Source organism: Diceros bicornis, chromosome 36 (genome assembly GCF_020826845.1).
Source record: "Diceros bicornis minor isolate mBicDic1 chromosome 36, mDicBic1.mat.cur, whole genome shotgun sequence".
Lineage (NCBI taxonomy): Eukaryota > Metazoa > Chordata > Mammalia > Perissodactyla > Rhinocerotidae > Diceros > Diceros bicornis.
Genome location: NC_080775.1, coordinates 4,911,280 through 4,983,368, shown reverse-complemented (window position 1 = coordinate 4,983,368; position 72,089 = coordinate 4,911,280). Strand labels below are relative to the sequence as shown.

Below are 72,089 nucleotides of genomic sequence, written 5' to 3'. Positions count from 1 at the left end.
TTTTTTTGCTTTTGTGTGGAAGATCAGCCCTGAGCTAAAATCCAATGCCAATCCTCCTCTTTTATATATATATATATATATATATATATATATATATATATATATATAAAATATATATATAAAAAATATATATATATATAATTTTTTTTTTTTTTGCTGAGGAAGATTGGCACTGGTCTTACATCTGTGCCCATCTTCCTCTACTTTGTATTGGATGCCACCACAGCATGGCTTGACAAGCGGTGTGTTGGTATGCGCCCGTGATCCTAACCTGTGAATCCTGGGCCACTGATGCAGAGCACGCTCACTTAACCACTACACCACCGGGCTGGCCCCTAGACAATATATTCTTGATCCTGTTTTTTTTTTTTTTTTTTTCCCCAATGCATTCTGCCAATCTATACCTTTTTGTTAGTGGAGTTTATTTACATGTAAATTAATCGCTGATAGGGAAAGACTTACATTGTATTTTTTTTCTGTATGACTTAAGTCCCTTATTTTCTCCATTACTATCTTCCTTTGTGTTTAGACGGTTTTTGAGAGTAAAGTGTTTTGATTCCCTTCTCAATTTCAATTGTGTACATTCTATTGTTATTTTCTTTGTGGTTATCATGAAGATTACAGATAATATGGTAAATTTATAATGATCTATTTTGAATTGATACCAATTTAACTGCAATGTCGTGCAAAACTCTACTCCTATACAGTTCTGTTCCATTCTCCTAACTATGTTATTGATGACACAAATTTCATCTTTATACATTGTGTACATATTAGTGTAGATGCTTAACTATTTTTACGCATTCAATTTTTAAATCTTATAGAATGAAAAGGTAGAGTTAAAAACCAAAATTATGAAAGTACATGACTTTATATTTGACCATAGATTTATTTTTCCCATAGGTCTTTATTTCTTCATACCGCTTTGAGTTACCACTTAGTGTCCTTTAATTGAACCTGAATGACTTCCTTTTCATTTCTTGTAGCAAAGCTCTAATGAGAACACTCTCTTTCTGCTTTTGTTTATATGAGATTGTCTTAATTACTCCCTTATTTGTAAAGGACATTTTTGCCTGATATGGAATCTTGGTTGACATTTTTTTTTTTAGCACTTAAAATATATAATTCCAACATCTTGTGTCATCCAAGGTTTCAGATGAGAAATCTGTTTATTATCTTATCCAGGATCCCTTGTACCTGATGAGTCATGTTTCCTTTGCTGTCCAAGATAGTCTCTTGTCTTTGTTTTATAATAGTTTAAATATAATGTATGTTGGTGCGGATATCTTAGAGGTTATCCTACTGGTAATTCTTTGAATTTCTTGGATTTGTTTATTTTTCATGTCTTACATCCAGTTTGGAGAGTTTTTGTTCATTATTTCTTCAAATAATCTCTCTGTCGGATTCTGTCTCTTTTCTCCTTCTGGGACTCTGATAATGTGTATATAGTTCACAGGAAGGTGTCCTATAAGTTCTTTAGGGTCTGTTCACATTTCTTCATTTTTTTCTTTCTGTTCTTTAGGCTCCATAATTTATATCATTTTTGATCTTATCATTAATTCTTTTATGAACACCTGACTTGTTTAGTTCTTTCTCAAATTTTTGCTGTAGCAATTTCAAGGTATATAAGACAGTTGTTTTAATACTCTTTATCTACTAAGTCCAACGCCTCTGCTTGTTCAGGAATGGTTTCTGCCAATTTTCTTTTCATTTTAGTCAATAATGGTTTTGGGTTGTTTTGTGTGTTTCTGTGTGTGTTTAATTGGGCATCTCTCCTATTCTTCACAGATTTGCTCTGTTCACTGACAATCCTTCACTTGTTAGCTTGGCATGCTCCTTGTCTTGGGATCTTCCCAACATGAAAGCTGAAGGTCTATTCAGTTCTTTTCTGAGCATGTATCTTTCCTGTCCTGTGTGTGAATTTTTTAATTCTCCTGAATACTTGTCTGCTTTTGGAATATCTTCACATCCAAAAAATACACACCCTAGGTTCTCCTCAGAGCTTCCTGTGGTCTCTTCTATGTCTTCACTCTTAATCTCTTGACCCTGGCATCTGTGCATGTATAGTCCCTGTGTAGGAACAATGATACACTCAAGCTATTTTACAGTTAAAGCTTAGAGTGAAGCGAAACAGACAGCAGTCTTTCAGGCAGCTTCCAAGTATTTTAGAACATTAAAAATATTATCTTCTATGATCACTCTGGTTTGAGAGAGGTAAGTGGGAACTGGGCTGATGCCTCTTACAGACCAAGCCTGCACTGTGCCAGGCAAGGAGAGGGGCAAGTGTGTGTAAAACACGATGAGATTTCCTACCACTTAGAATCTGGCTTTTTCCTACCTGGGTGTTCAGTTTATTGCTGTAGATCTTTGTTTGAATGTTTTCCAGACCTCCTATAAGGTTTTTTCAGTATTATCTGCTTGTTTCCTTATGTTTACATGAGAGAACTCAGAGCTCCCTAGTCCACCATTTTGCTAACATCAATCTATATGTTCAATTTTAAATGCCTTCATAATATCCTATTGTATAAATGCATCATAATTTCCCTAACTCATCAGAATTTATTGTAATTTAAGTTATTTCCAGGTTTTTCTTTCATGAATACTGTTCAGCAAGATAATAAATTACATAAAATATTCATCAATTCTTTGAGTAGTTACATCATGATAGTCATCAAAAAGTTATAACTGGATGAAATTTATACACGCTCTAAAATTCTGGTTTCATACTGCAAAAGATATATAAAAACTGTTAATAATTAATACTCCAATAATCACCTTGCCAAAATGTCTTTTTTGAGCACCCATTTCAAGATTGCATGCTTGTCAGAATGGGATATTCTTTTTATAAAGCAAACTAAAAGAAGCAAAAATAATTTACTGATGAGAAAGGTATAAAGGCAAATTATCTTTCAATTTGAAGCTTAAATTCTTAATGGAGGGTCAAATTTTTGAAAAATGTTCATTAATAATTCTTCTAAATTGTGTGTGCATGTGTGTGGTATAAGATAATTAATTGTTTCAAATGATGTATGATCAAGAAAGCGCTTCCTCATGGCAAAAACAGAAAAAGAGATTGGAATCTGGAGGTTTCTAGTCTAACAGCTGGTCAATAATTGCTCAGGAAATCTCTTGTAATAATTTATTAATATGGGGATCCTCAATGAAAAATTTACTGTACAAGAAATTAATGATTTCTTTGTCATTATGTAATAGTTTATTAAGATTCTTCTTTGATAAAACAAAACCAACAAGTTATCTGGATCCCGTTCTCTTCTCACTCCATGGCTTTTGTTTAACCTTGCTCCTTCTACAGTACGTCTGCTAAAAGCTGGACTGTGGACTCGAATGTTACCCTCCTGTTATTCATATAACCTGTGAGGGCAGAAGAATAAAGCAGAGTCTACTTAGAGAGAGAATCAACAGACAATGGATCCCAAAGTTTGGAGTGTGGAACTAAATGATGGCCACTTCATCCCTGTACTGGGATTTGGGACCTATGCACCTGAAGAGGTAAGAATAGTGGTCTTGGGTTAGAGCATTCAAAAGAAAATACACCTAGCATGAGTGGAAGCAGACTTGGGTTGTCAAGTCATTAAGTCCCTATGGGACTCTGGGAGGCTCACTTGGTTCTTGTAATGAGGCTAGAACTGTTCCTTTTACAAAGAGACAAAGTAGTGATGTTCACTCTGCGTCAGAGTCTGACTGTGCGATCACCTACGGATGATTGTGGGTTTTCATCAAGTTTACATCTATTTCCTAGGTTGGTAAAAGAAATGAAACTCAGCAGTCAAGAACACTGACTATCAGCTGCCTTGCTTTGAGGGAGGGTACATGGGAGTCGTTTCTCTTTATATTCCTGTTATTTTTCTTTTTTGTGAGGAAGATTACTCCTGAGCTAACATCCAATGCCAATCCACCTCTTTTTTTGCTGAGGAGATTGGCCCTGGGCTAACATCCATGCCCATCTTCCTCTATTTTGTAGGGGACGCTGTAACAGCATGCCTCGACAAGCGGTGAGTTAGTGCGCACCCGGGATCTGAACCTGCGAATCCTGGGCCGCCACAGCAGAGCACACACACTTAATCACAATGCCACTGGGCCGGCTGCACTCTTTATAGTTCTTAAATTCAAAAATTCTTTCCTCTCACCAAGAAGACATGATCCAGAGAAATATTTGCGGTAAAAGGTGCTGTAGACGTGGTGAATGACAAAGAATGGGAGAGAGTTGCTGTTCTGTTGTGGGGTAGCCTGCTGAGTACCAGGCAATAAATACTCCAGCTGTAGTGTGCCTCCTATGTCTCCTACAGCTTGCAAATTTAATCCAAATGGGAAGTATAATATCATTTAAGGGAATAAGCTACAGTCTTCCAGGACAAGGTTTTAATTCCTCATCCTTTTTAATGTATTTTTGAATGAAGCAAATAGGTAGAGTTGGACTTTGGACATAAGAGGGAACAAAAAGGACAAGAAACTAGACCGGAAACCAGAAGTTAGCCTTCCAATTTTGTCTTTAGACTAGTTGTATGACAAGGGACTAGTACTTGAACATCGTCTCACTTTTTCACATATGAAACAAAACGAAAAATTCAGAGACATTTTGGAGACAGGTGACAGGACTTGTTTACTTAGTAGTGCAAAGTGGGCTGAAGGAGAGGAAAAGGTCAAGGATATCACTGAAAATTCAACTTCCATAAACTTCTGAATGCCCCTCCACCTAAGGAAAGAGCATGACCAGCAGAGGGCAGTTAGACCAAGTATCTAGTTCCTCGCAATATCATTGAATAAAGAAAAATTCTGAAATACTTAAAAAGAAATAAAATATTATTCAGCCCTAAAACAGAGAGTAATCCTGCCATGTGCAAGCACATAGATGAACCTGGAGGACATTAGGCTAAGTGAAATAACCCAGATACAGAAAGACAAATACTGCATGATCCCACTTATATATGGACTTTAAAAACTCAAACTCATAGAAGCAGAGAATAGAGGAATGGTGACCAGGGGCTGGGGAAGGGGCAGTAGGGAAAATGGGAGGATGTTGCTCAAAGGTACAAACTGTCAGTTATAAGATGAATAAGTTCTGGAGAACTAATGTACCACATGGTGACTATAGTTAATAATAATCTATTCTATTCTTGAGATTTGCTAAGGGAGGAGACCTCAAGTATTCTCACCAGACACACGAAGTTAACTATGTGAAGTGATATGTATTTTAATTAGCTTTATTGAGGTACTCATTTCACAATGTGTATGTATATGAAAACATCACTTTGTACAACTTAAATATATATGTTTTCAACTTATATACTATTTTTATTTTATATACTATTTTATATACTATTTTAGTTCTGTGTGACAGAACTCTTAGAAGTGATCACCTTGTTTCTTTAGACTTCCTTCCATGTACCTTTTCCCATTGTTAATTTTGCTTAGTAACCTCTCACAATATAAATCATATCCATGAGTATAACTATATGCTGAGTCCCATGGTTCTTTCAGCAAATCACTGAAACTGGGGATGGTCTAGGGACTTTCAATGGTAGTGATGAAACATTGATTGCTCAGGATTGAAGGGGTTTCTGAAATGCCCCACTTTTATTACTTACCAGGAGAGACCAAGGCAAACCGCCATAGGTTCAGCACCACACATGGAAAACTAACCTAAGACATGAGGAAAAGTTGCTTCTTGGGAAGGTAAAAGTTGTGCCTTAGCTCTGTCTCAATCAGTAGATATCCGACTACTACCTTTGGTTGCTCATCTAGGTGCCTAAGAGCCAAGCTGTGGAGGACACCAAATTAGGTATAGATGCTGGGTTCCGCCATATCGATTGTGCTCATGCATACGGTAATGAAAAGGAAATTGGACTGGCTATCCAAAGCAAAATTGAAGATGGCACTGTGAAGAGAGAAGACCTATTCTGCAATTCAAAGGTGCTGTGTATGTGATGTGTGTGCATGCACAAGGGTGAACGTGATAGTGTGGACATGACAATTACATGATAGGACCAGTAGTTGTTTGGTGAATTGTGCTTATTGGTACAAACTCTTCATACCTATTCATGTATTAAATCTGGTGTCAAAAAATGATGACGGCTTTCTCATTATTGCTTTGTTCCAATTTTATGATTTTAAGGTAAAGTCTATTTACTTTTCTGAGACTCATACCATATCAGTGTGACTTAGTATGGACTGCTGAATCAGACAGAACTGTGATCAGATTATAGCTTTCCTTATCATCTGGGCAATTTACTACAATTTCTTAACCTTCTACATCTTACTTCTCACCTCCGTCAATAAAAAGGAGTAACATAAGAGGGACTTTGTGTATTAAAGAACGTGTAGCGATAGTGTCTTGAATTATGTTCAGCACATACTAATATGTTTGAAGCACTTTTTGCCTAGAGTTTTATAAACTAAAGCGATATTACTTATTCCCCATAAGATGGAACTTTTGATAGAACTAGGTTATCTTTGCGAACTGCTTTGTAAACTCCTTCAAAGAGAATTCAGATAATGGGGGTGGCTATTTTTTGAAAACACATTTTATCTCTTAGATCATCTATTTCCGTTGTTAGCAGAGGCACTGATGAGATATCCAAAAAAATAGAAGAGAGTCTATGGGTAAGTCAGATCAAAAAGGAATGACAGGAGGAAAAAGTATTTTTCCTCTGTGGTCATCAGTTTCCAACAAGTAGAAAATGTCTAATTCTTAGGTGAAACAAGAAAAACAAAACTGACAAAAAGTTTTAATCCAACACAACTTGCATTCTTTAACCTCTGCAGCTTTGGCTCACTTTCCTTCGACCAGAGTTGGTTCGACCAGCCTTGGAAAAGTCTCTGAAGGAACTTCAACTGGACTATGTTGATCTCTACATTATTCATTACCCAATGGCTCTGAAGGTTGGCAATTTGCATGGTCACACCAATTTTGCTTCTTGTGTCAGAATGTCTATCAACTTGCATGGATGACTGAATTAAGATTTTCCTTAGAAGTATGTAGAGATTATTATGCTAGAAAAGTATACCCATAATAATATTTCCTGATTAGCTCTTTATACTTTTTTGAATCCTTAAATTCCTTTCCACTCCTCCAAGAGAAAATAGTTCAACAATCTCAAGTCCTCTGTCTCAAAATCTTGAGGAAATGAAAATAGGCATGTTCAACATGCAGTCCTGACTGTGATTCCTGAGTCTCTTGGGGATGCCACAAACACAGTTTCACACAGTTCTGATTAGCAATGAAACTGTCTTACACTTGGTGTAATGAGTTGATTTCCTCTCTCATCATTTCAATTTTTGTGTGTGTGTGAGGAAGATCAGCCCTGAGCTAATGTCTGTTGCCAATCCTCCTCTTTTTTGCCGAGGAAGATTGGCCCTGGGCTAACATCCGTGCTCATCTTCCTCTACTTTATGTGGGATGCCAACACAGCATGGCTTGACAAGCGGTGCATTGGTGCTCACCCAGGATCTGAATCTGCAGACCCCAGGCCGCCAGAGTAGAGCACGCGCACTTAACCGCTATGCCACTGGTCTGGCCCCTCTCTCACCATTTCAAGTTGAAAGCAGATATGATGATAGTCCCTCTGGGTGAGTCTAAAACTAGCAGCCTTCTTAGGGACTTGCAAGAACTTGCCTACAGTATTGCCTAGCTTCACAATGGAATTTTGTAGACTGCACTTAACCATTAATGATTGTGTTATGTAGAATTCTTGATTTTAAGTTATAGACAGCTACTCAAGCTATCCTATTCAAAAGAGTTTATTGGACTGCGTAAATGAGTAGTCCAAGCCATGGATAGATTTAAGGATTTGGAGTAGTCTTCAGAAATACACACTTTTCCCTATCCCTTAACATTGCATTACTCTTGGTTTACTTTATTTTTGTCACAATATTTTCTATTGGTGGCAAATATGGCCTTGGGACAGTAAAAGATCACGGTCATTAACACTTGAGAATGTCTCTGGATCTTCCAATATCTATACTAATTGTGAAGAGAAACTCAAATGACACTATGTGGTTCATGTGCCTGCCCTTGTACCATTGAATATTCAGAGGGATAAGGAATTGTGATTGTCTAGCCTGGGTCAAGATTGTCATAGTTATTCTGGAAATAAATCCATGTAACCTACTGTCATTGCCAGTGCGAGGGAGGCATTTTGCAAGTGGAAAATATAGGCGGTAGATAAGGATAATCTAAGTCACTATGAGCCCCTTTAAGACCTAGGAAAATAGTATTTATTAAAACATAAAATAAGTGTAAGAGATGAGAGGAAGCCTGTCTCCTAAAGACATTCCTTAGAACTCCATATGCAAATCACTTTACAAATATTAGTATCCAGAATGTTACACCACCTACCTCATGGAAGTTTTGTGTCTTGGCCCTAGATATCCCTGGCAGCCTGGCTAAGTATGGAGAAATTATTTTGTGACATCACTAAAATGGCTGCCTCTATTTCAGCCGGGGGAGGAACTTTATCCAAAAGATGAACATGGAAAAGCAATATTTGACACAGTGGATCTTTGTGGCACTTGGCAGGTGAGTGCTTGGAGTAGGGAGCACAGAGTGGATGCTGGGAGAAGGAGAATCTGGTTCATTTCTTTCACTTGTGAGAATAGGCTATGCACCTTCATAAACTTTAAAAGAACAAATATGCTGTATTGGTGTGGAGGAAATCATTAGTGAAATGTTTACAGAGATAAATGGAGCAGAAGAATTTGGGACAATGAGGATAGGCATCTGTTTCCTTCAATGTGTAATACTCTCTCACATTGTTCTAAGCCGAAGACAGTAATTCTTAATCTCACTGTCACTACCTTCTTCCCCTGTTTAACTTACTACTTTTTCTCTTCTTGATTATCATGTCAATTGGCTTCATTGTCATTTCTTGACAGTTGTTCCTTTAACAGATTTTTCTTGCACTTATACTTGATCTATAGCCAACTGCACAAATGATTCTTCACCACCCGTTCCTCCCCAGGCCATGGAGAAGTGTAAGGATGCAGGACTGACCAAGTCCATCGGGGTGTCCAACTTTAACCGCAGGCAGCTGGAGATGATCCTGAACAAGCCAGGGCTCAAGTACAAGCCCGTCTGCAACCAGGTGAGCCCCCTTGGCCTCCTCTCCTTTCTGTTCTTCATCTCCTTCTTGCACTACTGCCAGATGTCTATTTCACCTCCCCTCCTATTTATCTTACCTTTATGGAACAGAAGATTCTAGAGAGCAGAGACTCTGTCTACATGGGTGTGCATAGAACCCATAGTTGTATCTTTGTTTTGTAAAGTCTTAATGCAAAAAGTAGTGAGACCCCAATATTAAGTTGTGCATAAAAATTTAGGGAAAGTAAAGGAGGTGACAGAGGCTTGGAATTCTTACCAGACATTAGAGGAAAGGTGACATTTCCCTGAGCTGTGAAGGATGTCCAGAGATAGGCTAGGTGACAGTGATTTGGGGGGAACTGTGTACAGAAAGGAAGGTATTGAAAACATGGAATGCATAGTAAATAATGAAAGATTGAAAATAAGATCAGGTAGGTGTCAGTGGTTTTTGTGTGGTTTGGATGTCTGAATCCTTTGTCTCAGTATCTCTGCTTTCACCAATCTTTGAATAGGAAGCAACGATACAAGAAAAGTGAACTGGAGACTTTGAAAGTCATCCAGGCTAGAGGGATGTTTTATGTTGATACTAATGGTGGGAAAAATCAACACTCAGGAACATTTAGCAGAAACGTAATGCAGACGTTGTGATTTACTCAGTCTTAGTCTGATTCTTCTCAATTTTTACACTTATATTAACTCTTCAACACATTATTCTATGTCTGCTTCTGTGCTGTTACTTTTTTTGTTCTATTTTTATTTTATTATATTAAGAACACTTAACATGAGATCTACCCTCTTAACAAATTCTGAAGCGTGCAACACAATACAATACAATATATTTAACTATGCAGACAATGTTATACAGCAGATCTCTAGAACTAATTGATCTTACAGAATTGAGACTTCATGGCCACAATTAGCAACTTCTGATTTCTCCCTCCTCCCATCCCCTGGCGACCACCATTATTTTCTGTGATTCTATGAGTTTGACTATTTTAGATTCCTCATATAACAGGTATCATGTAGACTTGTCCTTCTGTGAATGTCTTATTTAATTTACAATAATGTCATCAAGGTATAACTTGGGGTCAAGGAGTAAGCGTCTTTGATTGGAAAGTGTGGCTTATAACATTGAAGAATTTGACTTACCGTGTTATAGCACTATTGATATCCAATGATAAATGTTAAAACATTGATGTGATTCTAGCATTAGTTTTACTATCAATTTTTATTATGAAAATTTTCATACATTCAGAAAAGTTAAAAGTATGCTAGAGAACGTCCATGTTTTCCCTCCTATATTCAAAATGTTTCCCATTTTGCCACATTTCCAAATATATGTGTATATATATATATGGCTCTATCTGAATGCCTATATCTAATATTTTGCTGACTCTCTTCAAAGTAAGCTCTAGATATGACAATTCACCCCTACAGACATCAGAAAGCTTATTGTCCACTATCCAGTCCAGACTCAATCCTCATACTGTTTTCCCAATGTTTTTTATAGATCTTCTTCCTTCTAATAAGGAGCCAATTGCAGTCCACATATTACTCTTGGTCATGATTCTTAAGCTCTCCTAACCTAGAATGGTCACTCAGCCCCTTTATTACCATGACATACAAACAGATTTTTGTTGAATATTCTGGATTTATCCAATTGTTATTGTGTGATGTTAATTAACTTGTTTCCCTATTTCCAGTTTCTGTAAATTAGAAGTTAGATCAGAATGCCTTATTACATCAAGGTTAAACATTTTTGGCAAGAAAATGTCCTCTGCATGCTGTTTCCCTCAAATGGAACTGTAGTAGGAAGCCTGTCATGACAAGTTGTCCCACTATGAGAGATGTTAGCTTTGTTCTCTTTGTTCAGCTAGTGGTAGCCAAGTCTTTTCTTTGTAAATGTGTCTTTTCCCCTTTGAAATTACCTAGCAATCTGCTGGATGATAATTGTCATCAGAGGAAGTCATATTGCCCCCAGGTTTTCACATAATGGTTGAGTATCCATCAATGATTTTACCCTGAATCTGCAATGTCATTGGTATTTGTTAACAATAATTTTCTATTTTAAACACTCTTTACAATTTTCTTACCTAAATGTTTTATTGTAAAAAGAACATTTCCTCATCAAGTCAGGATAAACTACAATTATTCTTATAAGGCAGGGTAGAAGCTTAATTTCTTCCCTTTAATTATCAGTGTTCTGAGAAAGCATTTACTGTAATAATCACCATCAGTGGGAACGATTATTTTTGTTCTCTCTCTATCTCTGTCTCTGTCTTTCTCTCTCATCACTATGGACTCATGGATTTTTATTTACTCTATGTGTAATAGTTGCTTTTAGTCATCATTCCCTTTGATGCTGAAATGCACCCAAATGTCAACAGTGGGATCCCATCACACTGGTTCTTTTGTCCTTTAGACATCCCTTCATGAATATTTGAGGAATCTCTTACTTTTTGGCACAATTTGACATCTGAAGCTCAAACAGTTCTCTTCCTGTCCCAGATGTGGAATTACTCATGTCTCCTTGTAGTGTACAATGTTGTTGTGTAACCAAGATCTGATCTGTAGAGTCACTTGTTCTCAGGGATGTAATTTTTTTCTTTTTTACCCTTTTAGAGAAAAGAGATATAATATTTATTTTTTTTAAAAAAATCATTACTTGGGGCCGGCCCAGTGGCATAATGGTTCAGTTCACACACTCTGCTTCAGTCACCTGGGATTCGCAGGTTCAGATCCCAGGGACGGACCTATGCACTGCGCATCAAGATGTGCTGTAGCAGGCATCCCACACACAAAGTAGAGGAAGATGGGCATGGATGTTAGCCCAGGGCTAATCTATGTCAGCAAAAAAAAAAAAAAACATTACTTGATTTTGCTATTTGCAGGTTTACTTTAATATTACACATTTTTTTATTCAGCTTTTCTTTCCTTTAACCTTTCTGTTCCATGTTCATCTTGCTGTTTCATATAATCTGACACTTTTTAATCTTGGCATTCTGCAGGTGGAATGTCATCCTTATCTCAACCAGAGCAAACTGCTGGATTTCTGCAAATCAAAAGATATTGTCCTAGTTGCCTATGGTGCTTTGGGAACCCAACGTCCGAAACAATGGTAATGAAGACAACAGGGAATTTAGCTAAAACACTATTTTTGATGAAATATTTGTAATAATACCATACTCAGTTTCCTTCAATTAACTCTCAACTGGTTTCAGGGAGAGAGGGGATGGATGGATGAAATCCTTCCCCTTTATCATTCCGTCACCCAGCCAATACTTTTACATTATATATGTCTGGCTTTAGAATAATCAATAACAAATCCCTGCATTAAAATACATGCAATCCAAAAATTTAGGCAAAAGATGTAAGCTTAAGTCATGATTTAAATATTTATTAACTAACATATTTCTACTAATAGATTCTCTAAGCCTCACTTACTTTATGTCTAAAATCAGGATAATATTATGTAATTCACAGGTTTATCATGATAGAAAAAATCACAACCTGAAACATTTTTGTAAACTTCTATAGAAATATTGTACACTGTAAGTAACGATAAAATGAATAGTTCTCATTTGGGGACTACTCAATAATTATCAATATCTTAGAAAAGTTAAAATAAAACTATCCCAGTTTTTTTCCTTTCTGTTTCTCCTCTCATACTCTGGTTCTTACTTTGAGGGCTATGATCAGAGAAGAAAAACAGCCACTGAGAAGTAAAAGAGAAAAAAATCCATGATTTGGAAGCATAGGGCTGAACTCAAGCATGCATCAAAATGACTGGGGGGCTTGTAAACACAGATTTCTGGGTGCCATACGAGAGTTTCTGAATCAGTCGGTTTGGGGTGAAGCCATGGAATTTGCCTTCCTAACAACTTCCCAGATAATAGCAATGCTTCTGGCCCAGGGACTACCTTTGAGAAGCACTGGTCTAGAGTGTACTTACTGGATCTGTTTAGGAAGCCTCCTAACAAACTGAATACTGAGTCTCAAGTCTTCAACATTTCTGCATTGCCTTCCAGGGTGGACCAGAGCTCCCCGGTTCTCTTGGAAGATCCAGTTCTTTGTGCCATGGCAAAAAAGTATGAGCGAACTCCAGCTCTGATTGCTCTTCGCTACCAGATACAGCGTGGGGTTGTGGTCGTGGCCAAGAGTATCAATGAGAAGCAGATGAAGGAGAACATGCAGGTGATGAGTGAGGCTATAGGCATGGGGCTGTAAAGAATATCCTTCACATGTCTTCTTCTTTGTAAGGCTATCAAGAAATTTTGATCCCAGATGAGTTACCTGTTATTTCTCAAGCATGTATGTGTATTATGTGTATTCCCACTGGTTTTCTCCTACTGTGGCAACAAGAAAGGCAGCATGGCTGGATAGAATTCAGATTGCACAGAAAACAGAGATTATAGTTTCCACATTGTCTGCCATGTACTCTGTTGCATTGTGCAAATGTCATCTCATTTTCTTCATTCCAAAATGATGAAATTGAATTGTGATTTTCTTTGTTTGAGATGTTCTAACAAAGTATCACAGACGGGTGTCTGATGAAAAACAGAAATTTTTTTCTCACAGTTATAGAGGCTGGAAGTCTGAGATCAGGGTCTCAGCATGGTGTGTGATGGCTCTCTTCTTGGTCACAGACTTCTCCCTGTTTTCTCTCATAGTAGAAGGGGCAAGGGAGCTCTTTCAGGTCTCTTTTATAAGTGCATTAATCTCATTCATGAGGACTTGACCATCACGACCTCATCACCAAAGGCCCCTCTTTCTAAAACCATCATCAGAGGGGCTAGGATTCCAACATAGGAATTTTGGGGGCACATAAACATCAGACTGTAGCAGGGATCTCCAGTCTCCAAATTTCTGTGGTTTTAGTCTGCATTTCCCTGAACAGTAATGTACTTTCATTTTGATGTATTCATTGTCATTGAGTTTCCACTTTTTTGAAGTGCCTGTTGAAGTCTTTGTCCTTTTTGTTAAGCTGTCTGTCTTTTTATTTACATATAGAGATATCATTTTATACAATTTGCCTTAGCTTCATAACAAACTATTTCCAATTTAGAGGTTTACTACAAAGCCATTTATTTAGCACATGATTCTGTGGTTTGACTGATAGCCTGGGCTCGTCTAAGCAATTTTCTTGGCTGGGCTATCTCGTGTATTTGCAGTTAAATCAGATCAACCAGGCAGCTCTGCTCTGATTTGGCTATTTGTCAGAGGTACATAAACTTTGTCCCATATAATTTTTCATATAGTTGGCAAGACTATAGCCAACTAACCTGTTTTCATCTCATCACAGTGACACAATCCCAAAGGAGAGAGTGGATACTTTCAAAGCCTTTTTGTGTCTAGGCTCAGAACAGACTCACCACTGCTTCTGGCAAATTGTCTTGTCCAGTGCAAGTTACAGGCCAAGCCAGATTCAAGAGGTAGAGAATCTTGAAAAAGTGTTTTTCTCTTTTCATTTATTCAAAAAAATCAAAAAATTGATTTTTAATACAATGTGAAAGTGGAACCAAATATAGATATGTTTCAATGGAAAATCAAATGTGCATATTTTCATACAGATTTTCATTATCATCTCTGTCATATATTGAATGTCCCTCAGTCCATTTAAGGCCTCTCTTCTATTCAACTACTTACTTTTCTGTATTATCTAATTATAATGGAAAATAAGCCGTGCTTTTCAGAAAAGTAAAATTTTTTCTCCATTACTTTTTCTTCTTTAAGAATGTCTTGACTATTCTTGACTAGTTGTTCTTTTATGTAAAATATACTATCACTTCTCAACTCTCATGAAAAACAAGAGTGTAAGTCTTTGGTACATATTGCGTTGAAACTGTATATCAATTTGGAGAAAATTGGCATCTTTACAATATTGAGACTTCCAATGCGTAATTATGCTATGAGAATTTATATACATAGGTGTTCTTTATATATTTATAATAAATTTCATAACTTTCTCCACAAAGGCATTTACATAATCCTTTGTTAGATTTATTCATAGATAACTAGTATTTGTGTGTGTGTGTGAGGAAGATCAGCCCTGAATTAACATCCATGCCAATCCTCCTCTTTTTGCTGAGGAAGACTGGTCCTGGGCTAACATCTGTGACCGTCTTCCTCTACTTTATATGGGACGCCACCACAGCATGGCCTGACAAGTGGTGCATCTGTGCGCGCCCAGGATCCAAACCCGGGGCCACCAGCAGTGGAGAGCGCCCACTTAACCACCATGCCATGGGGGTCGGCCCTGATAACTAGTATGTTTGATATTATTTTGGAAACTATTTCCTAACTTTCTATTGTGAAGATTTTCAAATGTACAGAAAAGTTGAAAAAATAATGCAATAAATGCCTTACTTGGATTCATCAATTGTGAAATTGTTGACATTGTGCCGGCTATCTATCTATCTATCTATCTATCTATTTACCTACCTATCTATCATCTATCTCTCTATCTTCTCTATCTACCACTATCTTGGAGTGATACTATGGATTGATGGATTTATTTGGTTCAACACATTAGCCATTACTGACATTCTTTTTGAAGCTAAAAGTGTCCCACATTTAGAGAGTGATATGCTCTTCAAACCAGTTTCTATGATCTTTGAACATGACATCATTAGGATTTGGAGAATTATTGGTTTAAATTATCTCCAAAATTTTTTTTCACATTCTAACTGTTCATTGATGGCATATAGAAATCCATCTGTGTTATTCAAAATCTCTAAATTATGTGTTGTATTTTTACAATTCATCTCTAGATTATTCGGGATCTTCTAAGTACACTACACTATCGCTTTGAACAATGTCAGCTTTGTTCCCTCAGCTTTTTAAAAAGTTTTCCTTTTTGTCTGTTGTCTTGTACAGTTTCAATATATTATATCTAGGGTTGGATTTCTATTTAATTTCTGCCTGATATTTATTACCACTTGAATATTTCACTTGATGTCGTTAAAAACTTTAGGAAACATCTAAGACATTTTGGTATTGCCTGTCTACTATTCAGTCTGATTTGATTGGATTTTCCAGATTGGCAATCATGCAATCTAGAAATCATAAAAATCTTTCTACTTCTGTCATAGGTGTTTGAATTTCAGTTGACTTCAGAGGACATGAAAGTCCTAGATGGCCTAAACCGAAATCTTCGATATCTTCCTGGTCTCATGTAAGTGACTTTCGTAAATATGTCTGCCTCAATTCATTTGAGGATAATATGTGTTTGATGATGTTAAAATTTACATCCATACCAGGAAGACAGAGGCCAGTTTGAGTCAGGGATGAGACAGGAGATTTCTGGAATCTCATCCCAGACTCACTCCAGAGCTTTGTTCACTGAGACAACAACATTGTGAGTGGACCAGGGTCAGCTTGGACTTACACACATACGTCGTGTACCCATCATTCCATGTAACTTTCCGACAACCTCGATATCATTGCTGGCTCTACATCTTCCATGTAGGCCTCCCATTTCTATGACAATATAGTGGACGCACACTGTGGATATGACCAGTGTAGCCTAAATCAATGTTTTCAAAATTTATTTGTCATCTTTTTCTCGCAACTTTTCAACTCATTATCAAGTAAAAGCTTCTTCATCAAGCTTGTGTTCCACACCAGAAATTCCCTTTTCCCCAATATGGGACCCTCATGAGATCGTGGCAAGTTTATGTCCTTCATAAGTTCCCAAATTTCTCCCTTACCATTCATTGCATGTTTGTTCAGGACCCAAATACTGCATTTCCTTCTTGAAAGCCTGGCCTTGTGGGGTCCATCAGAATTCTTGGTTTAGATTTTCTGAAATACGGAGATCTCAATGCAGAGGATAGAGTTTTCAGGAAGAGAGATTTAAACCAAAGGAGTGTGGAGGCAAAAGGACCATTCTAGGAGAAAATTTAGAGCCTCCAAAAGATCTTTAGTATTTTTTAATGTTCTAAGGTTCTGGAATTTTGTGAAAAGGCCTTCATTATAAATGAGGGAAAGGGAGGAATGCACATTCCTTTTGTCTGTGAGAATTTCAATTTATAATAGTAATTAATACATGTGATAATGTATGGAAAAGGATTAGCATCATGGCAAATTGTAAATATTCAATAGTTGGTAGATATATTATTTTCCTTGCTGATATATTTATTAATATAGAGACCAGGGAAGAATAAGAAAAGGAAATATTTCAGAGAGAAAGAGAGAGTGGTAATCAATCAGTAATCCTTACAGTTAGTTAGAGATTTTAATAATAGTCGAGCATTTTTCTATCACTTTCTATTTTGGGTTTTTACTGAATAGATTTCTCCTTACTGTACAGTAAGCTCCTTGGAAATGGGACACAATTTATATGTGACATTCTTTCCATTTCTGGATCTAACTGGATGTGTCGTATGTGGTAGGCAGTTAGTAAATTGTTAATATATTAAAAAATGGAAGTGAATTGCATTCAGTACCAGGTGTCACCTAAAGTATTTACTAGTGCTAAGCATGTGGCTGGACTTGTCGTGTGCAAAATAAGGCAGAATCAGTCTCTTCTTCCACTGAGGATTTGACATAAGAAAGGACAGGTTCTCTTGTTGCTTTATAGACAGATGTACCTAAGGAGAGGAACATATTTGAATATTTGACTCTGCATCTTATGTGCGTTAAGTTCTGGGCAGGGAATACCATTTCAATAGTTTAATTATTATTATTATTTTTAAATTATTGTAAAGTCACGTTTGTGAAAGAAACAAAGGCAGACTTCACATCCAGTCAGGAAATAAAATGTTCAACTTTACCCTACTGACAGCTTTATAGAAATCACTTCTTTACTACCCTAGACACAGAGTCATTGAACCCATATATGCATTGTTCTTTCTCATTTCAGTGTTGCTGACCACCCTGAGTATCCATTTTCTGATGAATATTGACCTAATGACCTTTGTCCTGACTTCTACCAGAGACTCCACATGTGGATAATGAGGCAGGAAATGTCTCAGATGTTTGTGATTAGACATGTCAGCATGGGTTCCATCCATGCTGGTTAAGAACTCTTACTCACCTAGACTTAAGTCCACAGCTCAGGAGGAAAGGCACTCCATTTTTGTCACTTTTGGTAAAAATTAAAGATTTTTTCCCTATAAATCTCTTACATACTCCAGTCTGTTTTGTATACTTTCTTTCTTTCTGACTCATGAGAGCCAAACACTGATTTGCATAGAGTTTGATGTAGGGACTGTGGTAGGGGATATAATAACACCAATTTTATAGATATTTCTGTAGTGGAGTGGGTAAAGTTTTCATACTCTAGGGATGTACTAGTTATCAGGTATTTATCAGTCAGTGTTCCTTCAACTTCAATTTGTCTGTAAGGAGAGGCACCTGTTGCAAGGATGACCAGCAGTGCAAACATTCCTTTCCATCAAAGCTCTAGGAAATCCCGGAATGAAGTACCCGTATGGCAGGACTGGCCCAGGAGATGGGAGGGGAAGCAGCCTGGAAGGATAATTAGGCCTCAGACATACAGAAGTTTTAGGAGGATGGAGTTGATCACGTATCTGTTTGAGAACCTTTGGAAAATGAATCTTTGCTGTTTCTATCCTGCACATATTAAAAAAAAAAAAAAATTCCACAGTATTTTACCAAAGTGTCAGAGCTAAGAGTCAGGATTAGATGGCCATGTGTGTCCAGGTAACAGTAAGGAGCTTGCTGGGTTGTATTTGGGCAAGAATTCAAAGAAACAACTGACAGATCAAATCACCCAGAAGATTAACTCCGTGTCTATCAAAGTTTATCATGTTAAAAAAAAAAATTAAGTTAGTATACTTGACCTTTTATATGATTCAAGCACAAAGCAAGGCACTCTCACAAATACAAAACACAAAATATTCCTAAGTGATTAATATTTTCTATGAAGCCAATATTAATATGGCAAATACATTCGGTAATTCCAATTCTCCAAAATTTTCAAACACCATTGGAAAATATATACACAAAATAGCACAACAACATTTAACTTTTAGGAACATCATTTATAAAAAAAAATACCTTTATTTTATATAATTTTAGTGGTACAAACTTAGTGACGTGATGGTAGAGAAATAAATTTTATCAGATAAGTTTGGTAAAATATGGCACTATCATGGACCAAACAGGGACAATAAAAGCTTTGAGACTGACAGTTGTTCTGGACCAGGGTACACTTTCTAACACCTGTACCTGCAACTATTGCTTCCTCTCACGACCACATTCACCTGTCATAACAGCGCTTTCTAAAGCCATGCTCTTCAACTGGGAGCAAACCAACAAGCTGTGTAACCCAGGGTCTTTCCTAAAACAATTCCTCCTTTGAATTAGAGAAGGTGATATATGTCCTCAGATTTTAGTTCACATTTGTATCACTATAGAAAACCTTATGTTGTTAAGACCTAGTTCATAATCATTGGGATTGAATCCTTTCAACGGGCTGAAATTGCACCTCTTTTTTTTATCATTCTTCCTTGGACTTTTTTTTAGTCAATTGATTAAAATTCATCTTGAAGGGTTGCTACCCTTGGAAGATCAGTTTATATGACAAATGTAGCCAAGCGAACTTCCTTAGTCTGCTTCAGTCAGGAAAAAGATAAGAAGATGCAAAGGCTGAAGAAACTATGTTGTCTAATTCAGAACGGTTCACAAAGGAGGGCCAAATTTTAATAATTTTTAAAGAGCTAGACGTCCAGTTTCCGGTCTCAAAGGTAAAGACCTCGGAAGTCAAGTCTTCCACCCTCATAACAAGAAAAACGATAAACAAACTAAGAATCAACAACTTTCTTTATATCCATCAGAAAATTGAAGTCACGGCAAATTGCAGACCTTAAAATTGGAGAGATATGTGGATACAGAGAATTGTGACTTACTGGGAACAGGAGAATAACGAAGTGAGTGGACTGATATTACTCAGTTTCAAGGCTCACTAGAAAATTTCAGCAATCAAGACAGTGTGTTATTGGTGAAACTGATCAATGGAACCAAATACAGACCCCAGAAATAGACCCACTGAAGTAGAGTTAACTGATCTTTGAGAAAAGAGAGAAGGCGATGCAGTGAGGAAAGAATAGTGTTTTCAGCAAATGGTGCTGGAACAGCTAGACATCCACATGCAAAAAATAAATCTAGATTCAGATAATACACCTTTCTCAAAAGTTTACACAAAATAGATTATCGACCTAAAAATAAAATGCAAGACTGTAAAACTCTATAAGATACCATAGGTGAAAATCTAGGTGACCTTCGGCATTGTGACGACTTTTTAGATACAACATCAATTGCCCAATACATGTAAGAAGAAAATTGTTAGACTTCCTTAAAAATAAAAAATAAAAAAACATCTGCTTGTGAAAGACTCTGTAAAGGGAATGAAAATACAAACTACAGACTATGAAAAACTACCTATGAAATTCTGTCTAATAGGATCAATATCCAAATATACAAAGAACACATAAAACATCTTAGTAAGAAAACGAACAACCCAATTTGAAAAGGAACAAAAGATTTGAACAGACACATCACCAAAGAAAATACAGAGATGGCAAATAAGAATACGAAAATTTGATCAACATCATTTGTCTTTATGGAATTGCAAATTAAAAAAAGAAAAGGAGAGCCAGAGATACCACTACACATCTATTAGAATGGTCAAAATCCAAAACAGTGACAACTTCAAATGCTGGTGAGGATGTGGATAATAGGAATTTCACTTTATTGCGGGTGGGAATGCAAAATGGTACAGCCCCCTTAGAAGACAGTTTGGCAGTGTGTTACAAAACTAAACATACTTTAACTATATGATCCAGCAATTGTTCTCCCTGGTATTTACCGAAAGGAGTTGAAATCTTGTGTCCACACAAAAGCCTTTACACAGATGTTTATAACAGATTTTAATACCTGCCAAATTATGTATAGAGGATCGTGGGATATGGATACATACTTGTATCCATTAAGTAGAATCTTATTCAGTGATAAGAGGAAATGAATTATCAAGTCATGAAAAAATATGGAGGACACTTCAATGCATATTACTAAGTGAAAAAAGCCAGTCTTAAAAGGCCACATACTGTATGATTCCAACTATATCACATTCTGGAAAAAGAAAAACTAGGAGACAGCAGAAAGATCAAGGTTGCCAGGGGTTTGGAGGAAGAGAGAAAGGGAAGGATGGATAAGAGGAGCACAGAGGATTTTTAGGGTGATGAAACTATTCTGTATGTAGACAGTAATGGTGAATACACATCAATATGCATTTTTCAATATTCATAGAGCTGTACAATGCAGAGGAACCCTAATGTAAACCATTGACCTTAATTGATAGTGATGTATCAATATTGGCTCATCAGTTGTCACGTATCTCTGAGTAATGGCATGTTTCTAACAATAGGAAAAATGAGGGAGGGGGGAAAGGAGGTCAGATGAGAACTCTCCGTACTTCATTTGAAATTTTCTGCAAATCCAAAAATATTCTAAAACATAAAGTTTATTAATAAACATAAAAAATATCTGTTCCAATTATTATTCCTTCTAATAGTTTATTTCTGTTAATTAATAAAAAAATTGTTAGCACCTGCTAACAGATTTTGTGACTGTCTCATGACACAACTGTTAAAGGATCTGATACTCATGTAGTCAAGATGTCGATGTTTCTGATAATTCTGAGGTCTGTGACGGTGAACTGGAACAGGAGGCGGGGTCATTCTCTGGTAATCACATACATCTTAGTGAACTAGGTTATCAGGTTGCCACTCTTAATCACCTGAGATCATGTGGAGTAGTTTTCATGAAACTGGTGTCCAAGGGGGTATTTCCTTCATAAGAAAAGTGGAATAGACCTCACGGGACCATCTGCCTCTGTGAGTTGACCTGCTTATCTCTGCAGCTTTGGACAGCGCACCTAGGCTAGACATTTTCTGCCTGCACAGAATTTAGAGATGCCAAAACTATTTCATACCCTGCATACCAAAGTAATGATTTCATTCCATAATGGCTTGCTGTAGCACAAAAGTAAACAGCAGATATTCCCTGGGCCTATAGGAAGATTCAGAGATGAAGTTTGAGACAGCGTGGTCTCTGAATGGCACCTATGTCCAAGGTAGACTGCAAGAACAGCCTTGTAGTTGTAGAATTGAGTCAACTGTGCAAAGTTACTACCTTGGTGATAATTTCTGCATTGGATTCTGTGGAATTAAAGCTGTAAGAAATAATCCTTGCCAGTAAAAGTCCATGGGAATTGCAATTCAAAATGCAAAGGAGTTGATAAATCATGCAAGCCCTTACAGAGATTCAGCGAAGATGCTCCAAGTAAAAGGCCCAAGAGTTATACCAATATTGATCTATTTGGAATCCAAGTCAGGAAACTGGACATTCAGAAGGAAGGGTACAATAATCCTGAATCCTAACCTAAGCCCTGGAACCACGAGTGTTACTACAAGACCTCAAGACATTCAGGAACAAGATTATTTCTCAAATCAAAAATAACGAAGCAAACCAGGATATCTACTACCAAGAAAAAGAACCAATAGACCCCCAAAATAGGAAAGAAATCACACTGTAATAAATAAAATAATGGAATCATCTGAGCATGACATGAAAATAATTTGGTTTAGCACTCTCAAAGGAATTAAGAAGGGAAAATCATTTATGAAAGGAGAAAGAAAGAAAGAAAGAAAAGACAGATGGAAGAAAGAAATAATTGGAAGTCATATAAAAATTAATGATTTGAATAAAAAGAGGAAAACCTCGATAGATGAAAAAGACAGGAGACTAGACACAACAGCTATGAATTTTTATTTAAATTAGTGATTGTTTTTAGAACCTACTTGATTTCTCTTAATCTACCAAAGCCAATGACAAGAGTATATTTTGATGACTTCAATGTAAAATAGATAAATCAGTGTTTGTTTCCTAGCAAATATTATTTTGCTTTTAAAGATTTTGGTATTTTCATTTAATTGTTAAACCGTATTTACAAATATTTAGAACTCACTCTTTACGTAATTGTTATCAAGCTTCAATTCCATGCCTTTAACCCATGATTACCACTCTCGGCTCCTTCTTCTTCCTGACCCCCCTACATGAACCTCTGCTTCTGTTCCATAGTGAAAAGCTGAATCAGGCCAATTCAGATTTAACCAGCCAATTGAGTGATTCAGTTACTTCAGGCTTAAAATTTGTCTTTTTAAGGAACTTTCCCATTAACTAATTTATTTGAGGGCATCTGCATGCCCCCTCACTCCTTCCTTTGCTGGCTGTCTTGTTCTGACCAGAAGATAATGGCAGTCCACAGGCTCTGTTATTTTCTCACAGGTCACTTTTGTATTCCCCTCAGGACCCATGGAATCTTTCACATGTCATGTTCTCACGTGAAAAGAGATCAAATCACTGGAATTGTTGTTGGGACACGCAAAATGGGAGCCTGTGGAAATGCATCCACCAGGAAAATTGTTAGTATGCTCCAGTGCCATCTGAGACAAGTTATGGAGGATCAATGTTCGATTATTAAAGATCTTGCTGGAAATGTTAAAATTCAAACAATAATTCTCCATTTAATAGCCCCTATGGCCAATTTTAAAGGCAGGCAAAATGGAGTGATGACTCACAGCTGATTATTGTAACTTAAATGTGGTTGTCCTGCCAAATATTATGGAAGTCATCTAGGACACACAAAGGAATCCAGGTGACTACCTTGCTGGCATCAATTTGACTACCTTGTTGTACTTGATACCTGGTTTGCCCTGATTTATGAAGGCACTCAATGGACATTCTCCCAGCCTTCTGTGGGTACCTCAGTAGCCCTGCCGTGTCACACAACCTCTGCTCCTCCTCCTGAAACAGTTAAATAATACCACATTTTGGCATTACGTGGATATATCTTTTTGTGTGACACTGCTTAAGAACAGGTGATCCAAGATATTAAGTCTCTCACGAGTCATTTACAAAACAGAGGCTGGGCTATTGCCCTTCATGAGATTGAAGGGCCTGCCAAATCAGTCAGATTCCTTGGTTAAGGTTACGTGGTCCTACGAAGGGCAAACAACTCTTGAGACCACCAAGCAAATTTTGTTGTTTAGGCCACATTGAACCTGGAAATGGGTCCAACGTATCCTGGGTTTGTGCACCTTCAGAGACAGCGTGTATCCTTTTGTCGATTTTACCACACCAATTTCTCAAATTACTGGAGTCTGCTTCCCTCCCGTTGGGGGACTGCAACAACAGGACTTGGTTGTTAACATATAAACTGTCCAGTAAGCCTGGCCCCTGTCCTGGGATCCAAATTTCCAGAGAGACCCTGGCTACCACACACTATGCCTCTGGGAGCTTATGGACTAAGCATGGCCCTGGGCGCCACCGATGGGTTTTGGGATCAAACGGCTGTTACAAGGCATCTTGCAGGAGAACCTTACAAAGACAGATAGTTGAGCCTTCTGTCTTGGAGACTGAAGTCCTGGGCTCCAGTCTGTGGCCTAAAGATTCAGATCCTCCCTGGCATTAATAAGAGACCTTTCACATGGGCAGCTCGGCCCAGACATGGAGTCTCCTTGGTTATATGGCAATAGCTCCTTCAGGATGGGTCCAAACTCCAGGAGGATGACTAAACCCATACTCATTCCTCACCTGTCTCTGCCTGCCCCCTTGGCAAAATGAGGACCCCCTTGGGACGATGGCAGTGACCAGTGAAACAAAGAACAAAGTAGTTAAAATCTTTCCCAGAGTGAAAACTTTTAGATAAGCTTTGCTAACAGCAGCTGTGCATGCTCAGCATAATAAACTGTTGATTAAAACTAAGGAGGTCTTTCTGTTCCTCCTTAGTATAGGAGTCAGCTGTTTTATTCAGGAAATCAAGGTCCAGGTGTCAAGATTCAGCCTCGCAGGTCCTAATGTAGGATGAAGACAAAACCTAACCAAAAAGGTGCACAGTCAAGGGAAAAGAAATTCAGTCTTCAGGTCCAAACATAGGCTGCTGGGAAGGCACCACCGAGCAAGGGCACATCTCTTCCTCCCTACCTAAAACTTCAAATAAAGACCTCTACCTTTTTTCCCTTCGAGGAGGCAGTTTTGAGTTTTAACTTGCTTCTTTTTGGCTGCCTTTTTATAATGAACCTCTTTCCTTGCCACAAGTCTGGCATTCCAGTTATTGGCCCTCCTGTGTGGTGGGTAAACAATCTCTTGTTAGTGTTAGGAAAAAATTTGGTGAGCCAGCCTGGAGGCTCTTTGCCCAGGGCTCTGTAGCCCTGGATGACTGATTTCCTTGGAAGCAGTCCAACAGCTGCCTAGGCAATTTGACTTAGGGACTGTGCCTGGTACTTTCCACCAGACCCGGAAATCCTGGCACTAAGACTATTTTTCTTTTGGCCAGGAAACAGGCTTTAGATTTTTTATTTGCTTGTTTCTTTCTTTTTGCTTCTGGTTTGGAACGGAATCCTTTTGGTGAGTTTCTTCATTAAAACTGACCGAGTGTTATTTTCCTTTCATTTACTTGAGTCTGCTTCAGGAGTTTTGTTCAGGTTGGTGGAGTTTAGTTAGAGTGGGCTCCGAATTTGTTGAAAGGACTAGCTATCTTGCTCAGAGAGAAAACTCTGGGCCCCATTTGTTTTGGTTGAGTTGCCTCATTAAGACTGACTGAGGCTTCTTTCCCTTTTCATTTGTTTGCCCCTGCTTCAGGGGTTCTGTTCTGGGTTGCTGGATTTTGGTCGGTGGGCGGCAATTTTGTTGAAAGGACTAGAGACCTCACTCAGAGAGGACTAACTCTGGGCTCCATTTGCTTTGATACTTGAGTGTGTGTATGTGAATGTAGAGAATGTGCGCGTGGAGGAGACGCCGTGATGGGAAAGTCAGATTTAGTTCTCAGGGGCAGCCCTCTGGGTTACATATTGCAAAATTGGAATGTTTTTAGGTTAAAACCTATGAAAAAGAAAAAGATGAAATAATCCGATTTGGGGGTTCAACTTCCTCTCATGCTCTTACAGATCCCAATGAAATATTAAGTTAACAAAAAATAAAGAGAAGCTGAGAAAAAAATTAAAGGGACTCTTCTCAACAAGATGAAAAATTTTAAAGGGTTTTTTAGGAAATAAGACAGTGGGTTAAATAAAATAAATACTGAAAAGAGGAAAACCGAAGAGGAATCAGAAAGGGAAGAGTCAAAGGAGTCATCCCAGTAGGATGGAAAACTTTAGCTAGTTGTTAAAAAGTAAAATGGAATAAAGAAAACAGACAATAATGGGGTTAAAACAAGGGTTTTGATAGTATACAGCCAAAGGTTGGACAGACTGAAGGGACTCCTCACGGGTCCCCTAACTTTAAAGGACCTGAAACAAGCTTGTTCTATTCACCCCACTTTGGGTGGGGTGAATTTGGAAAAATTTCCAAATTTTTTGGAAAAAAAAATTTAAGCTAGCAAGCAGAAATCACAATGAGAAATTTGACCAACAATTGCTTGGGGCAACATTTAGGCTGCTAAGTTTGCTAAAATTATAAAGAGTAAGATGTTTGAGCTAATATCACATGAAGAATTCATGTAACTTTGACTAAATGTTTTCTGGGAATGGATGTTATGTTTGGCTGGGAATGCTTCCCCTACACAGTATTATAAAATGGAGACTTGTTGATGGAATCATAATGCAAACTACAATTAGAGTTATAAGTGTTCCTAAAATTAAGATGAAATTTTGTATGAAAAGAAACAGTATATTTAAATAGACTTTATCTGAAATGATGCCAACTCTTTTGCCTGATTGTATTATAGTTTAAGTTGTACGGAGAAACATTTTGTTTCACTGGAGAGTGTTTCCCCTGCCTGATATTGTAAGACCATATAAATCAACTCTTCAAACAATGTTAATTAAATATGCTAAAGGAGATCTTACTTTAAAATGGCCAAAATGGGACAATTTCAGTTTACCCAAATTTGTATCTTTGAATATGTAATTGGAAAAAGCTGGCTATAAAATTAAACAACCAATGGGAAGCCTATTTTATTTGTTTGAGGCTTCCAAATGAAATCAGGAATACCTTACTGCCTCTTTAAAAGGAAATAATTAAATAAAAAAGATGTCAGATTGGAGGGTGACAGTGCAGACTGCCCTTGCTGGGGAAATGAAACCAAATCTGCTGCTCCTCTCTCCTCTCTCACTGAGCTCCCACAGTTCAACTCCCTCAAAATTCCTGATCTAAAACTAAGTATATGAAAATAAGTAAACTTTTGAAATAACTTCAATTATAATGGACATTCTGTGGAACCTCTGTTTCAGATGAGTCCACCATAGGGTTATCCTTCAAAGAAAGGATTCAAAACCTCTCAGGGACAATGGAATGCAGTCTTGGATTAAAGTGCAAGAGTTGCTAAAAGACAAAATGATTTCCAAAACAACTCTGAAAAGGATCCTTACAACAAAGAGAAAAAAATCTTAAAAAAAAATTCTATGGCAATCTGAACAGGTCCATCTGCCAGAAAAACAGTTTGAATCTAACTATTCTTTTGAGTTTTGTACCTGAGACCTGGTTAAAATGTTGAAGATCTCTGTTTGTGTCTATCTGTCTCTATATGTATTTGTCTGCCTCTATATGATATAATTTCTAAAGGAACTCTATTTAATTGGCTTATATAAGTAAGTGCTTATATAAATTAATTTTAAATGTAATAAAAACCAACTCAAAAGTTTTTCAAGTTAACATGATATTAAATGATATTTGGTAAATGAAAGCTTGTTTATGTTTGTAGGTTTGATTAAAATAAATATGTTCTCAGAGTTATCAGCATTGGATATGATACAGACATGTTATCTCTGTTACAAAACTTGTCAGTAAAAAATAATAACTTAGAGGGCACTGGCCCCATTGACTCTTGGTTAAGTTCACTGCCCTCCACTTTGGCAGCCAGGGTTCAGTTCCCAGGTATGAACCTACACCACTTGTCAGCAGCTTTGCTGTGGGAGTGACCCACATAAAAAATAGAAGAAGATTGACACAGATGTTAACTCAGGGTGAACCTTCCTCAGAAAATAAAAATAATAAAATAACTTAGAATAATAGTGGATTTTGTTTGATGTCTCACAAGGTTTTTGTAGGCAATATAAATATAATTATTGGGAACAGGTAAACTAAATAGATGTGAAAAGGATAAAGGCTTTTGGGGGAACTTTTTAAAAATAAGTATGTGTTATTCTGCATGTACTTAACACAACTTAAGATGATAGATAACTGCTTTAATGTCACAGGCAATTTTTGTGAATGATCTAAACATAATTGTTGAGAACAAATAATTTGGATATATAAAAATGGGTAAGAGTTTTTGAGTACAGTAATTATGTTTTAGGGTATTTTTGCTTAAAAGATAGCTTCCAAAATCTTTTCAATAACTTAAAAGTTTAGATTTTTGCTAAATTAGATTAAATGATGAAATTTAATTCAATATCAGGAACATTTTCCAAATAAGATAAAACATTAAAAATTGATTAATAAGAATAGATTTGACCATCTTGGCTTCTTATTTCAGAGTAACATAAAAATGCTTGAGTTTGTTGATAAACATGTTCTGTACATGCTGAGAAATTTTCTTTGAGAAAGCATATATTTCTAGAGTCTGTATACAAGGAAAGTAAAATGTATATTTTCAGTAAAGAAGGTATAAAAATAGAAGTACTTTTGCTTGTTTTGTTAAGAAAGATAAATTTATCCTAAAGTACTAGGAAATAAAAAAGAAAACAAAGCATGTGACCAATTCTGAATGTAAAAAGTAAGTGACAGGAGGTTTGTGGAAGTAAAACCCTGAAGAGTTTTATGCATCATCAAGTTGGCTAAGATTGAAATGAATTTAATTAGGTAAATAAGTTCCAATGTCAAAAATAACCTGGTGTAAAATTAGAATTTGGCTTTTTCCCTCCAACAGTTAATTTTCTTGAACTTTTGATATACTCTTGGCAAAGAGGCTATAAAAAGTTTTTCTTTATCTTTGGGTAAGTTTACATAAAAAACAGAACTTCTGTGTTCAGTTAAAATAACTTCCTATGATCAAAAACACTGAGATCGCTCTATTAAGTTTTTTTTGACTGTTTCCGTTGTCACTTTGATTGAATGGGTAACTAAACATTGTCTCCTATTTGACTAAGTGTTTTAAAACGTTTTGATATCTTTTGACAAACTTCCCCCAAAATTAAAGTCTTTCTTTTGACTTAAAAGGGAACTTTGAGAACTTCCACTTGGACCTGGGACTTCTCAAATAATTTGTTCTCTCATTCTATACAGATACAAAATTAAATTAATTAGGCTTATTTTGTATGTTAAATTACATGGGAAGTATTGTGAAAAAAAATGATGATGAACCTTCTTAGATTATATTGTGTGGGTAAATGTTACTAATATATATATATATATATTTTTAATTATATAATATTCTAAAAATTCTGATCTGCCGGATTACTACTCATAATGCCAATTATTATCTAAAAGTGTTTTACATCACAGAAACAACCAAGTGTCTTTGTCAATTGCCGTTTTTGAGTATTTTGTTGTTTGCAGACAGTTGTCATTTTTATTGAATCTTTGGGCAAATATATTTACTCTCCAGAGAGATTCACAGACAGAATTCTGACACTTACTCTAAAATACAGGTTTCTGATAAACTTTCAGATTCTAAAACTGAGCTGGGCAAGAAATTAAAGAACGCTAATGGAGAAACCAATAGCCTCATAAAGCTGCTATCAAAATATCAAAAGCTGATTAAATAGGATTAAAGCAATTGATGAGGATAATTATAATTTTTATGACTTTTCATTTAAAATATTGTTAATTTTTTTGACATTTTGTTTTTCCAGATTTAAGGAAACTTTTTTCTCTTTTCTCTTAAGCTAACTATGACTTCTAACAATTTGTAAGAAGAATTGAAGCATTTTTTTTTCCCTACTTGATCCCTCCAGAATTTCAAAATTTTTGATGAGTGAGTATTCTTATTTTCATGGCAATATAGTTTTTTGCATAACTTCAATAAGAATCTGTTCAACTTATGGCAGGACACAATTGGACACTCTGGTTATATTACCCAGGCTTTGAATGGAATGCCATATGAGAGAAACATGCATAGATTCAGATATGACCACACAGCTTTAAAGGGCAAGGATTGACATTATGGAACAAATGAAGCCTCTTGGAAATATTGGCTTCATACCTTGCTTACAGGGTTCCCATCAACCTTACCAGGTGAATAAAGAAGGTCACTTCCCTGGAAAGTGCAAGAACCACAGGATAATTTGGGGAGCTCAAGAAGGGAGGGATTCACCAAAATCTGTATATGTTGCAGGCAGAGTCTGATGACAAACCCTTGGATTGGCTTTCCTGGCCTTGTGAGGCATTTAAAGTTCAATCTGAGATTCCTTATGAAAAGTTACATCAAAGAAGATTTGAAAGAGCCTATATGATTGATTCCTATTCTTGCTGTACTTATGTAAATAATTAGGCCAAGTTTATTGAAACTAGACATATTTTGAAAACCAATGAGTCTTAGTTTGGCTATTTTTGGCAAAAATGAGGATGATTTTAGAGAGAAAAATTACATTTCAATAGAAACTATAATACACATTTGTGGGTGTGGGATTCTGGTTCTGTTAATTGTCTTTGATGGTTTTGTTTTCTATCTATAAACTGGACTGTATCCTGAATTCTTCTAGTTTCCTAAAATAACTGCTCCAAACTAATATTTTCAATGTTTTCCATCCTTTTCATTTGGAATCCCTGAGAACTGGGACCACCCTTTTCCCTGAAGCCTTGAAAACTGAAGCTGGACAGGTTGGTGTAAACGGAAAAGATAGCACCAAGATAACCCATGTTTGAGACTCTTCATGCCTGTTGTTGTAAATGTTTCTCATTAAATACCTGGCTACTTGCTTGCACAATGTGTAGAACACATCCTATGTTCTAAAGATGATCCAAAATACAAAGAAAGAACTCTGAATGGACAAATAAAGCCCTGACAGACCACAAGTTGTATTCAGAAGATGGTCTCCTAAAGATAAAGAATGAATGACTCCCAAATTCTTGAATTACCTGTTGGACTATTAGATGACACGCTACTTGGCTACAAGAGATTTCACCTGAGGTTCTAGACACTAACATTGATTCACATACAGCCCCAGAAAAAAAATGCCTACTTTTTCCCTTCAAGGAGGTGGTTTTTGTTTTAACTTCCATCTCCTTGTTTGGCTGCCTTTGATAATAAACCTCCTTCCTTGCCATGAGCCTGATGTTCCAGTTATTGGACCTCCTGTTGATGGGTAAACGAACCTGTGTTTGTGTTCAATAACACCATTACACAGAATGGAGCTCACAGGCCAGTGGTGGCATTCCACCTACCTCTAACACATCCCTGATCATGATGGGATATAGGGCTCTTTTAGCTTAGCAGGGTTGAAAGCTGTCCATTTGGGTCTCCTAAGATGCCCTGAAGAGAGACATACCTGAGGTCCTTGTTTTTACCTATTTGTGAGAGGCTGCTAATGGTCTTGCCATAAGGCTTCGAAAATGGAAAAGCATATATTTGATTATACATATATTTGATTTCAAGTTAAACCTCTTTGGGCAGTCCATATTTGGCAGGAATTAGTGGATTTTCTGCTCCCACTTGAGTTGCCCTTGTCTCAGCTCTCACCCTATGTGGTTGGTATAAGGACAGACCAAGAAGTGTAAGATCCAGGGAATCTTCCCCAACAGCAAAGCTTTTTAAAGGAGAAATGTAGAGAGAGTGAATGGAGCCTTATTTCACTTCAATTTAATTTATTACTTAATTTGAATATATAAACTTCTCTGGGAACTGAAAGGATGAAAAGGAGAAAAAAAGACTCAATGATTTCAATTATTGATGAATCAGTAACTTGATGGATTGAAGCATAGTAGGAACCATTGATCAGGGCAGAATGTATTATTAAAGTTAATACTTCGGAGATGATGCAATTCTAAGAAGTAATAGTGGTAGAAGCGTAGTGTAGGTACAAGTAGAAACTGAGGAATTGAGAACTTCAAAACACTGAGAAACTTGAGTTGTGTCCATGAACAAGGATGATGTCAAGAAATCCTGGGAAGGAAGTATAATCTTTATAAACATATAAATATTAGAAAGACAATGAAGGGAGTGTAGGGAGATGTGGGTAAGATAGTTGGGTCAAGATGATGTCAGCATTAAAAGAACAGTCACGTGCTTCTCTCTTTCCAAGGATTTAACTTTCCTGTGCAATGGGCTATTGGCTGACCATTCCCTGTTGTAAACTTCACACCAGTTGCATTGCATTCTGCATATTAGGTTCTTAATTAACATAGGAATGAAGCATTGGTTGGGATGAGGTCCTAATCTCACCAAAGCAGAACATGATTCTGTAGCAGTGGTGTGTACAGGGTGGGTGAGGGTGCTTTGCTTAATAAGTACAGGCCGTGTGTCTCTGACATTGGCACTGACAATGAGAATGGCAGAGCAGCTTCATACTAGTTCCCCCAAAGCCACATCTGTTCTCTTTCAGAGGTTGTCATTTAGGAAATTGAAATTATTTCTTCATCTTCATTAAAGTTATAATCAGAAATTCTCTCTATTCTATCCTATTAGAAATTATACCTAATACTATTCTATCCTAACTCTTACAGATAGTTGACTGATATTCATCATCTATAAGACAGCCATAGAATATCCTGTTATCATTGTTTAATTGTGGAATCCCACATATCAATATTGCTAACTTAGAGAAAATCTGCTCTATACACCCTATAATTCCATAGAAAATAAAGAAATTAGAAACTTTGATCTTCCTTTCTTTTCAGAAATTAATTAAAAGAACAATCACATTCCTTCCCTAAGCATGGAAAACTGACCATGATTCAAATCTGTGAATGAGTAGAGAAAAATAGAAATAAGTTTAATATTAATCCAGACACATTCAATGTATATATTTCAACATTATAATATGTATGGTGTTCATTACATTGGACCCTCATCTCAACCAGTGTTTCCTTCCCATGTTTATTCAGAAACTAATACTCAGAATGCAGCGTAACCAGAGCAAAAGTTAAAACAGGGTTATGGTTAAACAGTAGCCCATTGCATTGGAGGATGTTGAATTTCTTAAAAAGGAGAAACAGGAAACCCCACACTGCTGCTAGTAACACTATATTTCCCCTTGAGTGTGTCTGGGTATTAAAATTTAACAACTTTCTGAAAGGATACCTGTCATTTGAACGGGTGATTTCAGCGGGACAGATGGCAGGAGAGTTCTATAATCAGAGTGCTGACTAGGGAAGAAAATACAATAGGTGAAATTCAAATAATATCCACAATCAGTGAGGGCACAATGGAGGGTCAGAAGGTGAAATTCCAACTAGTATATTCTGGATCTCAGTGTCATCAATTGACAGTCTCTATAATTGAGATCATGGGGCAAATCCAGTACATCCTTGATTTGAGGTAGTCACGGGGGCCACCTAATTCCGTATAACCTCCTCACTGATTGTGAATGATCCTTGGAACTTCTAACATGGTGGCTCTCAGTATGCTTATTACATGTGGGTACAGGAGATCCACTGTGAGAAGAGAGGAGATATACATGGCATTGAGATATATAAGGAATCCATTGAATGTATAAATTACTTTGGCAAATATTTCCATCCAACTATTATGTCTTTCATATATGAACATGATTGTCTTTCCATATATTGGTGTCTTCTATAATTTCTCTAAGATCTTTTTGTAACTTGGATTTTACAAGTCTTTTCCCTCCTTAGTTAAGTTATTCCTAAGTATTTTATTCATTTTCATGCTATTTTAAATGGAATTGATTCCATAATTGATTTCCTTCTCAGATTGTTCACTGTCAATGTATATAAATGTAATTGTTTTTTGTATTGATGTTGTATCTTGCACCTTTGCTGAAATTGTCTATTAGTTTCAACAGTTTTATGTTTGATCTTTAGGGTTTTCTACATCTAAGATGTTGTCATCTTGGAACAGAGATAACTTTAAAATTTCTTTCCCATTTTGGAAGCATAAAATTTATTTTTCTTGTCTTATTACTATAACTGGAACTTCCAACACTATGCTGACTATGAGAGGCAAAATCAGGCAAATTTTTCATATTATTGATCTTAGGGAAAATGCTTTCAGTCTTTCAACATTGAGTATGATGTAAGTTGTGGATTTTTCATATATGGCCTTCATTATGTTGAGGAAGATTCTTTCTTTTTCTAGATTGTTCAGTGTTTTTTTTAATCATGAAGGTGTGTTGCATTTTGTGAAGTGCTTTCTCACATCAACTGAGATGATCATGTGGTTTTTACTTTATCCTCTTAACGTGATGTATTGCATTTACTAATTCTTGTATGTAGAACAATCAGTACATTCCAGGGATGAACCCCACTTGGTGTTGGTGTAAAAAATTTTATATTCCTTTTGTTGTATGTCCTTTCATTGAAGCTGAATGACTCCTTTACATTTATTGTAGGAAAGTTCTAGTTAAAATGAACTCTTTCCAAACCTTGGCTATTGTGAATAACACTGCAATGAACACCTAAGTGCCCATCAAGGGACGAATGGATAAAGAAGATGTGGTATATATACACAATGGAATACTACTCAGCCATAAGAAACGATGAAATCCAGCCATTTGTGACAACATGGATGGACACCTTTTATTTTTTATAACGTCTCTTTGGACATTTTTTTTTCAGTCAGAGCTGAGAGTCAGGACTAGACTGCCACATGTGCCCAGGAAACAGTAATGACCTAGTTGGGTTGTAGTTGGACAGGAATTCAAAGAAACAACTGACTGATCAAATCACCCTGAATGTTAACTCCAGGTCTATCAAATTTTCTGAAGTTAAAAAGAGATATTACTTTAGTATAGTTGATCCTTTTATATGTTTCAAACACAAAGCAAGGTACACTCACAAATGCAAAACACAAAATATTCCTAACTGATTAAATATTTTCTGTGAAGCCAATATTAATATGGCAAATGCATTCAGTAATTCATATTCTCTCAAATTTTCAAACACCCTTTGAAAATATATACACACAAAATAGCACAACATCATTTAACTTTTAGGAACATCATTTATAAAAAAATATACTTTCATTTTCTATAATTTTAGTGGTACAAATTTGGTCATGTGATCATAGAGAAATGAATTTTTATCAGATCACTTTGGAAAAATAAGGCACTATCATGGACCAAACAGGGACAATCAAAGAGCTTTGAGACTGACAGTTGTTCTGGACCTGGGTATACTTTCTAACACCTGTACCTGCATCTATTGCTTCCTCTCATGAGCACTTTAACCTGTCATAACCACTGGGCTTTCTAAAGCCATACTCTTCAGCTAGGAGCAAACCGAAAAGCTGTGTCACCCACAGTCTTTCCTAAAATTGATACATCCTTTGAATTAGAGGAGGTCATATATGTTCTCAGATTTTAGTTCACATTTGTATCACTGTAGCACAAGCTCATGTTGTTAAGACTTAGTTCATAATCATTGGGATTGAATCCTTTCAACAGGCTGCAATTGTACCCCTTCTATTTTTTATCATTCCTCCCTGGACTTTTTTTTATTCAATTGATTAAAATTCATCTTGAATGGTTGCTATTCTTGGAAGATCAGTTTATATGACAAATGTAGCCAAGCGAACTTCCTTAGTCTGCTTCAGTCAGGAAAAAGATTAGAAAATGCAATGGCTCAAGAAACTATATTGTCTAATTCAGAACTGTTCACAAAGGAGGGCCAAATATTAATAATTTTGAAAAAGCTAGACATCCAGTTTCCAGTCTCAAAGGTAAAGACCTCGGAAGTCAAGTCTTCCACCCTCATAACAAGAAAAAAGATAAACAAACTAAGAATAAACAACTCTCTTTATATACATCAGAAAATTGAAGTGACGGCAAATTGCAGACCTTAAAATTGGACAGACAGGTGGATACAGAGAATTGTGACTTACTTGGAGCAGGAGAATAATGAACTGAGTGGACTGACATTACTCAATTTCAAGGCTCACTAGAAAGTTTCAGCAATCAAGACAGTGTGTTATTGGTGAAACTGATCAATGGAGCTAAATACAGAGCCCAGAAATAGACCCACTGAAGTAGAGTTAACTGATCTTTGAGAAAAGAGAGAAGGCGATGCAGTGAGGAAAGAATAGTCTTTTCAGAAAATGGTGCTGGAACAGCTAGACATCCACATGCAAAAAATAAATCTAGATTCAGACCTTACACCTTTCTCAACAGTTAACTCGAAATAGATTATTGACCTAAATATAAAATGCAAGACTATAAAACTCTATAAGATAACATAGGTGAAAATCTAGGTGATCTTGGGCATTGTGCTGACTTTTTACATACAACCTCAAACACCCAATACATATAAGAAAAAAATTGTTAGACTTCATTAAAAAAAAATCTGCTCTGTGAAAGACACTGTAAAGGGAATGAAAATACAAACCACGGACTATGAAAAAATACCTATAAAATTCTCTGTAGTAGGATCAATATCTAAATATACAACGAACACATAATACTCCATATTAAGAAAACAAACAACCCAATTTGAAAATGAGCAAAAGATCTGTACAGACGCATCATCCAAGAAAATATAGAGATGGCAAATAAGAATATGAAAATTTGCTCAACATCATTTGTTATTATGGAATTGCAAATTAAAAAAAAAGAGAGAGAGAGAGATACCACTACACATCTATTAGATCGCCCAAAATCCAAAACAGTGACACCACCAAATGCCGGTGAGAATGTAGATAACAGGAATTCTCCTTCATTGCAGGTGGGAATATAAAATGGCACAGCCCCTTTAGAAGACAGTTTGGCAGTTTACTACAAAACTAAAAATACTTTAACTATATGGTCCAGCAATTGTTCGCCCTGGTATTTACCCAAAGAAATTGAAAAGTTGTGTCCACGCAAAAGCCTTTACACAGAATTTTATAACAGCTTTTAATACCTGTCAAATTATGTATGGAAGATCTTTGGATATGGATACATAATTGTATCCATTCAGTAGAACCTTATTCAGTGATAAGAAGAAACGAACTATCAAGCCATGAAAAAATATGGAGGAAACTTCAATGCATATTACTAAGTGAAAAAAGCCAGTCTTAAAAGGCCTCATACTGTATGATTCCAACTATATCACATTCTGGAAAAAGAAAAACTAGGAGACAGCAGAAAGATCAAGGTTGCCAGGGGTTTGGAGGAAGAGAGAAAGGGAAGGATGGATAAGAGGAGCACAGAGGATTTTTAGGGTGATGAAACTATTCTGTATGTAGACAGTAATGGTGAATACACATCAATATGCATTTTTCAATATTCATAGAGCTGTACAATGCAGAGGAACCCTAATGTAAACCATTGACCTTAATTGATAGTGATGTATCAATATTGGCTCATCAGCTGTCACATATCTCTGAGTAACGGCATGTTTCTAACACTAGGAAAAATGAGGGAGAGGCGACAGGAGGTCAGATGAGAACTCTCCGTACTTCATTTGAAATTTTCTGTAAATCCAAAAATACTCTAAAACACAAAGTCTATTAATAAACATAAAAAATGTCTGGTCCAATTTTTATTCCTTCTAATAGTTTATTCCCATTAATTAAAAAAAGTTTTTAGGACCTGCTAAGAGTCTGATTTTGTGACTGTCTCATGACACAACCGTTAAAGGATCTGATACTCATGTAGTCAAGATGTCGATGTTTCTGATAATTCTGAGGTCTGTGAAGGTAAACTGGAATAGGAGGTGGGATCATTCTCTGGTAATCACATACATCTTAGTAAACTAGGTTATCAGGTTGCCACTCTTAATCACCTGAGATCATGTGGAGTAGTTTTCATGAAACTGGTGTCCAAGGGGGTATTTCTCTCATAAGGGAAGTAGAATAGACCTCAAGGGACCACCTACCTCTGTGAGTCGGCCTGCTTATCTCTGCAGCTTTGTGACAGCTCTCCTAGGCTAGACATTTCTTGCCTGCACAGCATTTAGAGATGCCAAAATTATTTCATATCCTACACATTAAAGTAATGATTTCATTCCATAATGGCTTGCAGTAACACAAAAGTAAACAGCAGATATTCCCTGGGCCTATAGGAAGATTCAGAGATCAAGCTTGAAACAACGTGGTCTCTGAATGGCACCTATGTCCAAGGTAGACTGCACAAACAGACTTGTAGTTGTATAACTGAGCCAAGTGGGCAAAGTTCCTAGGTTGGTGATAATTTCTGCATTATATTCTGTGGAATTAAAGCTATAAGAAATAATCCTTGCCAGTAAAAGTCCATGGGAATTGCAATTCAAAATGTAAAGGAGTTGATAAATCATGGAAGCCCTTGCAGAGATTCAGCTAAGATGCTCCAAGTAAAAGGCCAAAGAGTTATATTAATATTCTTCTATTTGGAATCCAAGTCAGGAAACTTGACACTCAGAAGGAAGGCAACAATAATACTGAATCCTAACCTAAGACCTGGAACCATGAGAGTTACCACAAGACCCAAAGACATGCAGGAACATGATTATTTCTCAAATCAAAAATAACAAAGCAAACAAGGATATCTACTACCATGGAAAAGAACCAATAGACCCCCAAAATAGGAAAAAAAATCACACAAGAATAAATAAAATAATGGAGTCATCTGAGCATGACATGAAAATAATTTGGTTTAGCACTCTCAAAGGAATTAAGAAGGGATAGTCATTTATGAAAGGAGAAGGAAACAAAGCCACAAAAGACAGATGGGAGAAAGAAATAATTGGAAGTCTTATAAAAATTAATTATTTGAATAAAAAGAGGAAAGGCTCAATAGATGCAAAAAAACAGGAGACTAGACACAACAGCTATGAGTTTTTATTTAAATTAGTGATTGCTTTCAGAACCTACTTGATTTCTCTTTATCTACTAAAGCCGAAGACGAAAGTATATTCTGATGGCGTCCATATAAAAGAGAATAATCCGGGCTTGTTTCCCAGCAAAAATTATTTTGCTTTTAAAGCTTTTTGGTGTTTGCATTTAATTGTTAAACCGCATTTACAAATATTTAGACCTCACTCTTTGCATAACTGTTTTCAATCTTCATTTCCACGCCGTATGCATGGCTACCACTCTCGGCTCCTTCTTCTTCCTGACCCTCCTTCATGAGCCTCCGTTTCTGTTCCATAGTGGAAAGCTGAATCAGTCCAATTCAATTTTAACCAGCTAATTCAGTGATTCAGTCACTTCAGGCTTAAAATTTATCTTTTTCAGGAACATTCCCATTAACAAATTTATTTGAGGGCATCTGCATGCCCCCTCACTCCGTTCTTTACTGGCTCTCTTGTTCTGACCAGAAGATGATGGCAGTCCACAGCCTCTGTTTTTTCCCCACAGATCACTTTTGTGTTCCCGTCAGAACCCACGGGAACCTTCACTTGTCATGTTCTCACCTGGAACAAGATCAAATTGCTGGCATTGTTGTTGGGACTCATAAAATGGGAGCCTGTGGAAATGCTTCCACCAGAAAAATTGTTAATATGTTCCAATGCCATCTGAGACAAGTTATAGAGGAACAATGTTCCATTATTAATGATCTCCTTGCTAGAAATGTTAAAATTCAAACAATAATTCTCCATTTAATAACCCCCTATGGCCAGTTTTAAAGGCAGACAAAATTGAGTGGTGACTCTCAGTTGACTATTGTAACTTAAATGTGGTTGTCCTGCCAAATATTATTGAAGTCGTCAAGGACATCCAAAGGACTCCAGGTGACTACTTTGCTGACATCAATTTGATTACCCTGTTTTAATCGATACCAATTTTTCCCTCATGTGTGAAGTCACTCAATTGACATTCTCCCAGCCTCCTGTGGGTACCTCAGCCCGGCTGTGTCACACAACCTCTGCCATGAGGACTGAAACACTTAAATATGTCACATTTTGGCATATGCATGAATGATGTCTTTTTGTGTGACCCTGCTTTAGAACAGGTGACCCAAGATCTTAAGTTCTCACAGGCTATTTACAAAATATAGGCTGGGCTATTGCCCCTGATGAGATTCAAGGGCCTGCCAAATCAGTTAGATTCTTTGGTTAAGGTTATGTGGTCCTATGAAAGGCAAACAATTTCTGAGACCACCAAGCAAGTTTTGTTGTTTAGGCCCCCTGGAACCTGAAAACAGGCCCAACGCCTGCTGGGTTTGTGCACCTTCAGAGACAACATGTATCCTTCTTTTTGATTTTACCACACCAATTTCTCAAATTACTAGAGTCTGCTTCCTTTCAGTTTGGGGACTGCAAAAACAGGCCTTGCTTGTTAATATACAAGCTGTCCGATAAGCCTGGTCTCTGGTCCTGGGTTCCAAATTTCCAGTGAGGCTCCGGCTACCATACACTATGCCTCTGGGAGCTTATGGACCAAGCATGGCCCCAGGGGCCATCCATGGGTTTTGGGATCAAATGGCTGTTACAAGGCACCTTGCAAAAGAGCCTTACAGAGTCAGATACTTGAGCCTTCTGTCTTGCAGGCTGAAGTTCTGGGCCCCCGTCTGTGGCCTAAGGACTCAGATTCCTCCCTGCCATGAATGAGAGATCTTTCACATGGGCAGCTGGGCCCAGACACAGAGTCTCCTTGGTTACATGTCAATAGCTCCTTCAGGACAGGGCCAAACTCCAGGAGGATAACTAAGCCTATGCTCACTCCTCACCTGCCTCTGCCTGCCCCCTTGGCAAAATGAGGACCCCTTTGGGACGATGGCAGTGACACCATTGAAACCAAGAATAAAGTAGTTAAAATCTTTCCCAGAGTCAAAACTTCTAGATAAGGTTTGCTAACTGCAGCTGTGCATGCTCAGCATAATAAACTGTTGATTAAAAGTACCCAGGTCTTTCTGTTCCTCCTCAGTATAGGAGTCAGCTGTTCTTCCCAGGACGTGCAGGTCCAGAATCAAGATTTAGCCTCACAAGTCCAAACGCGGGCTAAAGATGAAAACTAACAAGAAAAGTGCAGACAACCAAGGGAAAAGAAATTCAGTCTTCAAAGCTAAACGTAGGCTTCTGGGAAGATGCCAGCCAGCACGAGCACATGCTCCCCCTCCCATACTTAAGACCCCAGCACATGCTCCTCCTCCCCTACCATAAACCCCAGCACATGCTTCCCCTCCCCTTCATAAAACCCCAAATAAAGACCTCTACCTTTTTTCACTTCCCTTCAAGCAGGCAGTTTTGAATTTTAACTCACTTCTTGTTTGGCGACCTTTTTATAATGAACCTCTTTCCTTGCCACAAGTCTGGCATTCTGGTAATTGGCCCTCCGGTGTAGTGGGTAAACAATCCAGTGTTTGTGTTCAGTAACAATTTGGTGAGCTGCCCTGGAGGCTCTGCCCAGGGCTCTGTAGCCCTGGATGACTGGGATTTCCTGGGAATTAGTCCAACAGCTGCCTAGGCAATTTGCCTTAGGCACTGTTCACTGTACTTTCCATCAGACCTGGAGACACTGGCACTAAGACCATTTTTCTTTTGGCAAGAAAACGGGCCTTAGATTTTTTATTTGCTTGTTTCTTTCTTTTAGCTTCTGGTTTGGAACGGAATCCTTTTGGTGAGTTTCTTCATTAAAACTGATAGAGTGTTATTTTTCCTTTCATTTACTTGCGTCTGCTTCAAGAGTTTTGTTTCAGGTTGTTGGAGTTTGGTCAGGGTGGGCTCTGATTTTGTTGCAAGGTCTAGATATCTTGCTCAGAGAGAAAACTCTGGGCCCCATTTGTTTTGGTTGAGTTGCCTCATTAAGACTGACTGAGGCTTCTTTCCCTTTTCATTTGTTTGCCCCTGCTTCAGGGGTTCTGTTCTGGGTTGCTGGATTTTGGTCGGTGGGCGGCAATTTTGTTGAAAGGACTAGAGACCTCACTCAGAGAGGACTAACTCTGGGCTCCGTTTGCTTTGATACTTGAGTGTGTGTATGTGAATGTAGAGAATGTGCGCGTGGAGGAGACGCCGTGATGGGAAAGTCAGATTTAGTTCTCAGGGGCAGCCCTCTGGGTTACGTATTGCAAAATTGGAATGTTTTTAGGTTAAAACCTATGAAAAAGAAAAAGATGAAATAATCCGATTTGGGGGCTCAACTTCCTCTCATGCTCTTAGAGATCCCAATGAAAACATTAAGTTAACAAAAAATAAAGAGAAGCTGAGAAAAAAATTAAAGGGACTCTTCTCGACAAGGTGAAAAATTTTAAAGGGTTTTTTAGGAAATAAGACAGTGGGTTAAATAAAATAAATACTGAAAAGAGGAAAACCAAAGAGGAATCAGAAAGGGAAGAGTCAAAGGACTCATCCCAGCAGGATGGAAAACTTTAGCTAGTTGTTAAAAAGAAAAATGAAATAAATAAAACAGACAATAATGCGGTTAAAACAGGGTTTTATCAGAACACAGCCAAAGGTTGGACAGGCTACAGGGACCCCCCACAGGTCGCACAACTTTAAAGGACCTGAAACAAGCTTGTTGTATTCACCCCACTTTGGGGAAAAAAAGAAATTTAAGCCAGAAAGCAGAAATCACAATGAGAAACCTGACCAACAATTACTTGGGGCAACAGTTAGGTGGCTAAGGTTGCTAAGATTATAAAAAGTAAGATGTTTGAGCTAATATTATACGAAGAATTCATGTCAACTTTGCCTGAATGTTTTTTGGGAATGGATGTTATGTTTGGCTGGGAATGCATCCCCTGCACAGTATTGTAAAACTGAGATTTGTTGATGGAATTATAATGCAAATTATGATTAGACATATAAAAATTGATAAAATTAAGATGAAATTTTGTATGAAAAAAATGGTATATTTAAATGGACTTTATCTGAAATGATGCCAACTCTTTTGCCTGATTGTATTATAGATTATGTTGTAGGGATAAACATTTTGTTTCACTGGAGAATGTTTCCTCTGCCTGATATTGTAAGACCATATAAATCGACTCTTCAAGAAATTTTAATTAAACATGCTAAAGGACATCTCACTTTAAAATGGCCAAAATGGGGCAATTTCAGTTTACCCAAACTTGTGTATTTGCATATGTAATTGGAAAAAGCTGGCTATAAAATTAAACAACCAATGGGAAGCCTATTTTATTTGTTTGAGGCTTCCAAATGAAATCAGGAATACCTTACTGCCTCTTTAAAAGGAAATAATTAAATAAAAAACATGTCAGATTCGAGGCTGTCAGCTACACAGTGGCCTTGCTGGGGAAATGAAACCAAATCTGCTGCTCCTCTCTCCTCTCTCGGTGAGCTCCCACACTTCAACTCCCTCAAAACTCCTGATTTAAAACTACTAAACTTAAAAGTTTACTAAGTAAACTTTTGAAATAACTTGGAATTATAATGGACACTCTGGGGAACCTCTGTTTCTGATGAGTCCACCATAGGCTTATCCTTCAAAGAAAGGATTCAAAACCTCTCAGGGACAATGGAATGCAGTCTTTGATTAATATGTAAAAACTTCTAAAAGACTAAATGATTTCCAAAACAGCTCTGAAATTGATCCCCTTACAACAAAAAGAAAAGAATCTTAAAAAAAATCCTTGGCAATCTGAACAGGTCCATCTGCCAGAAAAACAGTTTGGATCCAACTATTCTTTTGAGTTTTGTACCTGAGACCTGGTTAAAATGTTGAAGATCTCTGTTTGCGTCCTTCCTTCTCTATATGTATTTATCTGCCTCTGGATGGTATAATTTCTCAAGGAACTCTATTTAATTGGCTTATATAAGTAAGTCATTATATAAAGTAATTTTAAATGTGATATAAACCAACCCAAATGTTTTTCAAGTTAACATGATATAAATGACATTTGGTAAGTGAAAGCTTAAGTTTGTTGATTTGATTAAAATAAATATGTTTTCATAGTTATCAACATTGGATATGATACAGACATGTTATCTCTGTTACAAAACTTGTCAGTAAAAAATAATAACTTAGAGGGCATTGACCCCATGGCCTAGTGGTTAAGTTCAGTGCCCTCCACTTTGGCAGCCAGGGTTCAGTTCCTGGGTAGGAACCTACTCTACTTGTCAGTGGCCATGCCATGATGGTGACCCACACACAAAATACAGGAAGATTGACACAGATGTTAGCTCAGGGCGAATATTCCTCAAGCAAAAAGGAGGAAGATTAGCAATACCTGTTAGCTGATGGTGAATCTTTCTCAGAAAATAATAATAATAAAGTAACTTAGAATAATAGCGGATTTTGTTTGATGTCTCACAAGGATTTTGTAGGCAATATAAATATAATTATTGGGAACAAGTAAACTAAATAGATGTGAAAAGGTTAAAGGTTTTGGGGGGAACTTTTTAAAAAGAATTATGTGTTATTCTGTGTGTACTTAAAACAACTTAAGATGATAGCAAACTGCTTTAATGTCACAGGCAGTTTTTGTGAGTAATCTAAGCATTATTGTTGGGAAAAAATAATTTGGATAGATAAAAATGGGTAAGAGTATTTGAGTGCAATAATTATGTTTTATTGTATGTTTGCTTACAGGATAGTTTCCAAAATCTATCTGGTAACTTAAAACTTTAGATTTTTGATAAGTAAGATTAAATGATGAAATTTAATTTAATATCAGGAACATTTTCCAAATAAGATAAAACATTAAAAATTTATTACTAAGAATAGATTTGTCTATCTTGGCTTTTTATTTCAGAGTAACTGAAAAATGCTTGAGTTTGTTGATAAACATGTTCTGGATATGCTGAGAAATTTTCTATGAGAAAGCATATATTTCAAGAAAGTCTGTATACAAGGAAAATAAAATGTATGTTTTCAGTAAAGAAGGTATAAAAATAGAGGTACTTTTGCAGACAGTTGTTGTTTTACTCTGATGATTTGCAAATAAGTTTGCTCTTCAGAGACATTCATGGAAAGGACTCTGACACATGTCTAAAATACAGGTTTCTGATAAACATTCAGATTATAAAACTGAGCTGGGAAAGAAATTAAAGAACTCTAATGGAGAAACCAATAGCCTCATAAAACTGCTAACAAGATAAAAAACTGATTAAATAGGATTAAAGAAATTGATGAGGATAATTATAATTTTTATGACTTTTCATTTAAAATGTAGTTAATTTTTTTGATGTTTTGTTTTTCCAGATTTAAGGAAACTTTTTTCTCTTTTCTCTTATGCTGACTATGACTTATAACAATTTGTAAACAGAATTGAAGCATTTATTTTTTTCTCCCTACTTGATCCCACCAGAATTTCAAAATTTTTGATGAGTGAGTATTCTTATTTTCATGGCAATATAGTTTTTTGCATAAGTTCAATAAAAATCTGTTCAATTTATGGCAGGACACAATTGGGAACTCTGGTTATATTACCAAGACTTTGAATGGATTGTCATATCAAAGAAACATACATAATTTCAGATATGACCACAGCTTTAAGGAACAAGGATTGAATTTATGGAAGAAATAAAGCCACCTGCATATATTGACCTCATGCCTTGCTTACACGGTTCCCATCAACCTTACCAGTTGAATAAAGATCACTTCAAACTACTACAATAACGGTCATGCACAGTGTATCTTGCTGTCCACACCTGGTATCCCAACATTTTTTAAAATAAAGCTAAATTAGTTCCATACCTCTGACCCTGATCTTTGTCTTTTTACAGCATTAGGTAGCTAGACTGGTCTTTGCTCCCATTTCTGAAGATTGAGGAATGATAATAAGACAGTGGGTATTGATATTGAGAATGAAGGAGTTAACATTTAACTTAGAGCAAATACTTTGAGGTAAGCTTGTTGAACTGCAGCTGTGTATACTCAACATGATCAATTATTGTCAAAAATTAACCAGGTCTTTCTGTCTCTTAGTATATGAGTGAATTGTTTGTCCCAGGAAATTAGGTCCAGACAGAAAGATTCAGCCTCATAAGGACAAATGCAGGCTGAAGACGAAATCTAACCAGAAAAGTCCCGATAGTCAAAGAAAAGAAATTCATTCTTGAAGGCCAAATACAGGTTGGTGGGAAGGTGCCAACCAACAAGGACGCATGCTCCCCTTCTCCTACATAAAGCCTTTGTGCATGCTCCTCGTCATCTACCTAAAGCCCCAGAAAAAAATGCCTACTTTTTCCCTTCGAGGATGTGGTTTTGAGTTTTAAATTCCATCTCCTTGTTTGGCTGCCTTTTGATAATAAGCCTCCTTCCTTGCCATGAGCCTGATGTTCCAGTTATTGGACCTCCTGTGTTTATGTTCAATAACACCATTACACAGAATGGAGCTCATAGGCCAGTGGTGGCATTCCACCTACCTCTAACACATCCCTGATCATGATGGGTTATAGGGTTCTTTTAGGTTAGCAGGGTTGAAAGCTAACCTAAAGCTTGTCCATTTGGCCCTCCTAAGATGCCCTGAAGAGAGACATACCTGAGGTCCTTGTCTTTATGTATATGTGGGAGGCTGCTAATAGTCTTGCCACATGGCTTGGAAAATGGAAAAGCATATATATATATATATATATTTTCATGTTAAACCTCTTGGGCTGTCCATATTTGGCAGGAATTAGTGGATTTTCTGCTCCCACTTGGGTTGCCCTTCTCTCAGCTCTCACCCTATATGGTTGGTATAAGGACAGACCAAGAGCTGTAAGAGCCAGGGAGTCTTCCCCAGCAGCAAAGCTTTTTAAAGGAAAAATGTAGAGAGAGTGAGTGAAACCTTATTTCACTTCAATTTAATTTATTACTTAACCTAATTTGAATATGTAAACTTCTCTGGGAACTGAAAGGATGAAAAGGAAAAAAGAAAACTCAGAGATTTCAATTCTTGATGAATCAATAACTTGATGGGTTGAAGCATAGTCGGAACCATAGATCAGGGTAGAATGTGTTATTAAAATTAAGACTTCAGAGATGATGCAATTCTAAGAAGTAATTGCGGGAGTAGTGTAGTGTAGGTGCAAGTAGAAACTGAGGAATTGAGAATGTCAAAACACTGAGAAACTTGAGTTGCCTCCACGAACAAGGAAGATGTCAACAAATCCTGGGAAGGAAGTATAATCTTCATAAACATATAAATATTGACAGTGAAGGGAGTGTGGGGAGATGTGGGTAAGACAGTAGGGTCAAGATGATGTCAGCATTAAAAGAACAGTCACGTGCTTCTCTCTTTCCAAGGATTTAACTTTCCTGTGCAATGGGCTATTGGCTGACCATTCCCTGTCGTAAATTTTGCACCAGTTGCATTGCGTTCTGCATATTAGGTTCTTAATAAACATAGGAATGAAGCATTGGTTGGGATGAGGTCCTAATCTCACCAAAGCAGAACATGATTCTGTAGCAGTGGTGTGTACAAGGTGGGTGAGGGTGCTTTGCCTAATAGGTACAGGCCATGTGTGTCTGACATTGGCACTGACAATGACAATGGCAGAGCAGCTTCATACTAGTTCCCCCAAAGCCACATCTGTTCTCTTTAAGAGGTTGTCATTTAGGCAATTGAATTTATTTCTTCATCATCATTAATCAGAAATTCTCTCTATCCTAGCCTATTAGAAATTATACCTAATACTATTCTATGATAACTCTTCCAGATAGTTAACTGATATTCATTATTTATAAGGCAGTCCTAAAATATCCTGTTATCATTGTTTAATTGCAGAATCCCACTTATCAATGTTGCTAACTTAGAGAAAATCTGCTCTATGCACCCTATAATTCCAGAGAAAATAAAGAAATTAGAAACTTTGATCTTTCTTTCTTTTCAGAAATTAATTAAAAGAACAATCACATCCCTTACCTAAGCATGGAAAACTGACCATGATTCAGATCTTGAAGGAGTAGAGAAAGATAAAAATAATCTTAATATTAATCCAGACACGTTCAATGTATATATTTCAACATTATATGTATAGTGTTCATCACATTAGGACCTCATCCCAACCAGCACTCCCTTCCCATGTTTATTCAGAAACTAATACTCAGAATGCAGCGTGACCAGAGCAAAAGTTAAAACAGGGTTATGGTTAAACAGTAGCCCCTTCCATTGGAGGATGTTGAATTTCTTAAAAAGGAGAAGCAGGTAACCCCAAACTGCTGCGAGTAAAACTATATTTCCCCTTGAGGGTGTCTGGATATTAAAATTTAACAACTTTCTGAAAGGATACCTGCCATTTGAATGAGTGACTTCAATAGCACTAATGGCAGGAGAGTTGAAGAATCAGAGGGCTGACTAAGGAAGAAAATACAATAGATGAAATTCAAATAATGTCCACAATCAGTGAGGGCACAATGGAAGGTCACATGGTGAAATTCCAACTAGTATATTCTTGATCTCAGTGTCATCAATTGATGGTCTCTACAATTGAGATCCTGGGGCAAATCCTGAACATCCTCGATTTGAGGTAGTCACCGGGGCCACCTAGTTCTGTATAACCTCCTCACTGATAGCTACTTATCCTTGGAATTTCTAATGTAGTGGCTCTCAGTATGCTTATTACATGCAGGTACGAGAGATCCACCGTGAGAAAAGAGGTGATGTACACGGCATTGAGGTATATAAGGAATCCATTGAATCTATAAATTACTTCGGCAAATATTTCCCTCCAAATATGAAGTCTTTCATGTATGAACATGATTGTCTTTCCATATATCGGTGTCTTCTATAATTTGTCTAAGCAATTTTTTATGATTTTGATTGTACAAATCTTTTGCCTTCTTAGTTAAGTTATTCCTGAGTATTTTATTCATTTTCGTGCTATTATAAATGGAAATGATTCCATAAATTTCCTTCTCAGATTGTTCATTGTAAGTGTACATAAATGTAATTGTTTTTTCTGTGTTGCTTTTGTATCCTGCACTTTTACTGAAATTGTTTATTAGTTCCAATAGTTTGTTGTTTGATCTTTAGGGTTTTCTACATCAAAGACCATGTCATCTTGAAACAGAGATAACTTTACATTTTCTTTCCCATTTTGGAAGCATAAAATATATTTTTCTTGTCTTATTACTGTAACTGGAACTTCCCACACCACACTGACTATGAGAGGCAAGATTAGGCAAATTTTTCATATTATTGACCTTAAGGGGAAATGCTTTCAGTCTTTCAATATCGAATATGATGTTAGTTGTGGGTTTTTCCCTATATGGGCTTCATTATGTTGAGAAAGATTCTTTCTTTGTCTAGATTGTTGAGTGTTTTTTTTAATCGTGAAAGTGTGTTGAGGTGTGTTGCGTTTTGTGAAGTGCTTTCTCACATCAACTGAGATGATCAAGCAGTTTTTACTTTATCCTCTTAATGTGGTATATTGCATTTACTAATTCTTGTATGTTGAACAACTCTTATATTCCAGGGATGAACCCCACTTGGTCATGGTGTAAAATTTTTTATATTCCTTTTGTTGTATGTCCTTTCATCGAAGCTGAATGACTCCTTTACATTTATTGTAGGGCAGTTCTAGTGAAAATGAACTCTTTAAGCTTTTGTTTATCTGAATTTGTCTTAATTACTCTCTCATTTATAAGGGACAATTTTGCCTGATATAAATTTTTTTATAATTTTATTAATTTTCCCCCCAAAGCCTCAGTAGATAGTTGTATGACATAGTTGCACATCCTTCTAGTTGCTGATGTATGTGGGACATGGCCTCACCATGGCCAGAGAAGCAGTACGTCAGTGTGCACCCGGGATCCGAACCCTGGCCACGAGTAGCGGAGTGTGCTCACTCAAACGCTAAGCCACGGTACTGGCCCTGATATAAAATTCCTGATTGACAGGTTTTTTCTTTTTATTTTTCTTCAGCACTTGAAACATATAATCACAATGTCTTAGGTCCTCCAACGTTTCTGATGAGAAATCTGCTGATATTCTTATCTAAGATCTCTTATCCCTGATGCATTATGTTTCCTTTGCTGGTTCAAGATTGTCTCTTGTCTTTGTTTTTAAACAGTTTGAATACACTATGTGTGGGTGTGGATATCGTAGAATTTATCCTACTGATAATTCTTTGAATTTCTTGGATTTGTTGATTATTCATGTCTTACATCCAGTTTGGGGAGTTTTTGTTCACTATTTCTTTAGATAATCTCTCTGTCACATTCTCTCTCTCTTCTCCTTCTGGAACTCCAATTAAGTGTATATTAGTCCACATAATGGTGTCCTATAAGTCCTTTAGGGTCTGTTCACATTGCTTCATATTGTCCTTTCTATTCCTTCGGATCCATAATCTCTATATCTTTTTTGATATTATCATTTTATTCTTCTAGGTTTACCAGACTTCCTTTAGTTCTTTGTCAAGTTTTTGCTTTAGCAATTTCAGCATATATACGAGAGTTGTTTTAAAACTCTTTGTCTACTAAATCCAATGCCTATGCTTGTTCAGGAACAATTTAGGCAATTTTTTTTCTTTTTAGTCTATAGTGGTTTGGGGATTTTTTCTGTATGTCTTTGTGGGTGTTTAACTGTGCATTAGAAAAAACAGCCACCTCTCCCACTCTTTGCGTATTTGTTCTGTGCACTGATAATCCTTCACTTATTATCTTGACATGCTCCTAATCTTAACATCAGCCCAACATGAAAACTAAAAGTCTATTCAGTTATTTTCTGAGAATGCGTCTTGCCTTGTCTGTGTGTGGCTTTTTTAATTACCCCGAATATATGGCTGCTTTTTGAATTTTTTAATACCCCAAAAATACACACCCTAGCTTCTCCTCAGAGGATTATGTGTGCTATTGTATGTCTTCACTTTTAATCTCTTGCCTCTGGCACCTATGCATCTATAGTCTCCCACAGCTACAATGAGCTATTTCAGCTACGTTTCAGTTCAAGCTTAGAGTTAGGCAAAACAGACAACATTGATTCAGGCAGAGCCCAAATACTTTAGAACATCGTAAATAATATCTTCTATGATGGCTCTGGTTTGAGAGAGGTAATTGTGAACCGGGCTGATACCTCCTGCAGACCATGCCTGCACTGTGCCAGGCAGGAGGTGGGGCAAGTGTAAGTAAAAACATGATGAAATTTCCTACCATTTTGAATATGGCTTTCTCCTAACTGTGTGTTCACTTTGTTGCTGTAGATCTCTGTTTGATTGTTTTATAGAACTCCTATAGGGTTATTTCAGCTAGTTTCTGGTTGTTTCCATGGGAGAACTCAGAGCTTGTCAGTCCACCATTCTGCTGACATCACTCTATGTGTTCAATTTGCAATGGCTTTGTAATACTCCATTATAACAATGCATCATAATTTCCCTAATGTTTCCCAAGTTTATTGAAATTTAAGTTGTTTCCAGATTTTTTGTTCATGAATACTGTTAAAGATGATAAATTATATATAATATTCAACAGTTTCTGGTAGTTACATCATGATAGTTTTCTAATCATTATAACTGAGTGAAAGTTATATACACTCTAAAATTCTGTTTTCAAACTGCAAATGACATCTCAAAACTGTTCAAAATTAATACTCCAATAAACACCTTGGAAAATGTCTTTTCTGAGCATCTATTTCAGCATTGCACTCTTTTAGGGTGAGATATTCTTTTTACAAAGCAAAGAAAAAAGAAACAAAAATAATTTTGCTGATTACAAACGTATAAAGGCAAATTTTCTATTTTCTTTTGATTTGAAATTTTAATTATTTATTTAGGGTCAAATTTTGAAAAACATACATGAATCATTCTTCTAAATTTTATCTTTGTGTGTAAGTGTGTGTGTATTTGTGTGTTTGTACGGTGTAAGATAGTTTATTGTTTCAAATGATGTATGATCAAGAAGGGGCTTCATTATAGCAAAAACAGAAAAACAGATTAATATCTGGAGGTTCCTAGTCTAACATATGGTCAATAATTGCTCAGAAAATCTCTTGTAACAATTTACTATTGTACATGGATCATGAATGAAACATTTACTATGCAAGAAACTAATGATTTCTTTATCACTATATAATAGTTTATTAAGTTTCTTCTTTGATAAAACCAAACCAACAAGTAAACTGATTTCACTTCTCTTCTCACTCTATGGCTTACTACTTTAACCTTGCTCCTCCTACAGTCTGTTTGATAACAGCTGGACTGTGGACCTGGGCATTACCCTGCTGTTATTACCACGTAACCTGTGAGGGTAGAAGAATAAATCAGAGTCTGCTTAGAGAGAGAAGCAACAGGCAATGGATCCCAAAGTCTGGTGTTTGGAACTAAATGATGGCCACTTCATTCCTGTACTGGGATTTGGAACCTATGCGCTTGAAGAGGTAAAAATTGCGGTCGTGGGTTAGAGTATTCAAAAGAAAACAGACCTAACATGAGTGGAGGCTGACTTGGGTTGTCAAGACATTGAGTTTCTGTGTGACTCTTGGAGGCTCACTTTGTTGTGGTAACCAGGCTAGAACTATTCCTTATACAAAGAGACAAAGTAGTCAGTGTTCACTCTGCATCAGGGTCTGACCGAGTGGTCGCCTACAGAATATTGTGGGATTTCCTACAGTTTACATCTCTTTCCCAGGTTGACAAAAGAAATGAAACTCAGCAGTCAAGAACACTGACTATCAGCTGTCTTGCTTTGCAGATTATTACATAGGAGTGGTTTCTTGTTATAGGTTTTGCATTCAAAAATTGTTTTCTGCCACAAACAAGACATGATATACAGAATTATTTGTGGTAAAAGGTCCTGGGGATGAAGTGAATGACAAATGATGGGAGAAAGTTGCTGTTCTGCTGGTTGCCAAGCAATAAATACTCCAGCTGTGGTTTCCCTTATACTTCTCCTCCTGCTTGGGAATTCTTCTCAAATGGAAAATATAATATCATTTGAGTGAATAATCTACAGTCCTCCAGGGCAAGGTTTCAATTATCAGTCCTTGTTAATGTATTTTTGAATGAAGCAAATAGGTAGAGTTGGACTTTGGACATAAGAGGGAGCAAAGAGTAAAAGTCACTAGACAGGAAGCCAAAAGTTTGCCTGCCAATTGTGTCTTTAGACTAGTTGTATGACAAAGGAGTAATCCTTAAGCTTTGAGTTTCACTTTCTTATCTATAAAATAGAAAGAAATATTCAAAGAGACATTTTGGAGACAGATGACAGGACTTGTTTACTTTGTGGTGCAATGTGGGATAAAGGGGAGGGAAAGGTCATGTATACCACTGAAGATTCAGCTTCCATAACCCCCTGGATGCCCATGCACTAAGGAAAGAGCATGACCAGCAGAGAGCAGTTAGACCAAATATCTAGCTCCCAGCAACACCACTGAATAAAGAAACTTCTGAAATTCTTAAAAAGAAATGGAATATTATTCAGCCTTAAAACAGAAGGAAATCCTACCATTTGTAGCCATATTGATGAATTTGGAGGACATTATGCTAAGTGAAATAAGCCAGACACAGAAAGACAAATTTTGCATGATCCTACCTATATACGGAATCTAAAAAACTCAAACTCATAGAAGCAGAGAATAGAGTAGTTGTGACCAGTGACTGGATAAGCGGGCAATGGGAAAAAATGGGGAGATATTGGTCAAAGGATACAAACTGTCAGTTATAAGATGAATCAGTTCTGGAGAACTAATGTACAGCCTGTGGACTATAGTTAATAATAATGTATTATATTCTTGAGATTTGCTGAGAGTAAATCTTTAGTGTTCTCACAACACGCACAAAGAAGATAGCTATGTGGTGTGATAGGTATTTTAATTAGTTTCGTTTTGGTAATCATTTCACAATGTATACATATATGAAAAGATAACATTGTACAACTTAAACATATAAGTTCTAAATTTATATAAAATTTTTATTTAGCATGATCTGTGTGACTACACTGGTAGACGATTCTGAGGACCTATCACCTTGTTTCTTTAGATTTCCTTCCATGTACCTTTTCCCTTTGTTGATTTTGCTTAGTAACCTCTCACAATATAAATTATATCCATGACTACAACTTTCTGCTGAATCCTGAGAGTTCTTTCAGCAAATCAGTGAAACTGGGGATGGTCTTGGGACCTTCAATGCTAGTGATGAAACAGTGATTGTCCAGGATTGAAGGGGTCCCTGAAACGCCCCACTTTTATTACTTACCAGGAGAGACCAAGACAAACTGCCATGGGTTCCTCATCACACATGCAGAACTAACCTCATGCATGAGGAAAAGTTGATTCTTGGGGAGGTCAAAGTTGTGCCTTAGCTCTCTCTCAGTCATGTGGATATCCAACTACTACCTTTTGTTGATCATCTAGGTTCCTAAGAGCAAAGCTTTGGAGGACACTAAATTAGGTATAGATGCTGGGTTCCGCCATATCGATTGTGCTCATGTGTACGGTAATGAAAAGGAAGTTGGTCTCGCTATCCGAAGTAAAATTGAAGATGGCACTGTGAAGAGAGAAGACATATTCTGCAATTCAAAGGTGCTGTGTATGTGGTGTATGTGTGTGCACATGTGGGAACACGATTGTGTGGAGTTGAAAATTATATGGTGAGACCAGTAGTTGGTCTGTGAATTGTCCTTATTGGTAAAACTTTTGTCAAACATGATTGTGTGCTAAATTTAGTGTCAAAAAATGATGATAGCTTTCTCAGCAATGTCTTGTTCAAATTTTATGATGTTAAAATAAAGTCAGTTTTCTTTTCTGAGCTTCACACCACATCAGTGTGATTTTGCGTGGACTACTGAATGAGGCAGAACTGTGATTAGATTATTGTTTTTCTTATCATCTTGATGACTTATTAAAATTTCTTAACATTCTGAATCTCACTTCTCACCTCCGTCAATAAGAGAGAGCAATATAAGAGGCACTATGTTTATTAAACAAGGTATAGCAATCGTGTCTTGTGTCCAGCAAATATTAATATGTTCAAAGCACTTTTTCCTTACAGTTATCTAAATAAAAGGAATATTACTTATACCCCATAGGATTGACTGTTTGATAGAGTTAGGCTATGTTTGTGAACTGCTTTGTAAACTGCATCAAACAGAATTCAGATGATGGGCATGGTTATTTTTTGATAACACGTTTTATCTCTTGGGTCATTTCCTTCCATTGTTAGTAGATGCACCAATGATAAATCCAAATAAATAATAGCATTTCTATGGGTAAGTCAGATTAATAGAGGACCCGAGAAGGAAAAAAGTATTTTTCCTCTGTGGTCATCAGTTTCCAACCAGTAGAAAAATGTCTAATTCTTAGGTGAAATAAGGGAAACAAAACGGACTGAAGTAGTAATCAAACACAACTTGCATTCTTTATCTTCTGCAGCTTTGGGTAACTTTCCTTCAACCAGAGTTGGTCCGACCAGCCTTGGAACAGTCTCTGAAAAATCTTCAACTGGACTATGTCGATCTCTATATCATTCATTATCCAACAGCTCTGAAGGTTAGCAATTTGTATGGTCACACCTCTTTCACTTCTTGTGTCAGAATGTCCGTCAACTTTCATGGATGCCTGAATTAAGATTTTCCTTAAAAGTACGTAGGGATTATTACACTAGAGAATAATCCCCAAAATAATATTTCCTGATTATCTTTTTATGTACTTTTTTGAATCCTTAATTTCCTTCCCACGCCTCCAGGAGAAGAATTCAACAATCTCAAGTCCTCTGTCTCAAAAACTTGAGGAAATGAAAGGAGGCATGTTCAACATGCAGTCCTGTCTATAATTCTTGAGTCTCTTGGGGATGTCACAAACACAGAGTTTCATACAGCTGTGATGAGCAATGAAACTGCCTTACACTTGCATGTAATGAATAGAGCACCTATCTAACCATTTCAAGTTGAAAGCAGATATAATGGTGTTCCCTCTGGGTGGGTCTAAATCTAGCAGCCTTCATAGAGACTTGCAAAACCTTGCCTATACTATTGGCTAGTTTCACAATGGAATTTTGTAGACTGCACTTAGCTATTAATGATTTTGTTATGTAGAATTCTTGATTTTCAGTTATAGAAAGCTACTCAAGCTATCCTATGCAAAAGAGTTTATTAGACTATGTAAATGGGAAGTCCAAGCAATGGATAGGTTTAAGGATTTGGAATAGTCTTCAGAAATATCTCCTTTTCCCTGTCCCTCAACTTTGCACTACTATTGGTTTGCTTTATTTTTGTTGCAACATTTTCTGTTGGTGGCAAATATGGCCTTGGGGCTGTTCAAGGGTCCTGGTCATGAACACTTGAGAGTGTCTCTGGATCTTCCAGCATCCATATTAACCAGGAAGAAAACCTTGACTCACCCCATTTAGTTCATGTGTTTGCCCTTGGACCATCAAATGTTTAGAGAGATAAAGAATAGTGATTGTCCAGCTTGGGTCAAGATTTCAATAGTTGTTCTGGATATACGTCTGTGTCACTTACTGTCATTCTCAGTGCAAGGGAGGCCTTTTGCAAGAAGAAAATATAGAGGGAAGACAAGGGTAACAGAAGTCACTATTAGTCACCTTTAGGACCTAGGAAAATGGTGTTTATAAAAATTTATAATAAGTGTTAGAGATTAGAGGAAGCTTGTTTCCTCAAGACACACTGTACAAATCCTTATGCAAATCTTTTTGCAAATACTCATGTAGAATGTTATACAACCTAACTCATGATGGTTTAATGTCTTTGCCCTAGAATTCCCTGGCAGCCTGACTAAGTATGGAGAAACTATTTTGTGACATCACTAAAATGGCTGCTTCTCTTCCAGCCAGGGGAGGAACTTTTTCCAGAAGATGAACATGGAAAAGCAATATTTGACACAGTGGATATCTGTGCCACGTGGGAGGTGAGTGCCCGAAGGAGAGACCACAGAGGATAAAGACAGAAGAAGAGGCTTTGGTTCATTTCTTCCACCTGTGAGAATGGGATATCCACCTTCACATTCAGCAATTCATAAACTTTAAAAGAACACGTATGCTGTAGTGGTGTGGAGGAAAACATTACTGAAATATTTATAGAGAGGAGCCGAGGAGAAGAATTTGGCACGATGAAGATTGGCATCTCTTTCCTTCAATATATAATACTCTCTCATGTTTTTCTAAGGAGAAGACAGTAATTCTTATTCTTCTTGTCAATACATTCTTTCTCTGTTTAATTTACTACTTTTTCTCTTCTTGATAATCATGCCAATTGGCTTCATTGTCATTTCTTGACAGTCCATTTTAAGAGATTTTTCTTTCATTTATTCTTGATCTATAGCCAATGGCACAAATGATTCTTCACCACCCCTTCCTCCCCAGGCCATGGAGAAGTGTAAGGATGCAGGACTGACCAAGTCCATCGGGGTGTCCAACTTTAACCACAGGCAGCTGGAGAAGATCCTGAACAAGCCAGGGCTCAAGTACAAGCCCGTCTGCAACCAGGTGAGCCCCCTTGGCTCCTCTCCTTTCTGTTCTTCATCTCCTCCTTCTTGCACTACTGCCAGATGTCTATTTGGCCTCCCCTACTGTTCATCCTTCTTTTATGGAATAGATGATTCTAGAGAGCAGAACCTCTGCCTAGATGGGTGTAAATAGAACCCATAATTGTGTCTCTGCTGTGTAAAGTCAGTGAAAAAAGTGGCAATATCTTAGTATTTACTTGTGCATATAAATTTAGGGAAAGTAGAAGAGGTGATAGAGGCCTGGATTTGTTAGCGGACCTTAGAGGAAAGGTGACATTCCCCTGAGCTCTAAAAGATGTCCAAAGAAGGGACGGTTGAAAGTGATTTGGAGGGAATTATGTACAGAAAGGAAGGCCATGAAAATGTGGAATGATTAGTAAATAAAGAAGGATTGAAAATAAGATGAAGTAGGTGTCAGGCGTTGGTGCGTGGTTTGGATGCCTGAATCCTTTGTCTTGGTATCTCTGCTCTCAGAGGTCTTTAAATAGAAAGCATAGATACAAGAGAAACGAACTGGAGAAGGGAAAGTCATCCAGGCTAGAGGGATGTTTTATGGTGATACTAATAGTGGGCAAAATCATCACTCAGGAACGTTTAGCAGACCTTGTGATTTACTCAGTCTGTTTCTTCTTGATTTCTACTCTTAAATTAACTCTTTAGACACATTATACTGTGTCTGATTCTGTGCTCTTACATTTTTTCGTTTTATTTTTATTTTATTATGGTAAGAAAACTTAATGTGAGATCTACCCTCTTAACAAATGTTTAAGTATACAATACAGTTGTTAACTATGGGGACAATGTTGTACAGCAGATCTCTAGAACTTATTCATCTTGCAGAATTGAGACTTCGTGACCACAATTAACAACTCCTGATTTCTCCCTGCTTCCAGCCCCTGGCAACCACCATTCTGCTTTCTGATTCTATGAGTTTGACTATTTTAGATTCCTCATAAAACCAGTATCATGTAGTACTTGTCCTTCTGTGAATGTCTTATTTCATTTACCATAATGTCCTCAAGATATAATTTGGAGTCAAGGAGTAAGCATTTTTGATTGGAAATTGTGGCTAATAATATTCAAGAATTTGACATATAGTGTTCTAGCACTATTGATTTCCAATTATACATATTAAAACATTCATGTGATTCTACTATTAGTTTTACTCTCAATTTTTATGAAAATTTTCAGACATTCAGAGAAAGTAAGACGGTGATAGAGAACATATATGTTTTCTCTCATATATTCAAAATTTCTCACATTTTGCCACATTGCCAAATATATGTTTTATATATAGATCTATCAGAATACACATATGTAATATTTTGCTGACCATCTTCAAAGTAAGCTGTAGACATAACAATTTACCCTTACAGAAGTCAGAAAGCTTATGGTCTAGTATCCAATCCACATTCAGTCCTCAGTATGGTTTTCCCAATCCCTTTTATAGATCTTCTTTTGTAGTAAGGAACTGACTGTGCCCCACATATTACTTTCAGTTTTGTGTCTTAAGCTTTCTTAACCTAAAATGGTCACTCAACCCTTTTTTTGCCATGACATCCAGACAGATTTTTGTTGAGTATTCTGGGTTTACCCAATGATTATCTTGTGATGTTAATTAACTTGTTTCTCTATTCCTAGTTTCTGTAAATTAGAAGTTAAATATGAATGCCTTATTATATTAAGGTTAAACATTTTTGGCAAGAAAATGTCCTTTGCGTGCTGTGCTCCTCAAATCGCACTCCAGTAGGAAGCCTGTCATGACAAGTTGTCCCACTATGGAAGAAGTTAGTTTGCCTCCTGGTTAAGCTAATGGTAGCCATGTCTTTTCTTTGTAAATGTGTATTTTCCCCTTTGAAATTACCTAACAATCTGTTAGGTGATAATTGTCATCAGGGGAAGTCACATTGTCCCCAAGTTCTCATGATGGTTGAGTAGCCATCAATGATTTAACCCTGATTCAGTAATGTCATTGGGATTTGTAAATAATTATTTTTAATTTTAAACACTCTCTTATATTTTTTTTACCTGACATTTATTGTAAACAGAAAATTCCCTCATCAACTCAGGATAAAATACAATTATTCCTATAAGGCAGGGTAAAAAATTAATTCTTTCCCTTTAATTATCAATGTTCTGAAAGAGCAGTTACTGTAATAATCTCCCCCACTCTCTCACATCACTATGAACTATGAACTTGTGGATTTTTATTGACTCTTTGTGTTACAATTGCTTTTAGCTAGTATTCCCTTTGATGCTCAAATCTAACCAATGTCACCAGTGGGATCCCATCATACTGGTTATTTTGTCCTTCAGAGGTCCCTTCATGAGTCTTCGAGTAATTTCTTCCTTTCTGACACAAATTGATGTCCAAGGCTCAAACAGTTCTTTTTTTTTTTGTCTCAGGTCTGGAATTAGCCATGTCTCATTATAGTGTACAATGGTATTGAGTAACCACGATCTGGTCCGTAGAGTCTCTTGTTCTCAGGAATGTCATTTTTTTTTTCCTTTTTTTACTCTCTTAGGGAACACACATATAACACGTATTTTTTTTAAAAAATCATTACCTAATGTTTCTATTTCCAGTTTAGATGTAATGTTATACAGTTTTTTTTTTTTTTTTGAGGAAGATCAGCCCTGAGCTAACATCCATGCTAATCCTCCTCTTTTTGCTGAGGAAGACCGGCCCTGAACTAACATCTTTTGCCAATCCTCCTCCTTTTTTTCCCTTTTTCTCCCCAAAGCCCCAGTAGATAGTTGTGTGTTGTAGTTGCACATCCTTCTAGTTGCTGTATGTGGGACGCCACCTCAGCATGGCCGGAGAAGCAGTGCGATGGTGTGTGCCCAGGATCCGAACCCAGGCTGCCAGTAGCAGAGCACACACACTTAACCACTAAGCCACGGGGCCAGCCTCCATTATACAGTTTTTTTATTCAACTTTTTTTTTTTCCTTTTAAACTTTCTCTTTCATATAATACTACTATTTCATTTAATCTGACACTTTTCTATCTTGGCATTCTACAGGTGGAATGTCATCCTTATCTCAACCAAAGCAAACTGTTGGATTTCTGCAAATCAAAAGATATCGTCCTAGTTGCCTACGGTGCCTTGGGAACCCAACGTCCAAAAGAATGGTAATTAAGACAGCAGGCAGTTTAAGTAAAACAATCTTTTTGATATAATATTTCTAATAATACCATTCTCACTTTTCTGGAATTAACTCTCAACTGGCTTGGAGAGAGAGGGGAGGGATGGATGAAATCCTTCCACTTTATCATTCCATCACACAGCCTATGCTTTTACATTATATGTGTTGGGTTTTAGATTAATCAATAACAAATGTCTGCATTAAAATATATGCAATCCAAAAGTTGAGGCAAAAGATGTAAGCTTAAGTCATGATTTAGATATTTATTAACTAACACATTTCTATTAATAGACTCTCTAAGCCTCATTTAATTTATGTCTAAACTCAGGATAATATTATTTAATTCTCAGATTTATCATGATAGAAAAAATTACAATCTGAAACATTTTTGTAAACTTCTATAGAAATATTGCACACTATAAGTAATGATAAAACGAATAGTTCTCTTTTGGGGACTACTCAATATTTATTAATATCTTAGAAAAGTTAAAATAAAAGGTATCCATGTTTTCCCATTCTCTTTCTCCTCTCATACTCTGGTTCTTACTTTGAGGGCTATGATCAGAAAAGAAAGACAGCCACTGAGAAGTAAAACAGAAAAAATCCATGATTTGGAAGCACAGGTCTGAACTCAAGCATGCATCAAAATGACTGGGGGGCTTGTAAACCTAGATTGCTGGGTGTTGCACCTGAGTTTCTGAATCAGTTGGTCTTGGGTGAAGCCATGGAATTTGCCATCCTAACAACTTCCCAGATGATAGCAATGCTTCTGGTTCAGGGACCACATTTTTAGAAGCACTGGTCTAGAGTGTACATACTGCATCTGTTTGGCAAGCCTCCTAACAAAGTGAATACTGAGTCTCTCGTCTTCAGCACTTCTGCATTTCCTTCCAGGGTGGACCAGAGCTCCCCGGTTCTCTTGGAAGATCCAGTTCTTTGTGCCATGGCAAAAAAGTATGAGCGAACTCCGGCTCTGATTGCTCTTCGCTACCAGATACAGCGTGGGGTTGTGGTCCTGGCCAAGAGTATCAATGAGAAGCAGATGAAGGAGAACATGCAGGTGATGAGTGAGGCTGTGGGCATAGTGCTCCTAAAGAATATCCTTCACATGTGTTCTTCTTTGTAAGGCTCTCAAGACATCTTTGGGACCAGATGAGTTACCTGTTATTTCCCAAGCATGCATGCCTTAGGTGTATTCCCACTGGTTTTCTCCTGCTGTGGCAACAGGAGAGGCAGCAAGACTGGAAGGAATTAAGATTTGACAGAAAACAGATTGTAGTTCCCACATTGTCTGTAGGTACTCTATTGCCCTGTGCAAATGACAACTCATTTTCTTCATTCCAAAATGAGGGAACTGAATTAGGTGATTTTCTTAGTTTGTTTGAAATGCTATAAGAAAGTATAACAGATTGTGTGTTTTATGAGAACCAGAAATTATTTTATCACAGTTATAGAGGCTAGAATTTGAGATCAGGGTGCCAGGATGGTGGGTGATGGCTCTCTTCTGGGTCATATACTTCTCCCTGTTTTCTATCATAGTAGAAGAGGCAAGGGAGCTCTTTCAGGTCTGTTTTATGAGTGCATTAATCTCATTCATGAGGGCTCGACCATAACGACCTCATCACAAAAGACCCCCATTTCTAAAACCATCAGAATGGCGGTTAGGTATCCAACATAGGAATTTGGGGGCCACGTAAACGTCAGACTATAGCAGAGATCTCCAGTCTCCAAATCTTTGTGGTTTTAGTCTGCATTTCCTTGAATACTAATGTAGTTTCATTTTCATGTAAATGTTCTCCTTGAATTTTCACTTTGTGACATGTCTCATTGAAGTCTGTCCATTTTTATTAACTTTATTTATTTATGTATAGAGAGACTATTATTATATCATTAGCTACAGCTGCACAATGAACTATCCCCAGTTTAGAAGTTTAGAACAAAAGCCATTTATTTAGCTCATGATTCTCTGGTTTGACAACTATCCTGGGCTCAACTAAGCAGTTCTCTTCTTGGCTGGGCTCTCTCATGTATTTGCCGTTAAATGCAGAGCAACCAGGCAGCTCTGCTTTAGGGGGTTGACTTGGCTGCTGTCAGAGGTGTGTAAACTCTGTTCCATATAATTTTTCATATAGTTGGCTAGACTATAGCCAACTAGCCTGTTCTTCATCTCATCACAATGACATGATCCCAAGGCGGTGAGTGGATACTTGCAAAGCCCTTTCATGTTTAGGCTCAGAACAAACTCACCACTACTTCTGGCAAATTGTCTTGTCCAGTGCAAGTTACGGGCCAGGCCAGATTCAAGGGGTAAACAATCTTGCAAAAGAGTCTTTGTCTTTTCATTCATTCAAAAAATCAAAAAATTATTTTTTAGTATGATGTGAAAATGGACCCAAATATGTATATGTTTAAATGGAAATCCAAACGTTCATATTTTCCAAAAGATTTTCATTGTCATCTCTGTCATATATCAAATGACCCTCAGTCCATTTCTGGCCTCTCTCTTCTATTCAACTACTTGCTTTTCTATACTGTCTAATTATAGTGGAAAATAAGTCTTGCTTTTCAAAACGGTAAAATTTGTACTCCATTTCCTTTTCTTCATTAAGAATGTCTTGACTATTCTTCACTAGCTGTTCTTTTATGTAAAATATAGTATCACTTCTCAACATCCATGTAAAGTAAATGTGTAAGTGTTTGGTACATATTGCATTGAAACTGTAGATCAATTTGGAGAAAACTGGCTTCCTTACAATATTGAGACTTCCAATTCATAATTATGTTATGAATATTTATTTAGATAGGTGTTATTTATATATTTTTAATAAAATTTGTAGATATCTCCACAAAAGTATTTACATAATCCTTTTGTTAGATTTATTCATAGATAACTAGTATGTTTGAGATCATTTTGATAATTTTTCCTAACTTTCCATTGTGAAGTTTCTCAAATGTACAGGAAAGTTGAAAGAATAACACAATAAATGCCTTACTTGGATTCATCAATTGTGAAATTGTTGACATTGTATCTGCTATCTATCTATCTATCTATCTATCTAACTATCTATCTATCTTTCTTTCTTTCTTTCTTTCTATCTATCTATCGATGTATCTATCTATCTATCCATGTACCTATCTACCTATCTGTCTATGGTCTATCTAGATAACTTCTCTATTTTCCACTATCTTGGATTATTAGTATGGATTGACGAATTTACTTGGTTCAACATGTTATCCATTACTGACATTCTTTTTGATACTTAAAGTGTCCCAGATTTAGACAGTGACATCCTCTTCTAACCAGTTACTACGTCCATTGATCATGACATCATTATTATTTGGACAATTATTGGTTTAAATTATCTTGAAAAAGATTTTTTCCCATACTCACTGTTCATTGATGGCATATAGAAATCCATCTGTATTCATCAAAATTACTAAATTATCTGTTGTATTTTTATAATTTATCTCTAGATTCTTCTAGGCATGTGACCCTAACTCTTTGAATAACCCCAGCTTTGTTCCCTCAGTTTTTTAAAAGTTCTCCTTATTGTCTGTAGTCTTTGAAGTTTCAATATATTATATCCAGGGATGGATTTCTATTTAATTATGCCCTGACATTATATGACGGGACTATTTTGCTTGACGTCTTTAAAAAATTTGGGAAAATTTAAGACATTTTGAATGTTGCCTCTGCACCATTCAGTCTGATTTGCTTGGATGTTCCAGATTGGCAATCATGCAATCTATAAATCATAAAAATCTTCCTTCTTCTGTGATAGGTTTTTGAATTCCAGTTAACTTCAGACGACATGAAAGTCCTAGACGGTCTAAACCGCAATCTTCGATATCTTCCTTTTCACATGTAAGTGACTTTGTTAAATATGGTTGCCTCAATTTATTTTCTGATAATGACTGTTAAAATTTATATCCATACCAGGAAGACACAGGCCAGTTTGAGTCAGGGACGAGACAGGAAATTTCTGGAATCTTGTCCCAGACTCAGTCCCAAGCTTTCGTCACTGACACAGCAGGGTGAGAAGACTGGGGTCAGCTTGGACCTACACACATATGCCCCGCCCTCATCAATCCATGTAACTTTCCAAGGATCTCCATATCATTACTGAATCTACATCTTCCACATACACCTCCCATTTCTACAGCAATCTTGTGGACATACACTGTGGATATCACCATTGTAGCCTAATTCAATATTTCCCAAGCGGTTTATCATCTTCTTCTCCCAACTTCTCAATTCATTGTCAATTAAAGGATTCGCCATCAAGCTTATGGTCAACACCAGAAATTCCCAACACCCCATATGGGATCTTGATGAGATCATGCCAAGTTTATGTCCTTCAATATATCTCCCTTTGCTTTCACTGCATGTTTTTTCAGTACCCAAGCACTGCATTTCCCTCAAGAAAGGCTGGCCTTGTAGGGTCCATAAGAATTCTTGATTTAGATTTTCTGAAACATGGAGATCCCAATACAGAGGATAAAGTTTTCAAGAAGAGAGATTTAAACCAAAGGAAGAGTGTAGAGGCAAAAGCACAATTATGGAGAGAATTTATAGCCCCCAAAAGATCTTTACTGTTCTTTCATGCTCTAAGATTCTGGAATTTTGAGAAAAGACCTTCATTATATGTGAGGGAAAGGGAGGAATGCACATTCCTTCTGCCTTGGAAAATTTTAATTCATAATAGTGACAAACGTGATAATGTATGGAAAGGGATTAGCATAATGGCAAGTTGTGAATACTCAAAATTTGGTAGATATATTTTTATCCTTGCTAACATATTTATTAATATAGAGACAAATGAAGAATAAGATAGAGAAATAATGCAGAGAGATACAGAGAGTGGTAATCAATTAATAATTCTTACAGTTAGTTAGATATTTTAATACTAACCAAGCATTTTTATATCACTTTATATTTGGCTTAACTGAATAGAGATCTCCTTACTATACAGTAAGCTCCCTGGACATGGGACCCAATTTTTACATGACATTCTTTCCATTTCAGGGTCTAACTGGATATGTTGTATGTTCTAGGTGGTTAGTATATAAATAATTAATTTAGAAAATGGAAGTGAAATTGCATTCAGTACCCTGTGTCACCCTAAAGTATTTATTAGTTCCAAGCATGTGACTGGACTTGTCCAGTTCAAAACAAGGCAGAATCAATCTCTTCTTCCACTGAGGATTTGAAATAAGAAATGACAGGCTATCTTGTTCTTCATTGACAGATATATCTTGGGTGGGGGGAACATATGTGAATATTTGACTCTGCATCTTATATGTACTAAGTTCTGGCATGGAATATAATTTTAATAATTTGATTATTATTATTATTTTTAAATTATTATAAAGTCATGTTTGTGAAAGAAAGAAAGGCAGACATCACACCAAGTCAGGAAATAAAAATGTTTAACTTTATCCTAATGACAGCTCCGTGGAAGTCACTTCTCTATCACCCTAGAAACTAGTCATTGAACTCATATGTGCATTGTTCTTTCTCATTTTAGTGCTACTGAGCACCCTGAGTATCCATTTTCTGATGAATATTAACATGGAGGCCTTTGTCCTGACTTCTACCAGAAGCCCTGCATGTGGATAGTGAGGTGGGAAACATATCAGATGTTGATGATCAGACATCTCATCGTGGGTTCCGTCCATGCTGCTTAGCAACTCATACTGAGCTAGACTTAAGTCCTTAGGTCAGGAAGGAAAGACACTCAATTTTTGTCACTTTCTGTAAAAATTAAAGATTTTTTCCCCTAAAGTCTCTTACCTACTCCAGTCTCTATTTTGTATATTTTCTTTCCTTCTGACTCATTAGAGCCAATACCTGATTTACATAGAGTTTGGGGTGGTGAAATAGAAGACAATAACAGCAATTTTATAGACATTTCTAGAGGAGGTGGGTAGAGTTTTCAGATTCTAGGGAAGTAGTAGTTATCAGGTATGTATCAGTCAGTGTTCCTTTAGAGCTTCGAAGAAGAAGAGGACACATTGCATATGGTCTGGAAGGTTAGGCACATATTGAAATGATGACCAGCAATACATAGACCCCCTTACAGCAGCTCAGGAGATCAGAGATCCAGGAAATCCCAGAGTGAGTTATCCCTTTAGCAGGGCTGGCCCAGGAGGTGGGAGAGGAACCAGCCTGGAAGGATGATTAGTATTCAGACATACAGAAAATCTAGGAGGAGGGAGTTGAACATATATCTGTTTGGGGAACTTTGGAAAATACCTCTTTGCTGCTTCTTTTCTGTAGATAAAAAGGAACTTTCCACAGTTTTACCAAAAACCTGAGCTAAGAGTCAGGACTAGACTGCCTTGTGTGCCCAGGAAACAGTAATGAGTTTGCTAGGTTGTAGCTGGGAAGGAATTCAAAGAAACAATTGACTGATCAAATCACCTGAACATTAACTCCATGTCTATCATATTGTCTCAGGTTCAAAAATATTTTAATTTGATATACTTGATCTTTTTAAATGTCTCAAAAACAAAGCAAGGCACACATACTAATACAAAACACAAAATTTTCCTAAGCCAAGTATTTTCTGTAAAGCCAATAAAATATGGTCACTATATTTAGAAATTCCAATTCTTCTAAATTTTCAAACATCATTTCAAAATATATTCATGCAAAATAGCACAATGCTTACAATATTTGTTATCTTTTAGGAACCTCTTTTAAAAAATACCTTTATTCTCTGCAATTTTTAGCAGTACAAACTTAATCATATAAATATAAGGAACCAGATTTGCATCTCAGACTACTTTGTTAAAATTTGGGGCAATCAAGAACAAAACAGGGACAATCACAGAATTTTGAGACTGACAGTTGTTCAGGACCTGGGTAGAATTTCTAACACCTCTACCTGCAACTGTTGCTTCCTCTCATGACTACATTCATCTGTCATAACCACTTGGCTTTCCAAAACCATGCTCTTCAGCTGGGAACTAACAAACATGCTGTGCAATCTACAGTCTTTCCTAAGGTGATTCATCCCTTAAATTAGAAGAAGCCATATACGTTCTCAGATTTTACTTCACATTATATGACTGTAGCATAAACTTATGCTGTTAAGAACTAGTCCATAATTATTGGGATTGAATCATTTTGGTAGGCTGCAATTGTACCCTTTTTATTTTTTATAGTGTCCCCTTGAACATTTTTTTAGTCAATTTATTAAAATTCATCTTAAAAAACTGCCCCCAAGGAAGATTAGTGTTTATGACAAAGGTGACCAAGTAAACTGCCTAGGCCTGCTTCAGGCAGGAAAAATAAAAGGAGAACATGCAAAGGCTCAAGAAACTGTATTGTCAAATAAACTCAGAACTGTTCACAAAAGAGAGCCAAATTTTAATAATATTGAAAAAGCTAGAGTGCCAGTTTCTGGTCTCACAAGTAAAGACCTTGGAAGTCAAGGTTTCTATGCTCATAACAAGAAAAAAAGAGAAACAAGCTAAAAATCAACTCTCCCTATATTCATTAGAAAATTGAAGTCACAGGGCAAAATTCAGACTCAAAAATTGGATAGACAGGTAGATACGGAGAATCAAGACTTATTGGTAGCAGGAGAATAACAAATTGAGAGCACTGACATTACTCAATTTCAAGGATTTCTAGAAAGCTATAGATATCAAGTCAGGGTGCTCTTGGTGAAAGTACAGAAAAATTGGTAAATGGAACAGAATAGGGAGCCCAGACATAGACCCACTGAAATAGAGTTAACTGATCTTTGACAGAAGAGCAAAGGCAATCCAATGGAGAGAGAATAGTCTTTTCACCAAATGGTGCTGGAAAAACTAGACATCCTCATGCAAAAAATTTAATCTAGACTCAAAACCTTCCACATAAGTTAACCCAAAATAAATTATAGACCTAAATGTAAAATGCAAAACAATAAAATGAGAAGATAAAATAAATGAAAATCTAGATGACATTGGGCATGGTGATGACTTTTAGACACAACATCAAATGTCCCATCCACATAAGAATCAAATTGTTAGACTTCATGAAAATAAAATAAAATTCTGCTCTGTGAAAGACACTGTACAGAGAATGAAAAGACAAGCCACAGACTGAGAAAATACTTGCAAAACTATATCTAAAAAATGATCAGTATCCAAAATATTCAATGAACTCTTAAAACTCCAAAGTAATAAAACAAACAACCCAATATAAAAATGAGTAAAAAATCTGAACAGACACTTAACCAAAGAAGATGTCCAGATGGCAAATAAACGTATGAAAATTTGCTCAACATCATTTGTCATTACGGAACAGCAAATTTAAAAAAATGAGATAGCATTACACAACTATTAGAATGGGAGATTCAATGTTGGCTCATCAGTTGTCATAAACATCCCACAGTAATGTAAAGTGCTAGTAATAGTGAAAATGAGGGCTGGTGGTGCAGGGAGGAGAGACCCCTAGGGGAATTCTCTGTCCTTTATGTGCAATTTTTCTGTAACTCCAAAACTACACTAAAAAATAAATCTTTTCATAAGAATAAAACATATATGTTCAAATATTTATTCCTTCTAACGGTTTATTCCCATTAATTAAAAAAAAAGGTTTTAGCGCCTACTAAGAGTCAGATTTTGTGGCTGTCTCATGACATAACTATTAAAGGATCTGATATACATGTAGTCAAGATGTTGGTGCTTCTAACAGTTCTGAGGTCTGTGAAGGTGAACTGAAGAGGATATGAAGTCATTCTCCGGTCAGCACCTACATCTTAGTGAACCAGGTTAGCAGGTTGCCAGGCTTAATCACATGGGATCATGTGGAGTCATTTTGCGGAAACTGATTTCCAAGGTAGTATTTCCTTTATAAGAAAAGTAAAATCAGACCTCAAGGGACCGTCCACCTCTGTGAGTTGACCTGCTTATCTCTGCAGGTTTTCGGCAGCTCTCCTAAGCGAGGCAGACATGCTCTCCTAGGCAGACGTTTTCTGCCTGCATGGAATTTGGAGATGCCAAAATTCTTTCATAATCTGCCCAGCAAAGTAATGATTTCATTCCATACTGGCTTGCAGTAGCACAAAAGTAAGGAGCAGATAAATATTCCCTGGGCCTATAGGAAGGTTCAGAGACAGAGCTTGAGACAGTGTGGTCTGTGAATGGCACCTATGCCCAGGGTAGACTGCAAGAACAATCTTGTAGTTGTAGAACTGAGCCAACTGGGCAAAGTGATAATGTCTGCATCGTATTCTGTGGAATTGAAGCTGTTAAAAATAGTCCATGCCAGGGGCCGGCCCGGTGGCGCAAGCGGTTGGGTGCGCGCGCTCCGCTGCGGCGGCCCGGGGTTCGCTGGTTCGGATCCCGGGCGCGCACCAACTCACTGCTTGGTAAGCCATGCTGTGGCGGCGTCCCATATAAAGTGGAGGAAGATGGGCACTGATGTTAGCCCAGGGCCGTGTTCCTCACCAAAAAAAAAAAAAAAACAGAGGAGGATTGGCGGATGTTAGCCCAGGGCTGATCTCCTCACAAAAAAAAAAAAAAAAAAAAAATAGTCCATGCCAGTAAGAGCCCATGGAAATTGCAATTCCAAACAGAAACAGGCTGAGAAATCATGGAATTTCTTACAGAGATTCAGCTAAGATACTCCAAATAAAAGGCCAAATAGTTATACCAATATTGGTCTATTTAGCATCAATGTTAGGAAGCTTGGCATTTAGAAGAAAGAGTGTAATCATCCCGAATCCTAACCTAATATCACAAACTACTAGAGTTACCACATGCTTCTCAAATCAAAAATAACAAAGCAAACAAGGAAATCCAGCACCACTAGAAAGAACCAAAAGATGCAACAAATAGGGAAAATCACACAAGAAGAGATAAAAATAATGGTGTCATTTGATCATGGCATGAAAATAATTTGGGTTAGCACTCTCAAAGGAATTAAGAAGAGACAAATATTGATGAAAGGAGAAAGCAACAAAATAAGTAAGAAAATATGGATGGGAGAAAACTAATTGGAAGTCTTATGAAAAATAAACTATTAGAACAAAAAAGGAAAACCTCAATAGATGCAATAAACAGGAGACTAGACACAAGAGCTATGAATTCTTATTTAAATTACTGATTGCTTTTAGAACCTACTTGATGTCTCTTTATGTAGCAAAGCCAATTACAACAGTACATGCTGATGTCTTCCAGGTAAAAGGGGTCAAACAGTGCTATTTTTCCACTAAATTTTTTTTTCCTCTATAGCTTTTCAGTATTTACCTTCAATTGTTAAGCAATATTTACAAATCTATAGGCTTCTTCCTTTACATAACTCTATATAAGTCTCAAGTTTCAATCTCACTCCTTTTATGCATGGCTACCACTCTTGGCTCCTTCTTCTTGACCTTCCTTCATGAGCCTCCATTTCTGCTTCATAGTATAAAGCTAAACCAGATCAATTCAGATTTAACCAGCAAATTCAGTAATTCAGTCACTTCAAGCTTAATATTTGTCTCTCTCAAGAACTTTCCAATCCACAGAGATATGTGGGAAGGCAACTGCATGCTCCCTCACTCTTTCCTTTTCTGGCTCTCTGGTTCTGACCAGAGAATAACGGCAGTTCACAGGCTCAGTATTTTTCTCAGAGGCCACTTTTGGGTTCACCTCAGAACCCATGGAAACTTTCATATGTCACGTTCTCACCTGGAATAAGATCAAATCACTGGCATTGCTATTGGGACACACAAAATGGGAGCCTCTGGAATTGCATCTGCCAGGGAAAATTCTTAATACTCTCCAATGGCATCTGAGACAAGGGATGGAGGAACCTATGTCCCATTATTAAAGATCTCTTTGTTGGAAATGTCATAATTCAAACAATAATTCTCCATTTAATAGCCTCTTAGGGGCAGTTTTAAAGGCACACAAAATTTAGTTGTAACTTAAATATGGTCGTCCTGCCAAGTATTATTGAAGTCATCCAGGACATCCAAAGGACTGCAAGTGACTACCTTGCTGGCGTCAATTTGGCTACCATGCTTTACTCAATACCAGTATCTGTTTTGCCCTCGTGTATGATGGCATTCATTCAATGTTTTCTCATCCTGCTTTGGGTATCTCAGTAGCCCCACCAAGTCACACAACTTCTGCTATCAGGATTGAAACAGGTAAATAATACCACATTTTGGCATTACATAGACAATATCTTTTTAGGGGGCCATGCTTTAGGACAGATGAGCAAAGATCTTAAGTCATTTACAAGTCTCACAAGTCATTTACAAAATAAAGGCTGAGCCATGGCCCCTCAAAAGATTGAAGGCCTTGCCAAATTGGTCAGATTCCTTGGTTAACTTTATGTGGTCCTCTGACATATGAACAGTTCCTAAGACCACCATGAAACTTTTGTTGCTTAGAGCATCTTCAATATGAAAACAGGCACAACACCTGCTGAAATTTTTCACTTTCTGATAAAATACATATCCTTCTTGTTGATTTTACCACAGCAATTTCTCAAATTACTAGAGAGTCTGCCTCCTTGCAGTGGGGGGACTGTAAGAGC

The 72,089-nt window shown here is 36.9% G+C and overlaps 2 protein-coding genes across 3 annotated transcripts in view; both read left to right on the top strand.

Moving 5' to 3' along the window:
* The window catches only part of LOC131398918 (aldo-keto reductase family 1 member C23-like protein), a 20,143-nt gene extending 2,140 nt beyond the window's left edge, over positions 1-18,003 (top strand). The window contains exons 1-10 of one of the 2 annotated variants that reach the window (XM_058532834.1): positions 2,234-2,283; positions 3,411-3,510; positions 5,764-5,931; positions 6,784-6,900; positions 8,459-8,536; positions 8,979-9,101; positions 12,106-12,215; positions 13,126-13,291; positions 16,189-16,271; positions 17,961-18,003. In XM_058532834.1, the coding sequence (XP_058388817.1) occupies positions 2,234-2,283; positions 3,411-3,510; positions 5,764-5,931; positions 6,784-6,900; positions 8,459-8,536; positions 8,979-9,101; positions 12,106-12,215; positions 13,126-13,291; positions 16,189-16,271; positions 17,961-18,003 (1,038 nt within the window). Of the gene's footprint in view, positions 1-2,233; positions 2,284-3,410; positions 3,511-5,763; positions 5,932-6,783; positions 6,901-8,458; positions 8,537-8,978; positions 9,102-12,105; positions 12,216-13,125; positions 13,292-16,188; positions 16,272-17,960 lie in introns of those variants that run through there. The other variant, XM_058532835.1, reaches the window with a different exon arrangement.
* Positions 18,004-51,062: 33,059 nt separating this feature from the next.
* On the top strand, positions 51,063-66,133 carry LOC131398917 (aldo-keto reductase family 1 member C23-like protein). Its single transcript, XM_058532833.1, has 10 exons — positions 51,063-51,079; positions 52,233-52,332; positions 54,307-54,474; positions 55,324-55,440; positions 56,740-56,817; positions 57,272-57,394; positions 60,439-60,548; positions 61,457-61,622; positions 64,345-64,427; positions 66,091-66,133. The coding sequence occupies exons 2-10, from the start codon at positions 52,249-52,251 to the stop codon at positions 66,131-66,133; spliced, it is 972 nt and encodes a 323-aa protein (XP_058388816.1). The 5' UTR covers positions 51,063-51,079; positions 52,233-52,248.
* The last annotated feature ends 5,956 nt before the right edge of the window (positions 66,134-72,089 follow it).

What these genes read in the sequence shown, in the direction of transcription:
- LOC131398917 (XM_058532833.1), top strand. Translation starts at nt 52,249, where the DNA reads ATGGATCCCAAAGTCTGGTGTTTGGAACTAAATGATGGCCACTTCATT. An exon ending in ACATATTCTGCAATTCAAAG is followed by an intron (nt 54,475 to 55,323) that starts GTGCTGTGTATG and finishes TATCTTCTGCAG; the next exon opens with CTTTGGGTAACTTTCCTTCA. An exon ending in ACCCAACGTCCAAAAGAATG is followed by an intron (nt 60,549 to 61,456) that starts GTAATTAAGACA and finishes ATTTCCTTCCAG; the next exon opens with GGTGGACCAGAGCTCCCCGG.